The following is a 71,433-nucleotide window of genomic DNA, read 5'->3' on the forward strand; positions in this document are numbered from 1 at the left end:
AACGAATGATCAATTACACTTCTTCACCTATGTTTATATAATGGCATGGAGAATAACAGACGTTTTAAGGTGTAAGAACTTATGCTCTTGTCGGCTAAAAGAAGCGAATGGAATAACAGACGTTTGGTAAGATATAAAAGTCAAATTTGTAAGACATAAAAAGAGGTTTGGTAAGTGATGTTACCTTCCCTATCACGATCGAAATTGAAACCAAGGCGAAGCACACGACGGCAGCACTTTTTCTCTTTAAGCTTATGCATAACATTCTCACATGCATTTAAATTTAAATGATCAATAACCAACAATTTATATAGAGAGAGACAGAGAGTCGTAATTCACTCTTATTATCTTCAAGAACCTTTTAACTTCTCCCACTTCCATTTCTCCTAATTATCACAAAAATAAATTAAACCACTCGTAAACCTGTGAGTAGCCGTCTCATTATACTATATAAGTATTTAGCTCATGCAGAAAATATGATGTATTAAATGTTAGGCTTGGTATACTAAAAAGCATGTTTCGAGTAAGTTCGCGCGAATAGAATCTTGCTTGTATACGGAAAACTCTACATTCCACTTTTAACCCGATTCAGTATTATTCGAGCAGTATCGCACGAATAGGATCAATATATTATTACATTGTGTTTGCTTGTGCATTTATAAGATGTTTTATAAACATTTAAATGTATAAGAAGCAAACAAAGTCTAAGTCTCTTGCTTGGTAGACTGGTTGTGGACGTCGTTCACTTTAAGGTAACACAGTCGGTTCTATGTAATGCTTTGCAAAAGAGAAAGAAGAATTTCACAACCCAGATAGGCTTAGACTACCTATCGTGAAATGTTGCAATGTCAGTCCGATTATTTCTAAGCCTTTCTGAAATAAGATGACGTTGGTGTGGTATAGCACTGAATGGATCTAACAGCAAGACGTGTCTTTATGCTATCTACTGAAAGACTGAGTCTTGATAAATAACTATTTCTTAATCTACATACGTTAGCATTGAGCATACGGTATTGGTTATGCACTACTTTGACTTATCAAATGGTGTGTGTTTTTCACAATCCAATAATCCTGATATATTGGGTAGTGGTGATTAATATCTAGCGGTGCTAGGATTGCTATTATGTTGAATCGTGCGCGAGGTGAGTCTCGTTTGATAATGTCCTCAAGAGGAGCTTGAACAAGGTTTTATTATTCGGAAACTAGCCAGTTGGAGTTTAATTATTTCATGAATAATAAATAAGTGTTTCTTGCTAAGTCTGAATTAATAAGATGTTAATTAATTAAGTTCATGTCAGACATTAATTAATTAATTAATGGACAAGTATATATCTTAAGCGCGGGAAATAAATAATAAATATAACGGAAACCCGGATTACTTGTAATTTCAGATTTGGATGGAGATGTCAATATTACTTCGGTAGTGGCTGCTCGTAATATTCCAATATACGTTTGTATTAAATTGTGAGTTCAATTTAATTAGTAAAAAGCTAATTGGGTAAGCCCATATCCAAAACTTTCCATAGATTCTGAGTGAGCCCAATATGTAACTTAATATAAATAGGAGAATAAAGGAGACATAATTAAGATTATTAATTTCAATGAAAATCACGTCTACTCCTAATTAGAGTGTGGGACGTTTTTTCATTATTATTTTCCTCCGTGAGTTTTTTAGCTCCTCTTCCGTGACGAATTTTCTGTCTTCTTTGTTCGAGTCCTAGTATTTTGATAAGATCAGCCCACACTGATTTTGGAATACAGTTCGGGAACCAGTTAGAAGATCCGTGGTCTAGTATTGAAGATCATCACGTGGAGAAGGCGCAAGTAATCGTCGATTCTTTGGAGAACCAAAATCGGTAACTCTAAACCGTAGAAATCATGTTTAGGATTTACATTCTTTAAGCATGAATTATTTGCGTTCTAGCATGCAATTATTTGTTTAACATGTGAATTGATTAATCGCATAATCGATTAAATAGATCAGTATCTGATTTATTTGTTTTGTACAAATCTTCTGCTGTGAAGGGGCACCAAACCCCATCATTAAATCATGGGTAAGATACCAAATAGTACTTATATAACTAACTATTAGTATTCAGATGCATTTTATCGCCTTGTTTGTGTTGGATTATGTTAGTAAAATTTACTGTTTATATTAAAACACCTTACATCATGGAGTACTTATAATTGGAATGATTATTTATTTGGGAAATAAAAACAAATTTTAATAATTTTTGGCAATAGAGTGCAATCCACATGTTGATGTGCAAAATAAGATACACACAATAAACAAAATATAGAACAAATAAATAAATTAGAAAAGGAGGACTTATCAACCGATCAAACGAATTTGTTTCACATTAAACAACTTCATAAATGAATTTGTATTTTCTTTTGAATTATTCATCCTTTGGGTCCGTTTACTCCATCCTTATTCCGTTACCGTCATCCTTCGCATACCCCTTTTTCCGTACCAATTTGAAGACAAGGCACAAAACTTTCCTAACCTATATTCTTTTATTCTTCTCTTTTTCTTTTTGCCAACTTAAAAATCAAGCCTACACGGAGAAATATATTTTTCCTCTTTATTAATAGACGATTGATTAAATTTTACATAATTTTGTTATACTTTTTAAATATATTTTGACTACTGATTTAAAATACCATTTGAGTAGGTATTGATGTGTTCTCTTCCCCTTATTATCTATTTTTGTATTTACAGGATTTTTGCTCCTTTGCTCTGGGAGAAATTACAACAGAGCTCCATCAGAATTTACAACATAACTCGATTGTCACTCCATACTTTACTATAATAATTATATATATTTCTCTATTCCAATTAATATAAATTCAGTTTGAAATATATTCCCTCCGTCCCAGTTTAAGAGTCACATTTTATCATTTAAGTTCGTCCCAGTTTAAGAGTCACATTTAGTATCTATCATATTTGGACATAAAATTTAACCTCATTATTCATCAAATTTACACTCAAATGTCATTACTTTCATAAAAATAAAACAAAATAAAATCCTAAACATACAAAAAGTCAAAAAGGTCTCACTTTCCACTACTTCACTTCAATTATTACTTACTCCAACAACCACTACCTCACTTCAATTATTACACACTCCAACAATTTCTTAAAACTCGTGTCATAACTAAATCTTACTCTTAAACTGGGATGGATGGAGAAATCAGATATTAGACTGGTCAATTAACTAATTTGTTGCTTTAATAAAAAGTTAATCTAATTTATAAATATTTTTTATGACATAGGCAGAAAAGAAAGTTCCCTGTTTTTAAGAGTGGAAAGTACTAGTGATAACTGCTTTAACCATAAAATATCAAAATGCCCAAGTTTTGGTATGAGATTTTGTGCGGGAATCAAATTCAGAGCACAAAAAGTGGAAATGGAAATAGAACTACTCCATTGTTTTTATACTATTGAAGTCATTTTGTCATTTTAATATGTTCCATAATAATAAAATCATTTCATTTTTTTAAATAAAAGTCAACACATTTTTCCTCACTTATTTTACTCTTTTTTATTTTATTTTTTGTTTATCTCTCCATCTTTTTTATTTTATATTATTTCTTTATTTAACTCGCTTAACATAAATTTTTTAAAACCTAAAAGAAATGTTGCCCCTTAATACGAAATAGACGAAATATTTTAATTCATTTGAAAGTACATTGAGTAGTTAAATTAATCGAACGAAAAAGTGAGGAGTCATGAGATGAATTTAGACCGTGCAAATTCCGACACGTGCCCTCAACCTGTGCTGTAATATTTGAATGATTAAATTAAAAATCGTAAATCTGGAACCACGATGGCAAATCCGTCCTACTACTCCACTACTTCCTACAGTTATTCTCCTAGTACTTCAATAATCTCACACGCGTCACTCTTCCCCACCTTTCTTCAATATGGAATCCTATTTCAGTATCAATCACAAAGCTGTTGCTGGATTTTCTCTGATTCCTCCGATCAGGTCGGTAAGCTGTCGCATTTCCGATTTTCGTCTTTTCTACTTGTTTTATACTCTATTCAGCAAAATGCTTTCAATTTGTTTTGTCTTGAATTCATAAACATGTGCTGAGGTAATCGAACTGCATGAAGAAGTGCTTTGCATTTCTGTGTGAGTTGTAGTTTCATCTACATTCGATATTTGCTTAAGGTAAAGAAAATACTAGTGCCTGCAAATTTTTTGTGTATTTTTCTTTTCTTTTTTGAGTTACTATTTTGTTGACTAGAATTATTGAGTAGAAGAATTATGTATATGCAGATATATGTGTTTTCTTACTCTTTTTTTTGGGATACTTTTTAATTGAGTAGAAGAACCATTTTTTTCTGAGATGATTGATACTCTTTTATGTGTTAGTTTATGAAATTATGATTTTGATCCTTTCTTGACTGTTTCTAATGACTTATGATGACATGTAAGTTGGGTTAGTTTTTTGGTGTAGTTCATGTAGAAAGGTCAAAGTTAGAAGGTGGTTAATTGATCGGAGATCACTAGCAATGTCAAAGAAGGTGACTGGGGAAAAAGAAACTGCATTGAGCTCAGAGGCACGGACTAGGAAGATGGTTTATCAGCCAATTCTCGAGGAAGGAGTGTTCCGCTTTGATTGTTCTGCAGATGATAGAAATGCTGCATTTCCCAGCATTTCGTTTGAGAATCCGAGAGTCAGGGATACACCACTCACGAATGTCCATAAAGTTCCAACTTTCATTCCCAGTTTTGAATACGTAGAGGGGCAACGACTGGTCAATTTAGAGGTAATCTAATTTTTCATCATACTACAAGTACAAGGCAATGTATATCTTTTTTGTTTTAGGGAATTCACATTTTGAATAAAATCTTCGAAGCTTTCTGATACTTGGTTCAATTTGTCTGTTAACTAGTTCCCTCTAAACACCTCGTTTTATGGAACTGGAGAAGTTAGCGGGCAGCTTGAACGAACAAGGAAGAGGGTAAGCTCACTATTAGCCTTTTGTTTTAATGATCTATCTTTGTGAAGTTAGTTGATATATCACATATATATGTTTGTGTAGATATTTACTTGGAATACGGATGCATGGGGTTATGGCCCTGGAACTACTTCATTGTACCACTCACACCCTTGGGTTCTAGCGGTGCTTCCAAATGGAGAGGCAATAGGAGTTCTTGCAGATACTACTCGACGCTGTGAGGTACTTGTGTATTGATTACTTATACAAAATTGGAATTGTATTGACGTATTGATGTTTAACAGATTGATTTGCGAAAGGAATCAAACATTCAAACATCAAGCTGATTTCTGCAGCACCCTATCCTGTAATCACATTTGGCCCGTTTGCTTCACCAACTGATGTCCTTGCCTCTTTCTCGCGAGCAGTTGGTAAATATAAAGTTGCCCTCATGCTTTTCAAGCATACATTGTATCTCATCTTGTTACAAATAGAGCAAACTGCCAATAGAGCTGACCTATTGAATCTTATTTGTTCTTTATACTATTTGATTTTTAAGAACTGGCCCATGCTCTATCATATATGATTGAAATTTGCAATAAGTCAATATTACTATCGCAGTTGCTGGTTAGTTATAATTTCCATTTTGTCTTTATTGGCCATGGTTTGGTGATTCCCTTTCCTGGTTTTGTTGCCAGGGACTGTTTTTATGCCACCAAAATGGTCCTTAGGCTATCACCAATGCCGCTGGAGCTACCATTCTGATGCTCGAGTTCGTGAGGTCGAAATATATTTGCTGTTCGATTTTGCTTTCTTTGCTTTTGTATCGAACCATTGTACATTTTTATATGTTAATATGCTGCTTGTGCATGTGTGAGAAAATTATTGATTTTAATCTTCATGCATTAGAATTGAAACATTAAATTTCATAAGTGAAGGCTTAGTTGGAGGTGAAACTGATGGAATTTGACCATTTTGTTTCTCTTTTTGCAGATAGCGAAGACATTTCGTGAGAAAGGTATACCTTGTGATGTCATATGGATGGACATAGACTACATGGATGGTTTTCGTTGTTTCACTTTTGACCAGGCAAGTTCCACCTTCCATTTAATACTCACTACAAAATTTGTATTTGGTGGCCACATGTGATAAATAGCTTGTCCTTAAAACACGCAGAAACAAGCACCAATTCTGCTTGTTTGTGACATGACTGTCTTTATTCAGAAATATCATCTTTTCATGTGTTTCTTTTCTTCTGCAGGAGCAATTTCCAGATCCGAAGTCTCTAGGAGCTGATCTTCATCAAAATGGGTTCAAGGGAATCTGGATGCTAGATCCAGGGATAAAAAGAGAGACGGGTTATTTTGTCTATGATAGTGGTTTGGAAAGAGACATTTGGGTTCAAACTGCAGATGGACAACCTTTTGTTGGTACTTATTACTCTTGTTGCTTGCACAGAAAGAAGCCGTCTTCATACATCATTATACTTTTTGGGTTCTAAAACATATTTATTCCACTTGTAATGGACTTAAGTTTCAGTTTCAAGCATTTTCACTAATTATCAACTGCTATACTTAGGGGATGTGTGGCCTGGGCCTTGTGTATTTCCTGATTTCACACAATCGAGTGCCCGTTCATGGTGGGCTCAGCTAGTAAAAGGTTTCATCTCTAATGGTGACGATGGTATATGGAATGACATGAATGAGCCAGCTGTATTCAAGGTGAAGTCGAAACTATTTTGCATTAAATAGCTTTTGATTCTGTTAGCTAACATTATTTCTCTCAGACTGTGACAAAGACAATGCCGGCGAGCAATGTCCACAGGGGAGACAAAGAACTCGGTGGCCATCAGAAGCATTCCCACTATCACAATGTACTACTCGTTAGCTCACTCTTCGTTTCTTATCGACGTTGATGGAACTTATGATTTCAGTTCCCGACTTCATGGATGTTCGTTACTCCTTTTCAGGTTTATGGTATGCTGATGGCTAGATCTACATATGAAGGGATGAAACTGGCAAATGAACAAAAACGGCCCTTTGTTTTGACTCGAGCTGGGTTCATTGGTAGCCAGAGGTATGCTGCAACATGGACTGGAGATAATCTTTCCACGTGGGAGCACCTTCACATGAGTATCTCTATGGTTGTTCAATTGGTAAGTGTCGCGGGTATTCGAAACAATTCAGCTGTGATTTCGAGCATTTTTTCTTGGTGTAAGAACAAGCTTTTTGGATGACCAATGCTGCTTGTGTCCAGGGACTGAGTGGTCAGCCACTATCGGGGCCAGATATCGGTGGCTTTGCTGGTAATGCAACGCCAAAGCTGTTTGGAAGGTGGATGGGAGTGGGCGCCATGTTTCCCTTTTGTCGAGGTCACTCTGAGACCGACACTATTGATCACGAACCCTGGTCTTTCGGGCTAGAGGTTTGTGTTCTCGACCCTCTTAAACTAAATTTAGAACATATATTCACAAAAATTACACAATTGAATGCTTTAAAAAGGTTTTGCATCTAATAAGGCTTCTTTTAAAGTGGCTGAAATTTGAAATTTGCCAATATTTTTTTTTCGGTAATTATGATAAACAACTGCTTGATGGCCTAAGAAGATGCACCTACACAGTGTGAGGAGGTTTGCCGACTTGCGCTAAAGAGACGATATCGGCTTCTACCCCACATATATACTCTCTTTTACATGGCTCATACAAAGGGCATTCCCGTGGCAACTCCTACATTTTTTGCTGGTATGTTGTGAATATGATTATTCACTAGAATGAGCCGTGATGACCAGGTAAATTCTCCTAACATTTGGTTCGTAACGTGTCAGATCCGAAAGATTTGGAGCTAAGGACACAAGAAATTTCATTTCTCTTTGGACCACTTCTCATATATGCAAGGTTCTAAATCTCTCACTCAGCAATAACTCCTTAGAGTTGCGCACACTGGATCGAAAATCCTGCTTCTGAATTATACTGTATTTTCATTATGTTGCAGCACGGGACAAGATCAGGAGTTATACGAGATGGAGCACAAGTTGCCAAAAGGAATCTGGCATAGTTTTGATTTTGAAGACTCTCATCCAGTATTCATTCTACTTCTCAAGCAATAAATGCCATTCAAAGATTTGTACCTTTTCCTCACCATCCGTCTTTGTCTGACTAGGATTTGCCTGCATTGTATCTCCAAGGTGGATCTATCATTCCTGCGTCCTCACCTTATCAGCATGTTGGGGAAGCTAATCGTACCGATGATTTACAGCTGTTAGTAGCTTTAGACGAAGCTGGTAAAGCCATAGGATCGCTCTTTGAAGATGACGGCGATGGGTATGAATACACTAGAGGAGGATATTTATTGACAACTTATGTTGCTGAACGTCAGTCTTCTGTAGTAAATGTGACAGTTTTGAAAACTGAAGGATCTTGGGAGAGGCCCAACCGTCGCTTACATGTAAAGCTACTACTCGGGAAAGGTGCAACGGTATGTAACTATCTCATGGCTAGTTACCTACAAATTACAATCTAGACATCGTGTTCTCTGAATTTCGTTGTTTTTTCATGTTGATGGTTTGATGTGAAAATAAAATAGATTGATGCGTGGGGTATTGATGGGGTGGCTCTGAAAATTCCATTCCCATCGGAGAGGGAAGTGTCGGATTTGGTTGCGGCTGGTGAAAAACAACTAAGAACTCGTATAGGTTATGGATCTGCTCTTATTATATGCCTATAGAGTGACGGTCTCGTCCTCTTTCCTTTTGACTCCCATTCCTTACCTTCCATTGACATTGATAAGTCTCCTGTTTGCTGCAGAAACTGCTAGACGTATTCCAGACGTGGAAAACGTGTCTGGACACAAAGGAACAGAATTATCTAGAACACCTGTCGAAATCAAAAGTGGCGACTGGTCTCTCAAAGTCGTGCCATGGATTGTTGGAAGAGTAATTTCCATGGAACACCTTCCTTCAAGTAATGCGCATGATTTTCTATTTTAATTTCCACTTTCAATTGTCTTGGCTTTTTGACAAAATATTCTGTTCATAACACTACATAAAACCTAATATTGAGAACAAGAAAAAAGTTTTTATTTTTATCATGCAATTATTTTATTTACTGAAGAAACGATTCCTGTTTGTCGCACTCTACTTGGATGTGTGGCAGAAACCCAGTGGCTTCATAGTCGAGTTGAAATCAATGGGTACGAGGAATATAGTGGCTAGGAGTATCGTTCTTCTGGATGCTCGGAGGAGTATTCTGTCATCGAGTAAGTTTTTAGATTAATAAAAGCCAGGTCGATTATATATATACGTTTGTATTCATATCTATATCAGTGTTTTTCGATCATAAAAACCTATATCTATTATTACTAAAAAAAGAGCTCGTGAAGCTGCATCGTAGCTTATCAGTTGTCTATAGAAGCTTTCATTTAAAAATGTGTAGTTCTCAGTCGAGCTAACTTTCGTGTAACAGACGAGATCTGGAGCAGGCAGGAGAAGTCGAGTCGCTACAACTAGAAGGTGATATAGGAGGCGGTTTGGCCCTTGTGCTCCAGATATGCATCCCTAAAGAAAACTTTAAAACAGTCCGAATCGATTCCAGCATTGTAGCTCGCAATGTTGGCGCTGGATCTGGAGGATTTTCGAGGTTTTTAATCCAATCTTACTAATGGTTTTATATGAACGAAAAAGTTCTGCTTCTGTAAGAAATTATATGGAGTCGTTGATATCGATCCTCAAACTGATCCTCATGCTGATGTCAATCCACAGTCATTTTCAGTACATTATATTTTCTGTTCTTCGTTGTTATTTGTTTCCCACAGTCCGCTGCCATTACCAACAACAAGTCTCTAACTTTGTTTTCAGGCTCGTGTGCTTGAAAGTGCACCCAACCTTCAAAATCTGCTGCATCCAACTGAAACATACGTGTCTTTTACTGCAATCGATGGGTCTGTCCACGAGGCTTGGCCGGAGTCGGGTGAACAGGTTTTTGAAGGGCATCTTCACCCAAACGGTAAGTAACTGTTCAGCTGAATTAGGGTTAATCATGGTTTGTGTCAGCAACTTTCGGTGTTTTTCCAAAAACGTCTCCAACCTGCGTTTCAAAAACTCTTTGACTTCGGATGTTACAAAACTAATGGAGTGTGATCTTTTGCAGGCGAATGGAGGCTTGTCGACAGATGCCTTGGGTTTGCGCTAGTTAACAGGTTCAGCATCGAACAAGTTCACAAATGTCGAATCCACTAGGGCACGGGGAACGTGAATTTGGAGCTTCGCTCAGAAGACAGGCCAGTGTCCAAGGAATCTCCTCTTCGAGTATCTCACGGATACGAGGTAATACGAATGCCATAAACTTGACGACGACGAAGATCTTATGCAACAGTTTATAATGCATCTAAGTGTTCAGCTCGAGTTTCATCTCCTGCTTTATAAACCCAATATGATGTTTATCAATGTTTTGATCATGGATGAAACTTTTGAAATTCTGTATGTTAAATTTGCACTTAAGTGAACAAATCAAATTTTAGTAGTATTAATTAGTCTTAATTGACTAGCAAGTTCTATTAGTTTTATCACTATAGATCTAAAATGTTATTATGTTGAGACGTTGGTGTTTGAGACTTTGTGATTTAAAAAAAAGGTGTAATTTTGGATAAATTCAGAGCTTAAAATGGATGCAGTACAAAATAAATGTCACCCAATACATGGGTGATATAAATAAAATATGTTGTTGATTGCTCTTTATAAATATTACAGCCTTTAAATATACGTAAAAAAATTGCAAATATGATAAAGAGAAAAATTTAGGCCTAGGAACGACTAGAAGTTTTGGCAGTAGTATTTTTTAATTCCTTAAGAGCATCCACAACGCGCGCCGCCGCGTTCCGCGTTTCGTGCCGGAGGAACGAAACGGGCGCGCAACGCAAACGCGGAACGCGTTGCAGACATGCGTTCCGTGCCCAGGCCGTGCCCATGCCGTGCCGTGTGCCGTCGTCGCGAGACGTGGCGCGGCCTGCGTCGCCACGCGCTTCGGCGACGTGGCGCGCCCCTGCGTCGTGCGTGACGCCCACTCGTCGTCATTTATGACGCAATAAAAAATTTTTTAAATTCAAATTTATAAAAAAAAATTAAAAATGTGTAAACAGTAATATTACCATTTTATATCAGTTTTTTCTTTTTTATTTATTTTTTTATTTTTTTATTTTTTTACTCTATAAATACTACTAATTCATCCTCATTTCACACACAACTACACATCTATTCTTCCTAAAATCGACTTCATTTCCTCTCCAATTTTCATCTAACATCTTATCAAAAAATGTCCGGCGACGGCAACTCCGGCGGTGGCTGCTCCGGCGGGTGGGATCTCAGCACGTTTACCGATTGAGATATCATGTACAACACACTTGGTGGTTCCGGTTCGTCGACGCCGGGTGGGTACCAACCACCCACTTTCGACGTGGATGCATACGCTCGACCCTCCGCCCCGAGGTATTCGCAGGGATTATCCCAGATTCGGGAGGATTTCCCCGTTGAACCCACTCTGGGAGGAGGTCGAGGCGGGCGAGGAGGAGGAGGGGGAGGAGGCCGAGATGGTGGAAGCTCCAGGGCGGAGTTGGAGGCGGGCGAGGAGGAAGAAGAAGAGGAGGATCTAGGTCGGCATCCGTACAGCAACAACGAAACGATGGCGGTGTACAACGCCTGGATCACCGTCTCGTACGATCCCATCGTCTGGAATCAACAAGCCCACAAGCGTTTCTAGGAAAAGGCCACCGAGATCTACCACCAGATTAAGCCAAAAGGCTCCCAGAAGCGCACATATACAATGCTCCGCTCTCACTTTGGCTGAGTCGACAAACAGGTCAAAAAATTCTGCGGCATCTACTCGACCGAAGAGGCGCACTACCAAAGCGGAGCTTCGGGAGCCGACATTCTGAGGGCGGCTTTGCGCGTCTACAACCAGGACACCGGCAAACAATTCAGATTTGTTGATGTTTGGCAGGCTGTCAAGGACGAGGAACGGTGGGCCGACGGTGTCCGCTCCAGCTCGAGCTCAACCTCGAAGCGCACGAAGCACACGGCGAGTGACCAATACTTGTCTGGTGACACCGGTGAGGGCAGCGGCGGACAAGAGGGTGCGCCGCAGGAGTTTGCGGGTACGGCCGGCGATGACGGGGGATCCAGCTGTGTGCGCCGTCGGCCGCAAGGGACGAATGCGGCGAAGGCGGCTAGAGCGAGGAAGGGCCGAGGCGAATCAAGCCAGGCAGGCTCAGGGGGAGGCTCGAACACCCTTATGGAGGTGTACATGACCGCCACAATGGCGGACACTTCCTGCTTCTCGCCCTCCCAATACGCGACCTAGTGGAACAGAATTGTGCATATGGCAGCACAACTTGGCCTTCCGGCTCCCCCTCCACCTCGACCGCCTTCGGGGGATGATTCGCCGGCGGAGTAGTTTTTTTATTTTCTTTAAATTTGTATTTTAAATTATGCAACGTTTAATTTTTTAGGATTTTAATTGTGTGTTTTTTATTTTTTAGAATTTTAAGTTGTAATTTTTTTATGTTGTGTGTTTTTTAATGAAGTGTGTTTGTTTTAATTGAATTGGGTTGGAAATAAAAATAAAAAATGAAATTGAATGAATAGTAATTTAAGGAACGATTGAGAAACAGATAAGGAACGGAGGGTTGCAGGTTCCGTTCCTTAGTTAAGGAACGGAGTTAAAAAGTACAGTGGGGCCCGCAAATAGTAGTTTAAGGAACGGTTAAGGAACGATGGGAGAACAGCGTAGTGGATGCTTAAAAAAGGTCGTGATTATTCTGGTATCTAAAACATAAGTATTTTTTTTCATAATTTGGTTAGATAATCAATACCCTACGATTTGAATTGATTGTGATGGTTTACATGTTTGTCACTTCTTAAAAATTCAATGACTTGTTGCTCTACTAAATTAGTAAGAAATATAGTGTTTGGTTCTTAGAGCATGCACAACGGTGGATGCTGGCCCCGCGTCCGTCCGTGCCAACGGCAAGGACGAGGCTCGCCGCTGCTCACGGACGCGGGGCCGGCACGCGATTGGGCAACGGCATAGCTTTGCCTTTGAATATTTTTTTTATTTAAAATTTTATTTAATTTTAAATAATGATAAAAAATAAAAAATAAATATTTTCCAAATCCCAAAAATATGGCCGTTTTTTTGCCTGTTTTTCTTAATTTTTTTGAATTTTTCCCCCAAAATCATCTATAAATACACACATTCATCATCCATTTATCACATCAAATCATCTCTCATTCATCTCTCATTCATAATTCTCATACAAACTATCAACACATTCATCCCTCACTCAAAACCTCAAATGGATTTCACCCATCTTATGGCAGAAGCGGAGCGCGAAGAACAAGAATACTACGAACAACATCGTGCCGCTTACGAAGCATATGTCGCGGCGAATACCCCCGCTCCTCCTCCTCAACGAACTAGATCAACTCGCCGCTACATCCATCGTGATCGGGAGGGAGCCCACGAAAGGCTCGTTGCCGACCAGCCGCGGTTTCCGGCAGATTACTTCAGGCGCCGTTTTCGCATGTCAAAGCGCTTGTTTATGCGAATTGTCAACACATTGTCCGCACGTGTTGAATTCTTCCAAAAAGGACCAGATGCACCCGGCCGGCAAAGTATCACGCCGTTGCAGAAGTGTACGTGTGCCATCAGACAACTCGCTACTGGGCAAACGGCCGACATCTTCGACTAGTATTTGCATATCGGTGAGTCCACTGGAATCCTTTGTCTAAAGAATTTTTACGAGGGCGTTCGTTCAGCTTTCGGGGATGAATTCCTTCGGGTACCCACCACCGATGATTGCCAACGGTTGCTTCGTCTTCACGAATCAGTCCATGGCTTTCCCGGAATGCTTGGCAGCATTGACTGCATGCATTGGAGGTGGAAGAATTGCCCGACTGCTTGGAGGGGGCAACACTTAAGCGGTAACAAAGGCGACGGCCCAACACTTATCCTTGAGGCGGTCGCCGACTACCGCTTATGGATTTGGCATGCATATTTCGGCGTTGCCGGATCCAACAACGACTTGAACGTTCTCTATTCGTCACCCCTCTTCAATGATGTGATGAATAGTGTAGCACCGGTGATCGACTTCACCGTCAACGGAACTACATACCACATGTGTTACTATTTTGCCGATGATATCTACCCAAGGTGGTCGACTTTCATGAAGACGCTCAACAACCCGCACAACCCGAGACGGGTTCTTTTTGCGCAGCGTCAAGAGTCCGCACGGAAAGAAGTCGAAAGAGCCTTCGGGGTCCTTCAAGCCCGATTCAACATTGTGAAGGCCCCGACTCGGCTGTGGTACGTGAATAATATAGCCGACATCATGTTCACGTGTATTATCTTACACAACATGATTATAGCCGACGAATGGCCGAGGGCGGCTAGCTTCTACGACGAGGATGAAGCCGGAAGCTCAACAGCGAGGTCTCCTCCATGCCGAGGTGAGCATACGCCGGTTGGCCAGAGGATCGAGACAAGACACACAATGCGCGATACCCGAACCCACATTCAGCTACAAGAAGACCTAATCAAACACATGTGGGCGAAATTCGGCAACGAGTAGTGGTTTTTTTAATTTTTAGTATTTTAATTATGTAATTTTTTATTTTTAGGATTTTAATTATGTCGTTTTTATTTTATTTGTCATTTATAATATTATTTAGGTTTTTTAATGAATTTTAGTATTATGGAAATGTTTTTGTTTAATTGAATTTTAAATTAATTGTGCTCGTCCTTGCGGAAGAGCACAGCTGTGGTGTTGTGCTCTTGCCAGAGAGCAGACAGAAAAAGTGGGCCCGGGCCCACAACCGTGCCGCTGGCAAGAGCACGGTTATGGATGCTCTTAGGTTGCTAGGCGTCCACCAAATTTTTGTAGGACATTTATTTTCTTACTAATGTTGTACTACAAAAACAAGTAGTAGTACAATTTTGGTGTCAATCATCATGTCTTATTATTTTTGAGTTTCCATTTTTTCCAAATCGATAAGACCATCTCCAATGATTTTAGGTTAGCCATAGACCAGCCATAGGCTAGCCACAACTCTTCCTGCCACATCATCAGGACAAACAACTGGACAAGCAATAGGCTAACCACAATAAACAAAATTATAAAAAACAAATAATTAACAATCACACAAAATACGGAATTAAATTTACGACACAAATACGGGAAAATTCAATAATAATAGTAAAATTTTAAAAATTACATTAATTAAAAAAATACATTAATATAAAAAAATACATTAATTAAAAAAAACCCCTCTTCCACACACGAGCCCCCGCCTCCGCCTCACTCCTCGTGGTCGTCGCCGTCGTTGTCGCCGCTATCCGGGACCCCCACCTCTGCGGCATCTAAGCTCGCGGCTGAGCCCCCCAACCGTGCCGCGACGGCATCCAAATTGACCCGCATACTCTCGAGCATTGAGTGAAGAAACTTCTTCTCCACGGGGTCAGTTGCCGCCCTCCATTCAGCTAAGATCTTGTGCATCTGAGCCCGCGTTTGTTGACGCGCAAAGAAGGCGAGCTCGGTTGGCGACGAGCCAACAAGGGGGGATGTCGACTGGACCTCCTGGGACCCCTGGGCGACCCCCCTCGCTACCCGTTGCGCCCGCCTTTGCCCAACCGGGCGAGTGCGACGAGTAAACGATGGAGGGGACAGGAACTCCTGAACATCCTCGGGGAGGTCGTGGGAACCGCCGCTGCTGCGGATGTAATCACCGGCATAGTTCAGTCGCTGCTTCTTCGGCCAGCCAGCATCGACACCTGCCCAAAACTTCTGGGAGTCCATCAGGACCTCATAGCAGTTTCAGTAGGTGAACTCCTTATAAAGCTCGGGCACGAGGAAGGCTTTCTCCGCTATCCTCCTGCAGTCCTCGTCAGTTTGGCCACTAGTCTGCATGCGGAGGGCGTTGGTGTACAAGCTCGAAAATCGGGAGACCGCAGCCCTGATTCGGTCCCACCCCTTCCGGCACTCCTCCCTGCTGTGTGGCCTCCCCTCCGGGCAAAATTCCTTGTAGGTTGCTGATATTTTAGCCCACAGGTTGACGATCCTATGATTGTTCGAATGGAGGGGATCATCGCAAACACTCACCCAAGCATTGGACACCACGACGTTCTCCGCATCCATCCACTTCCTCCGTGCCGGGCTGTCGTCATCAGCCGGCTGCGACGACTCACCGACCACCCTTTTGCCCTTCCCCTTGCCCTTCTTCTTCTTTGGTGCGCCCCGACCCCGCCCTACCCCCCCCCGTTTGAACGGGAGTGTCCGCATCCTCGAGATCTATCCCCAACTCCTCTAAGGAGAAAGTCTCACACCCAGTGAACTGCGTCTCCGATGGGGTCGATGTGTACGAAGAAGCAGTTAAAAAATCAAAACTGGGGCGATAGACATTGCCCCCCCGGCGTCCCCTGCATCTCGGGCTGCCACCCCGGCATCATCTGCATCCCGGGTTGCATCCCCGGTACCCCCTGCCCACCCTGCACCCCCTGCCATCCCGGCTAGGGGTGTGCATTCGGGTTTCGGTTCGGTTTTTTGTCAAAACCGAACCAAAACCGAAAAACCGAATTTAGTTCAAAATCCAAACCGAACCGAACCCGAAAAACCGAAAACCGAACTTAAAAAACCGAAAAACCCGAACAAAACCGAAAAACCCGAAAAACCCGAAAAAATAAATATAATATTAATATATATATATATATGTGTGTGTAATTTATTTTATTTTATATATACTAATAGAATATTTATATATAATATAAAATTAATAATACATATAATATATATAATATAGTAGAATTTATTAAAAGAATATACTATATACTATATATTATATATAATATAATATATTAAATTAATAGAATATATATATAATTCGGTTTTTCGGTTTTTTTCTTCGCCCGAATCGAACCGAACCGAAAAACTGAAATTTTGCTATTTTCAAAACCTAATCGAACCGAAAAACCGAAATAACCGAACCGAATTTCAAAATTTCGGTTTGGTTCGGTTCGGATATTCGGTTTCCGGTTTTTTTGCTCACCCCTACCGAGTATCATCTGCTGCCAAGAGTACATGTTGTAGTACCCGACCATCGGACTCCATCCACCTCCCACGGGTACCGTGGGAGTTTGAGACCCACTTGTCACTAGAACCCCCTCGTTGTTGTTCTCCATTTTGCTTTATTGCTCTTGTACATGAATTAAGTGAGAGAGAAAACTCGTTAAAACAAACGGTGCGAATGAAAATGACGTGCAAATCGCGTATATATAGTGTTTTGAAACTTTTATTTTAAAAAAAAGTGTTGGCCGATTGCCCGCCTACAATGGCGGCCAGCCGATTGGCCAGCGCATCGGCCAGCGCCCGAGAATCGGCGTCCGCTCGCCGATTTTTTCACCGATTTGGCGCTAGCCGACTCCAATGGTTCGGCGAGCGAATCGGCTAGCGCCGGGAATCGGCTAGCCGGTCCGCTAGCCGCCATTGGAGATGCTCTAATGTCCTGACTTTTAATTTAAATTTCACCTAATTGGTGCCAATTTGTCTCAGTTATGTCTCGTGGTAAAATGTTTGTTAAATTTTCATATAAAAGTCTGGGTTCAAAATCATACGAATATTGTTTTTATAAAATTCATAATTCATTCTTAATAAAGCACTTCCGCATTTAGAGCATATATTTTACTCATTTTCTTTATTTCAATATATCAAGCTTTATTTTTTTATAAAAATGATGCTAGTATTCAGCTTTTAGTGGTGTTATTTGATGTACAGCTCTAATTACGTCATATTCAATGTTATTTTAATTTCATCGAATTTTATTTGAATTTGGAATAATAGAGCTTCGTATTCACTTTCAATATGATTATTTGTGATTTATTTCGAATATTAAATTAGTACATTTAAGTATTTTGATATATAAATAATAAAAAATTTATTTCTGGTTTACATATTCGAACTATATGTTTATGCATTATCTTTCAAGTATAGATAGTTTAAAACCATTATTAATATAATATGAATCTCTATTAGAACTCAAACACCCCATTTTAATTTTGTTTGAATTATTTTATTTTATATATATTTTGAAAGACTAAGGTGCGCGTTCTATTAAATTAAATTATCTTTTGGGTAATTTATAAATATAATTGCCCCATAGAGAAGGACCGGCGAAACAACTCGATATATGTAACTATTTATATAATGTTTATATGTGAACAAATAAAATAGTGTGGCATGTGACATCCATATTGGAAAACAAATAATGAAAATAACCGATTGAGTCACATGTTTATATGCTTTAGACATGTGGTCCAAGTTTGCATTGTCTCTCTTTTCTCTATGTAATTTATCATTTTATAATAACTAATCATGTTGTGATATGGGAATTATTGTCCTTTAAAACAAGATTTAGTATATTTTTATTTCAAAAGCTAACGTTAGAGACAAGATTAATTGGACGTGGTCGCGAAAATTTATATCTGACTTATGCTCTAAGGATCCTGATATATGAACTAGGAAATACAATAAGCAACAAGACATATATGGGGAAAATGAAGAGAGAAACAAAACTTATATGGGAAAAAGGAAGAGATAAAACAAAACATATAAATCATGTTATAATGTTAGAGCATTTATCTATGAAGCCTGTTGATTTGATGAAATGGAATCGCATACTCGTCAAATAGGTACAAATAACCTCTATATGCCAGTAGTTGAATCGCCAATGTGTACTGTTGCAGCATCCAAATTCTATCGGAGTGCTGTTAAAAATATTAATCACATCTTGCCAACGTGTTAGCAATGCTCATGAACAATGATTTGCGCATGGGCATAATAAGTCTGCACGAGGCGTGCAACAACTTCTTCACGTTCTTGGCGCACATACGTCCTTGGTCGACGAGGTCTTGGAACAACAATCCTTTCCACGTTGACTATCAATATCAACTTAATAATGACATTTTTTTTATCATAGCAGTAATTTTTGGGGATCCATCAAATTTTGTAGAGAATTTTAGAGAGAAATTTAAAAAAGAAGATGAATTATGATGGTTCGGTGTTGTATTTATAGAAGAAAAAAAATTGATAAAATGAATAAATAAATACGGAGACCACCTCCAATAGTGGACGATAGCATGGACGATCCATTGCTGTGATTTTGTGAATGCCTTTAGTAAGGACAATAGTATGACTCGTATTATAAATGCTTGAAATGATGAAGCTGTTGGAATCGTGTTTGGTCAATGGACTTTGACAAATAATAAATGTGATGAGACATTTAATTTTGTAAAATTAAATGCAATAACGACGATCTACTTTCGGAGTAGATGACCGTGATATATTCATTTTCTCTAAACCGATTCTCGGTGAGTGAGAAATTATGAATTATAGTTTGTCACAATTGTGAGCTATAAATGAGCTATGAGATAAAAACTAATGAATTAATTAAAATTGTTAATTATCCCACATTGGTGGAGAAGACCTTATTAAACATGTACTATTTAATAAGATGAATTATTACGTGTAATAAGTATCGTGGACTAAGATGAGTGGTGGAGCCCACACGCCGCCTCGTCGCGGTCGTGAGCCGTGCACCGTGACCCATGCTCAGTGCACCGTGTCCCGTGACCCGTGCCCCGTGTGCCATGTGCTAAAAGGTCCACGACGGACCCCGACGCATAGTGGGTCTCAAACGGTCCACGATGGACCCCGACGCATAGCGGGTGACAAAAGGTCCCCGATGGACTCCAACGTATCGTGTGACGAAAAGGTTCACGATGAACCCCGTCGTGTAGCGTGTCCAAATGCATCAGTCTCCTTTAGCTTCCGTAACGGGTTGTAACCCCTGGCGGTTACAGTTAACCCATACTGGCATGCTTAATGCCTGCATTGACTCCACATCCACATGCATTGGACTTGACCTATAAATAGACAAGCATCCCTTGCATTCCCAATACAACCATATTGCAAACCAAGCATATTATTTGCATAGTTCTCTCCCTCTCTCTGCATAGTCTTCTGTCGAAGCTTTGTCCTCGTCATCATCCAGTTCGTCCGAGCTTGTTCTGTTTGTGGTGCTGCAATGAACAAGCCGAAGCTATTTTATCTTTGGGGACGACACGCCAATCCGAGAGCACTACCGGGGCGTATCTAGTCTTGCGGAAAGAGGACTCCTCGACTCGGCTTATATATTTGCGGTTTACAGTTTTGATTTGTTATTTCTATTCAGTTTATTGTACTTTATCTTCGTTCTTCATTTGAGTTGTATTACGCCCGACTAGTGTTTATCTTGTAACCAGAAACCAACAGAAAAGCTCCACAAACCAGAAACCAACAGAAAAGCTCCACAAATATGATGTTTTGACATTGATTCGAATAGATATAGATAATTAATTGAGAAAAAGGCATGTAAAATGCCAAAAAAAAGATATAGATAATTAATTGAGAAAAAGGCATGTAAAATGCCAAAAAAAACATACATGCAAAATGGTAAGTTCGTACAAATCTTATATTAAGGCAATTTGAAGTGTTTTCAATTAATTAAGTTAATTACGTATGGTGTACAATTTAAAAAACACTTTCGATTTGTACGAGTATAATTAAGCTTCAAAATTTGCTTTAAATATTATAAATTCCAAAAAAACAAAACTTTTGTCTTCATATATTTTTTAAATTAAAAATCGCAAATTCATTTATGTAAAATCGCCGTAGACATCAACTATGGTTAAAAACAGTCCCAAAATTCTATTTTAAAACTAAAATTTATTTTATCAAACTCCATTCATTTTCTTTGTAATCCAATTCCAATTTTAAAATAAGTTTATTTTTCAGTAAAATAAATATCATCGGCGTAAAAAAAGACAAGAGCAGGAACCCAAAGTCATGTCTTTCTGAACAAACACCATCTTCAATTATTTACACGGACTCCAATTTCTAACATTTTCCCCACAGATAATGTAAATATAATGAAAATTCACATTTCAGAGCAGAGCCCCTTTCCCTTGAATTCATACACTGTTCTCCGCACATTATTAGCCAGAAATTTGTTGCATATGTGCCAAAAACCTTCCTACTCAGAGAGAGATATTTAAAAAACTGAAAAGGTGGAGTTGGGTTTGGACTATATAAGCTGATGTTGGAGTTGAGATTTTCCAATGCTATGGATGTTGGGAATTTTATCAGTGTCAGCACCTTCCTCTCCAATTCATTCACCAGTTGCAGCCGTAGCTACTTCCATTCTCCATCACCATATTTGTCTCTCTCTCTTGTCTCTTTGGGCTCCCAATTCATCTCTCAAAATGATTTCTTCCAATCCCTTAAAAATTGACTCTTTCCACCGTTTAATCCCAAAGAATTTGTCTTTAGCTATTTATCAAGAAGAGAGAGCTTGATTCTTGAATCTTATGGAAGAATAAACCATCCCTTTTTCTGATCTTACCCAAATTCAGCAGCTCTTTTTCCTTTTTTCTTGAAAAGTTGGGAGCTATTTTTTTTGTCAGCACCAATTTGTTTTTGCAATTTATTTCTTTTTATATTTGAAGAAAATGATGTGTGCTTCATTGAGTAATCAGCAGATGACAAAGATGATGACTGCATCTTCCTTAGCTCTGCCTTGTAGCAGGTGATTTCATCCTTATTTCTTGTCAATATTACCATTTTTGCGTGTGTGTGTGTGTGTGAAATTTGATTTTGTACAGTTTCATTTGAGTGGGTTTTGATTATACTTGCTAACTTTGGTAAATAAATAAATGGAGATGCATTTTGTATCTGGTGAATCCATCCTTATTTCTTGTCAAGATTTTGAACTCTGTGTGTGATTTTTTTTGGCATAGTTTCATGTAATTGATATGCATGTATATACAGTATATGTTTTGAATGAGATTTAAAAGATATGGGTTTATGGTGTTACTTGCTTTGTATGGTAAATAAATAAATGGAGATGCATTTTGTGGTAGTTTGGAGAATCCCCAATATCCCTTTTGTTTATCAGGTATGATTTTGGTGGATGTTGGATTGGTTGTGGTAAAGGGAAGAGTGCTGCTTCCACCAGAAATGCTGCAGTCAAGAAGATGAGGTTGAGCATTTCACCTCTGGCTTCTTCTGCTGCCTTAGATCACTCTCCCAATATGTCAAGACCCGATTTCTACAAGGAGGTTTGAACTGATTTTGATGATCTTGTGGAGCATGTGTGTTTTTTGGTGAAGTTGTGATGTGGATGGTGATGGTTTTGTGTGTGTGTGTGATTTGGTTGAATAATGTGATTAAGTGATTATTATTGGTGTTGTGATGATATATATCTATATCAGGTGCTTGAATCTGCTAGAGACAAGTTCACTATGGAGATATCTTTCCAATCCAAGGATAAAGATATATCACTTGCAAAGGTAAACTTTTGTTCCATTTGGTTCGAAACGGCTTGCTAAATTTATGTTTCTTGACCCGGAATTTGAGTTATGGATCCAGAAAGTGCGATCTCATCCTGTTTTGGTTAGCGTGTTTTAGATGGTTTTGGTATATAGTCTTTGTTAGAGTTGGATTAGGTAAGGTTTGAATTCCAAATATAGATAGATGCCTCGTGTAATTGTATCCGGAGTTCCAGTGAAAAATCCATGGTTTGGCACGTAGTAATGATACGAGTAAACAATTATTGTGCTTTTTTTACAAAAAACGAGGTCTTTAGTAATCTATTGCTTCTCGAGGGGTTGTATTTTAGTATGGCTTTGTTGATATTGTCTTAGTTTGTTTGTAATTGTTTTGTACAGGCTTTGCTCTATGTTGCCGCGGAAGATGAGGCGTATCTGGCTCTCAATCGTGAGATGGATGCTCGTTCAATCCACAATGAGAGGAAAGATACATCGTCGCCACCTGATGCCCAAGGGTGGGATTCCGTGGAGTCCATGCCAATGGCTGGAAATAATATAAATGGGTGGTTGGCGGAGCTGGACACCATAGCTAACGAGGTTAAGGCCGAGTTGGTTCCAAGAGAGATCGGATGTGATATGGGAGAAGTGTTGGATGCAGTGAACAAAGTCCTCTTCGAGTATAGAGGTTTAAAGAGGTCACCCGTCTTAGTAGATTCGAAGTGCTCATACCTGCACTCAGCATTAAGCTCTGGTGGCGCCAGCGGTATATCTTCTTCACCTACGCTCAAACATGTTCGTTTTCATTTTCTTATGTCTAGCAAAATGCTGGCTTGACTTCATCCATGTCGACTCTTAATAGCAATCTTGCTTAGTGTCGTCTACATTGAAGTTTGCCAAAGACTCAATCTTTCTATTGTGGGATCTCGTGTCGGGGAAGATTTTTTGATATGGCCCCGGACCGGAAATCCTGAGGTACATATGCCTATATCCAAACTCATACGCGTTATCACTTACTCAATTCCCTTCGTCAATTGTTATATTTTCCACTTCTATGTTGTAGTACTAACTGTTATCATCACAGGAGTTGTTCAAAGTGATCTCAGGGCACAGCTTGTTCGCGGTTGTCAACGGGAAGTGCGTGGACGATCCATGGTCTAGGGCCTCAGATGTGAATAGCAACTCACTTTTGGGGCTAGACGTTGCAACCAACCGAGATATCATTGGAATCACTCTAGCCAATTTAATTGTGAGCGACGTCTTAACTATCAAACCATCAACCTCTTCGTTACTAAAATTGGTAACGTATATTGCAGCGGCTTTACTGGAAACGTGCTTCGAGAACGAACCACGGGTTGATGCTGACTTCTCCTCTCCGCTGTGTCCACAACTCTGAGGAGAAGCTCAACAAGAGCATGCCTCTACTGCGCCCTCAGGAGCTGAGGTAGACTATCTTTGCTCGATCTTCAGGTTTTATCATTAGCCCTCGTTGTCTCCTTCTCCTGACATTTCGAGGGCCTATTGTCTTCTCCTACAGGTTTTGAGATGCTTATTTGCAAGCATGGCCGGAACTTGTGAATCCCGACTAATCTAAACTAAGCCAGGAAGGCTTACTCGAAAATATAGCCCTAGCTAGTTTGGATTGCATCGTTGAAGACCTAATCTTTAAGCTGTTTATTAGTGAATTCGAAATATTTAATAGGCTAAAATTTGAAATATCTGATCTAAAAACTAGGGAAAAAGTAGGGAAGAAAAGGGAAGAAATCTTTAGAAATGAAGCAGAAAAACTGGACAAGTTTATAGTCGTATAACTCGGTTATTAGATAACACGTTTATTTGCAGGCTCGCGATCATGGCTTCGGAGAGGTTACTGATCCTTCAGCCGCACAATTGGGCTATAAGACGAGACTATGGCATGTTGCTCTACTACAGCCGGTAATATTCTTGAATCCAGTCTCGTATATATACGTTTATTTGCTCGAGCTCGTGCTGAAAAACTCACAATGTGTTACTAAATTCAGTGAATATGAGGCCGCGGTTCAAGAGCTCAGCATCTGTATGGCCTTTGCACCGGAAGAAGAAGCCGAGGTTCTTGAGCCTTTTGTCGAGAAGCTGCATCTCATGCGGCTTGAGACGTCGTGGAACGCGTTGGGACAAAATGGCCGGTTAACGGTGCCTTGACCCGATTTTTTCTTCGGCGTCGTTTCTATTTGTATATGAACCTTCATCACTCATAAGTGCAACCTTGATTTCCTGTTTCAGACTTTCTTTGCTCTTTGCTCCAAATTAAGTGTAATAAAATCATAATGTGATACTAAAACACGATAAGAAATAATATGATCATGTGAGTAAATGGTATTTTAATCGATCTGAATTGAACTGAAAATAATGAAATAAGAATTAATAGTGATAATAGTAGTGTATAAGATTAGAAATAAAGGATGAGATTTGTGAAAGGGAAAGGAGGGTGGGTAGGTTTCTCAATCAATATGGATATGGTGTCCAATAATTGGATATAACTATGGATTGCTGGCTTTGTGATTGACATGCATGTGTATAATTTTTGTTAAATAATGGAGTATAAGATGTTGACATAATGTGGATAAGCTTTGAGCAAGATAGCCCACCTACCAGCCCTACTTAATCATTAATTAATCACGTCCCAACCCCACAAAAAGATCGAAATCATTGAACTATATTTGCCCAAAATTATTGCATGATGTTTTCAATTATACAATTTCTTACCAAGTTTGTCGTGTGTGCACAAAAAAGTTCTTTATCGTTGCAAAATTGTACTACAAATTAAACTAATTAGTACTTTTTCCGTCTCTGTGTAACCTAATATTATAGCCATTATACAATCATTTAACCCAAATGATATTTTTGGACTTAGTCTTTTGAGATTTTTTTAAAAGTGAGACTGTAGAACCAATCACATTCATTACATATTGTAATGCAATGATTAATACTCAATTATACTGATATTGAGTGCAGTATACTTACTAATATACTTTAATAGAATTCTTTATCAATGCAAAGAATTTGATGTTATACATGTATAACATTGATATATTATGATACATACATATGCTCTAATGTGATTGTTTTTTGAAAATATATAATATTATTAAACTTATTGATCTAAGTATGTAATTGGGATACTGTTAAATTTATTATATAATTATTTTAATTTAGTCTATTTTCGGTGAAAGAAGTAAGGTAAGTAGAGAGTTATGAGAGCATCCGCAACGCGGTGCCGTCGCCGTTCCTATGCCGTTCCGGAGGAACGGTTTCGCGGCGGCACGCGTTGCAGCGTGCGTTCCGTCGCCATTCCGTGCCGCCACCGTTCCCATGCCGTGCCGCGTTTCGTTCCTCCGGAACGCGGAACGAAACGTTCCGCCACGCGCCGAGGCGACGTGGCGGACTCCCATTCGACGCGTGAAGCCCACTCGCTGCCCCGCGAGTGGGCTTCGTCCCGATGACGCAATAATTCATTTTTTTTAAAAAAAATTTCGAATTTAATAAAAAAAAAATAAAAATTTTTTTTATTAACGGTAATGAGACCGTTAATTTTATAGCCGTTTGTTTTTTTTTTATTATTTATTTATTTACTCTATAAATACTCCTATTTCATACTCATTTCAATCACAAACACACATCTATTTCTCTCTATTTCCACCCCAATTTTCATCTCAAATCAACTCTATTTCCGCCTCGAAGTGGAGCGCATCCGTCTATACAAGAACGGTTATCTATTCGTGCAAGGACACGCGACTCTAGCGCCCACACCCAACTCCAACATGATCTAATTGAGCACATTTGGGCAAACTTTGGCGGATGAAATTATTAAAATTGTGTACTTTTATTTTTTTATGATTTTAATTGTGTGGTTTTTATTTTTTTAAGTTTAAGTTGTAACTTTGTTTTAATGTTGTGTGTTTTTTAATAAAATGTGTTTGTTTTTTTAATTGAATTGAGTTGAAATTAAAAAAAAATGAAATTGAATGAATAGTAATTTAAGGAACGGTTAAGGAACGGTTAAGGAACGAGGGTTGCAGGTTCCGTTCCTTAGTTAAGGAATGGAGTAAAAAAGTACAGTGGGGCCCTCAAATAGTGGTTTAAGGAACGGTTTAGGAACGGTATAGGAACAGCGTTGTGGATGGCCTGAGAAATTTAAAATTGATAAGACAGATAAAGTGATTACTTTTGCTTCTATTTCTATGGTGTCAATTTAACGATGGGTTGGGAACGAGCATTCAATCAATTCTCTTTTTCAAAGCCCATTTCTGTTAGTTGATTTACAAGCCCATAGGCCCATTTACAAGCCCACCCATTATATTAAAGTTTTGCTTGATGTAATTGTTTCATATACAGTACGACCCAAACGAGTTTGTTCGACTAAGAATATATATGAAATGGAGTAGATATAATGTCTCTTCAAGAAAACAAAATTCTACTCCACTTACTATTTTTTTTGGCTTATGATGATGCAGAATTTTATTTTTTTTAGTTTTTAAAATTTAATTAAATAAAAACGATATTGTTTTGATTGTCACATAAATTTTAGTTTACGACATTAGTTTTGGTTTTCCGTTTTGAAGGAAATTGAAAAGGTCTAAAATTTATGTAAAGTTCATGAAAATATTAAAAAAATATTAAAAATTCATATATTCAGGCCAATTAGGTTCGCTTTGTATATAGACAATGTCATATAAATTAGGTTAAATATTTAATTTATCCTCTCATTTTAGCGAAAAACTAGTACTCCTATATTATTTCAATTTTTTGCTTAAAATTGATCAAGACAAAATTTTGTGGATGTAATTACCCGTTGACCTAATTCAACAGATCAACTAGTGTCGTATTCCAATTTCCCAAAACTGCCTTAAACATTATGCTAAACTAGATCTCGACACCCCTAAAATGTATGATGAGTAGAGATGTTAATTGAGCTATTTGGTTACGGCCTATTTTTTTTTACTTCAAATCAGTTTCTAAAAATAGAAACTTTGAAAACTACACCAATTTTAATGTAAGATTGGTAAAGTGGAGAAGAGAAAGAAAAAAATAGATAAAGTAAGAGATATAGATAGAAAAAGTAGTGAAATTAGTGTTAGTGAATTATGAGGTCTATTTTTTAAAATGAAGAGTTTCTATTTATAGGAAACCGACTAAAATGAAAAGAATTTCTATTTTTAAAAAACAGAGTATAACTTTTTGGATTATAAATTGTTAATCTTCATCTAAGACCATCTTCAACCATTTACATCAAATTCAAACCCATTTTTGAGTATACGTCACACCAAAAAGTAGTTTTGTTCCCACCATTTTCACTAAATTCAAAATTTACACCATTTCTGGGGTTTCGTCTCACAAAATTTTTGCAGTAACACCATATTTGGTGTTGTTTCACAAAAAACACCAAAAATGGGTTTGAGTTTGGTGTATGATTGGAAAAAATTTCTACACCAAAACTCATTTTTGGAGTATGGTTGGAGATGGTCTAAATCTTTAGGTTTTGGACTAACCCGTTCGGCCAATCAAGATGAAATTAATAATTTTTTAACTAATACTATATTTATATTGTTAATTTGATATATACAAATGAATACAGTTACAAATGAGTGTTATTTCATCTCGAAACGAAAACTGATGGAGAATATTGTTTTTTCACAAAAAATATTATAATTAAATTTGTACATATAGCTTTATAATAAATGTAAAAGTAAAATAATAAAACAATGAGTAAGAATAACTTTCAAATAATTAAGACTAAATGCCATTTTTTGTCCTAAATATATAACGATTTTATGATTTTGGTCCAGAATATTATCTTTTGAATTATTGCATCCAGAACAAATAAAAATGGTCCGGATTTAGTCCATTATGGACGGAACCGTAAAAAATTGACGGCCAAAACTAATTAACTGAGTTTGACTTGATTAACAAATTTTTATTAGAATATTTACATATTTAGAAAATAGATAAATAAATAAAATAAAATAGAAAATTAATGTTTGTTTGCCTGTGTCGATTCTACTGGGTTTCCCCTCTTCCTTTGAATCCGGCGACGCCGATGGGTTCCCCAGGGATGTAATGAGTGCAACCGAAGGTGAAATTGGGGAGATTTTAGGGGGGGGGGGGGGGAGAGGGTGTCATGATATAGCTTATCGACATAACAAATTTTTATTAGAATACACAACTATTTTCATTTTGGACCATTCCTTAAAAATAAAAACTTTAGAATTTTTCTATTTTAGGACATTGACCCCACTATCCACTAACTCTACTTTCACTACTTTTTTCTCTTCCTCTCTCTTACTTTACTCATTTTTCTTTTTCTCTACCTTACTTTACCATTTTTTCTCACTTACTTTACCAATTGTGCATTAAAACCCGTGCCATTTCAAATGTTTCTATTTTGAATACGGAAGGAGTATTAATTAGGTAAAGAATGAGTTAATTATGTTTGGCCGTTAGTTTTGTGACGACGGCGTTAAAAAGGGACCATTTCCGGACTATTTTCATTTGTTCGGGATGCAATAATTCAAGAGATAATATTTTGGACCAAAATCATAAAATTGTCATATATTTAAGACCAAAAATGACCTTTAGTCAATTATTAATCGAAATATATTTCCACCTGGTGAATTTGTTGTCGAAGGACGAAGGTTGTGGAACTAGAGGAGGCTTCTACATCATTGTACATGGCTGCTTCCTTTGAGGTGTGTCCATTGCCAGTAGGATTGCTACTAATTTGACAACGACTACTCAAAGTTGGCGGCGCTTTCACGCTACAATCCCTAAATTTGTGTTTGTGTGAAGCTCGCTAGCTTTCCTGCGGTAGAAGGCGCTTAAGGTGATGATATTTGGATTTGTGGACAAGGATTTCGGTACCAAGGAACTATGATACAGACTAAACATGAGAACTCAACCTAAAATACTACTACTCTATCGAGAGAGAGCTCATATAGTCTATATACCTCATACCAATTGTTCTCACAACCTGATGTGGACTACTTGTTGCATAAGTTAGTCTGGCCGGAAAGATGTTGGATTCCAAAATTGGATTTCATAGGTCTGATATTATCCCGTTCTTGATTTGACGTTTGACAATGTATCGGTTTGGAACACGATTGAAGTATGGTAATAGTGGCAACACCACAACGGGTATGAATGAACCATTGATTAGTCGTGATATGTATTGAAGGACACCACAAACGATTTTGAAAAGTCGAATAAACGAACTCAATGAATTGAAAAATTCAATTAAAAAAACTCAAGAGAGATTATACTATGATTGAATAAGGGCTAAATTTCGTCCATCATAAGGTGTAAGTTTAGGTTCATACTATGATTGAATAAGGGCTAAATTTCGTCCATCATAAGGTGTAAGTTTAGGTTCAGTAATTTTTTCTAGGTCATTTTTAAGTGAAAATTAAAACACTATAGTAATTATTCTAAAGACTAAATGTCACGACCACATCTTACTAGTGATAGTGAGCGTGACTATATCATGACTAAATAAAACTTGATGATAGAAAGAAGTAAGCATAGATGGTGAGTCAAGTTCGAAACATGAGTTTCAAATGCGAAAGTGGTACATGGCCAATCAAAATCAGAGTACGATAACTAGGTCTGAGAAATCCTAGTACAAAATTACTTGTGCAGCGGAAGAGACCAAGACGAAGAAGTATGTGTGAAGACACACTTCATTGGACATCCTAGTGCTACTTATTATTGTCATTGCTCAACAGTCAACACCTTCGCCCCTCGTCCACGTTCAACCTGCACGTTAGAAAAAAACATGCAGGGCTGAGTACTTGATATACTTAGTGGGCATTTTGCCGAAACATAATTTTCATAAAAGTTTTGTCAGCCAAAGTTGAGTGAACACGGGGTTTAACTTAAAAGGCCCGAGTCACTAAAATTATTTTCATTCATAAAGGCGATTGCAATCTAAGTTCATCATAGATACCCTATCTGAAACGTATTTGAACCGGGAATGTGGCCACATTCCACGACGGTCACGGAACCGGCCAACTCAAAAGCTAGCTCATGATCCCCGTATGTGTACACTAGTCCGAGTAGGGTTTGCGGCCCTACTGGGACCCGAATTCGATTAAACATAATTGGCATAACCAAGCAGATAGGTATTCCATAAAACATAAAAGGCATGACAAAACATAAATAGCATAATTTTCACATAATCATGCTAAAAAGACAATTTCACATTTTAGAAGAAATGCCCACCTCAGAGCTTAATTCCTTAATTTGAAAGTTCCTCGACTTGGTCTTACTTGACGTGCGACGACGCCCCTTTAGAAAATAAAGTATACTTAAATTAGGCTTTAAGAAGCCAAAAGAACTTAACGTGAATGCATCCTAAGTGCATGATCATTTAATTCTTTTTCTTATTTCATAGAAAAGTCCTTGAGCGTTAATTAAATCTAGAGATTCAATCTAGGTTGAGGCTTATAAAATTATTCGTTTAACAAAGAGAGCATTACCTTCTATGCAAATTATTTGAGCACTAAATTAAATCTGGGAATTAAATTTATCATCGCGGAATTAATTAGTAAACCTTCTTATTAGAACAAATACTTGGTCGTTTGTCCTTAACGAGATCAAGATTTAATCGGGAACTAAACTGCAGGCCCTGCCATTTTAATAATTCCAGCTCATTTCTTCTTTTAACATAAAAACAGTTCACTTCTTAAATTAAATCTTTAGCCCATACGTGTAATTAGAGAGGCCCAGTAAAACAGTAAAAGAATTAGGCCCAAAACTAATCTAAAAAGTGGTCCAAATAAAAAAAATCTCATTTCCTTCTCCTTTGACTTCAACCCATCTCCACTTTTCCCTCAAATCACATTTCCCGAATTACAAGCCCTAATTGGAAGGAGAAATAGAGGCGCATCTCTACCCGTCCTCACATCTTCTCAAATTCACGCCCGTCGGAGCACCAGCCGTTTCTCGGCTCTCTCTCTCTCTCTCTCTATAACAACTCAAAATCAGGGAAACTCCAATTGAACCCAAACAGCAGCGCCTCCTTCGCGAGGCAGCCACACCACTCACCGGTGACTCCCGCTCCTTCTTCAACGGCTTCCCCACACGTTGCTCTTCCCCAGTGCTCGCAGCACCGCTTCCGGAGTCCAGCATAGGTCGTCGCTGCTTCGCGAGGCTCCTGCTGTTGTTGCTGTTCGGGCTAGACTCAAGGCACGCCATCGCCTTTCGTGCTATTGCTCCAGCGGCGTCACCGCCTCCTCGTAATAAAGCTAAGTCATTTCCCCAATTCCCTTTACGTATTCCGTAAATTCCAGAGTTCTCGATTGATTATTGCATCTACTCATTAGGATTTATGCAGAAGCATCTTGTTGTGATTCTGGGCAGTAGCCATGTGGTAAAAATGCTACTGATTTTTTTGGCTAAAATAGTTTATGATCTCCCTTGATTCGAATTGTATGATGTGTGAAACTTAAGGCTCTAAATCTTGCGCCTAACATGATGTTCGAACTAGAAACAACATGGTTAAAATTTGTTTTGTCTGTGCTCTGCAGAGTTGCAGAGTATAGTTAAACTTGGTGCTTAGGATTCTTTCTTTTGGGATTCCTATTATGCTGTGCCTTCTCTTCAAGTGTTCATGCTTCTATGTTCCTACGATGTGGAGGAAAGGGTGTTACCTCTTGAAGTAGCTATTCTCTTTTAATTTCTGCTCCTAACTCTTCCAAGATCACTTCTCACTCTGGAACTCCTTGTTGTGAAGTAAGGGAAAGGGGTGAGCTTGTGTTTTAGTATGAAAAACTTGTGGGGAGGAAGGAAAGAGATGTTACTTACGGAAAGTAGGGCTGCCTGCAGGAACTTTGCAGAAAACTCTACTCCAACCCCTCAAACTTGCTGGATTTTTGATGTGTGTGGAAGGGAGAAATTTATGTATATGATGAGGTTTTTATAGGCCAACTTGGTGTACTTTGGGAGGATTAAATGGGGCTGATAATCACTTGTTTTCCTGCGCAGCATCTCTCTTTTTGATCCTCAGTGCAGCCTTTTACTTAAGAGGCTTGGTGTTATATGTGGTACTTGGTGCTTAACTAATAAATTCATCTTATTCCCATATGGCCTCTTAGTACTTTAGCTAATAACTCCCTTTGTTTGAATGTTGCAGGTGGTAATGCAGGTTTGACTTGCTCTTTATGGTAAGTCCTTAGTCCCTTATTAGAATAGAAGTCTTGTTTATTTCTCCTAAAAGAAGTTTCTTTATTTCTCTTGTTCCCTAGCCATTAAAACTTGTTTTTGTCTTGCAGGTTGGGAGAGAACTTGGGCTGCCAAACTGCTGTCCGCGACGGGCTTGCAGCCCCGGGCCCAATGGGCTGATCGGATAGGGCCGAATTATCGGGCTTCAAAAGGGCCTGATGCGGGCTCACATAGATTACGCCCGCTGTTTATAGTCTTGTAATTGTAGTCACGATTTCCTTTCTCAAACTCATAAACTCATGCACTTAATTTTGTAAATTAGCGCGTAGTTCAAGATGTAAGCGAACACTCTTAGTTCGAAAGTGAAATCTTTATATTCTTCTCGACTTTTGTTATGTTTCATAAATATGTTTTGGTTTGTTCCTCGTTCCTTTTTGTTTGTAGTTCTTGATTAAGCAAAAATCATTACTTAAGCAAGTCTATGACCATAAAGCAATAAGCATTCATTAAATTAAAGGTAATTATACGCAACATGCGTTCCTTAGTTCAATGAAAGTTCTAAAATTACGATAATTAAAAGAGTGGGTATTACACTAAAGTTGTGCTATTTTCGTTAAACTGATAAAGACAGACAAACTGTATAATATACTCCCTCCGTCCCCCAAAATTCGTCACCATTTGACCCGGCACAGGTTTTAATAAATGTAATAGAAAGTGGGTTGAAAAAGTTGGTGGCATGTGAGTCCTACTTTTATATATTAGTTTTATAATAAAATGTGAGTGTGAATGAGTTAGTGGAATGTAGGGTCCACTAAAAAAATGGTAAAAGTGAAAGGTGACAAATTTTTAGGGACAGACGAAAAAAGAAATAGGTGACAAATTTTCAGGGACGGAGGGAGTAATATTTACCCTATAAGTAATTTTATTCTAATAATTAATAATTCGCACAAAAACTATAAAATAAGAAAAAAAGAATTTTGTAATTGGATATTTGTTTGGTGTCGAGAGAATCTGCCGGAGATTGATTTCACATACTTCGTCGGTGTAAGTTTTGTATATTTGTGTATATCGATGATATTATATAAATTTGATCTTCCCCCTGGTTTTTAATTAGTAGCCAGTCCATTTTGAACTTAATTAATTAAACAGTAGTAGTTTACAATAAAAGACAAGATAAACAATGTTACTTGGCAGACATTTTTTGATCTCATTCCTTAATTTATAACGTCAACGGATTCAGCAAGAAAAACCATCTTTATTTGTTTAATTTGAGACAAACAATACCGAATAATCTGGATCCGAGGTTACATGCGCAGCTGTCTGAATTATACTCCGCCCGAGTAATGACTCATATAATGTCCTGCAAATTACCTCACTTTTATCGATTAATCGCCAATATTCAAATGTTCATCTCATCCACACAGATCTCTTACACAAGAAACCGTCTACTCCTTAATTTAATTAATGATTAGGCTAACTAGATGAGTGTAATGGGAGGGCGATCATCATTAGTTGCGAGACATTGTGATAATATAACAATTGCTTTTATCTGTAATTGTTATTTAAAAGTTACATGTGACTTTGTAATACCAACTGCGACTTTTATTTATTAGAATTAGAATTAGAATTAGAATTAGCACTTTTGTTAATTAATTAACAACTCTTATCCATAATAGTTATCACTTTTAATTCATAAGAATTGTAATTTTTATTTGAAGGCAGAGCTTGTAAAAGTTATTTTCTTAAAAGAAAAATAAACAATTGATCGCCAATTAAATATTGTTAGTTTCAGAATCCATGTGCCTTATTATTGAGTGTTTCTTACCATTTTCTACATTGTTAATTAAATACACGTTGTACACACATACCAGTTCAAAGAAGAAAATGTGTATGGCATTGAGTTCTTAAATAGTATTGAAAAATGCTTTTATTTGAATTTTCATACATGCCATTATTGCTCTTCGGAATAAATGCTTTTATTTGTAATTGTTTACTTTTTTTTACGTAACTATTGACTTGATTTAAATCTAACTGATTATTTTAATAATTAACAACTGCGACTTTTATTAATTAGAATCATAAGTATTTTTGTTTGAAAATTGTGACTTTGTCCCTTTTAATTCATGAAAACTGCCTCTTTTATCTGAGTGTTCTTAAAAAAATTAACTGATCTCCATTTGAATATTGTTGGTTTCAGAGCACATGTGCTTCTTCGTCACCTCATTGATCATATGCTACTTGCCTTACTATTGATTATATCGTTTTCTACATTGTTAATTAATTACACGTTTTTTAAATTTTTTAAATTAACTCCTATATGAAGGAGTTGTTAATTAATTACACGTTTTTTTAATTTAACTTATATATAAAGGAGTAAATTACAACTTTATTAAATTAACTCATATATAAAGGAGAGAATTACAACTTTTTTAAATTAACTCATATATGAAGGAAGAAATTACAACTGATGTCAATTAATTACACGTTTTTATTTTTTTTAAATTAACTCCTATATGAAGGAGTTGTTAATTAATTAATTACAGGTTTTTTTAATTTAACTCATATATAAAGGTTAATTAATTAATTACACGTTTTTTTAATTTAACTCATATATAAAGGAGAAAATTACAACTTTTTTAAATTTACTCATATATAAAGGAAGAAATTTTAATTTAACTCATATATAAAGGAGAAAATTACAACTTTTTTAAATTTACTCATATATAAAGGAAGAAATTACAACTGATGTCAAGAAGGCTCGAACTCGGCACCTCATATAATAAAGTCTAAGCTCCTTGCCGCTAGGACAACGACTCTGGACTTAATTAATTACACGTTTGGTGTGTGATCAATTGCTAACTTTCTTAAGTTGCTAACTCTGTAAACTCATCAACGCAGTGTATAATGTCAACACGATGATATTAAAATGTCAATATATAATTTTGTTGACATTTTAATACACTTTGTTGATGAGTTAACAGATTTAGTAACTTAAAAAGTTAACAATATAACGCACTCCTACACGTATGTTTGTGTATATCATATACAATTTCAAAGAAGAAACTGTAGGTGGCATGAAGTTCTTAAATAGAATTGGAATTCAAATAAATCTAGACATCATTTCCACACTTTAGATAGTAGTATCTCAAAATATGCAAACCCTAATCCTCCATTCCACATTCATTCCAAGAAATCTTGAAATCACCATCAACTCAAACAGCTCTCATCATCATCAACTTACACTCATCACTGCAAAATCTTCTTCCACCATTTTTCACAATCTCACAAAGAATTCTTCCACCATTTTCTACAATCTCACAAAAAAACTCCCAAAAACTGATCAAACTATCATCAATTTCAAATCTCCATTACCCTCCATCTTCAAATCATTAGACGATTTCATATGCAATGTCATCGACCTACCCCTCCCCCCCTCTCTCGACCCCAAACACGTCCTCTCCGGCAACTTCGCCCCGGTGTCCGAGCTCCCCCCAACCGCCTGCGACGCGGTGGAGGGCTCCCTCCCCGGCTGCCTCGACGGCGGAGCCTACATCCGCAACGGCCCAAACCCTCACTTCTTCCCAAACGGGCCCTACCACTTATTCGAGGGCGACGGAATGCTTCACATGATCAAATTCTCTCACGGCAAACCCACATTCTGCTGCCGCTACGTCAACACGCACAAACACGCAGTGGAGCGTGAAATTGGCTATCCATTTGTCCCGAGCATCTTCTCCTCCTTCAACGGCGGCCTCTTAGCTTCAATTTCCCGCTTTTTTCTAACTACAGCTAGGGTAATCGCCGGCCAATTCGATCCGATCAATCACGGCCTCGGCCCTGCTAATACCAGCTTAGCCCTAATTTCAGATCGCCTCTTTGCCCTCTGCGAGTCAGATCTCCCCTACGCTATTGAGATAACGGCGGAGGGAGATCTAAAAACCCTAGGTCGCCATGATTTCGGATTAAAATCGGCGCCATTCTCGAGGATGACGGCGCATCCGAAGATCGATTGCGTCACCGGAGAAGCATTCGCGTACGAATACGTTGGGACTCCGCCGTCGCTGAAGCTTTTCCGGATCGATTCCGACGGAAAACGGCAGAAGCACGTGCCGATTTCGATGGAGAAATTCACGGCGATTCATGATTTTGCGGTGACGGAGAGGTACGCGGTAATCCCCGACGTGCAGATCGTGGTGAATCCGTGGTCGATTTTGAAGGGGAGGTCGCCGGTGGAGATAGATCGGGAGAAGGTGGCGAGGCTGGGGGTGATTCCGAGGTACGCAGAGGATGAGGGGGAGATGGTGTGGATCGAGGCGGCGGGGTTTAATCCGGTGCACTGCGCGAGTGCGTGGGAGGAAGACGGGGGCGACACCGTGTGTGTGGTGGCGTCGAATGCGATGGCGGTGGATAAGTTGCTGGAGAACGTTGGCAGCGCGGAGATGAGGATGGAGAAGATAGTGGTGGATGTGAAGAGGAAGACGGTGGTGCGGAGACAGAGGTTGTCGCCGGAGATTCTCGACTTTGGAGTTATTAATCCTGCTTATGCAGCTAAGAAACATCGGTAACGATCATAATATCTCTTTTTGTATGGCCAATTTGGAGTAGTACTTTTTATTTTTTCAATAATCAAAATAAAAGAAAATTTAATTTTTATTTAAAAGATAAAAACTACCCACTTTTTTAAGTTTAAAGTAATGTTTTGCTTTTAATTATCAAATTCAAGATTAAAATATCAATCAAACTTATTCTTTTTTTTTATTTAACTTGGTTGTGAATTAAGATAATTCACTTCTTAAAATGACTATTTAAGGTAGTGGATATTTTATTTATGTTTGTGGCTAGTATTTTTTTTTCTTTTCAAAAGACTGTTTTATTAGTTAACTCTTACAACAATTTTGTAATCTATACACAATAAGTATTATGAAATCTCTTTTAATTCATAGACTTTGAATTATTAAAGTACCAACCTTTCTTGGTTGAAGTTAGATACTATACACATGTTGTTTCAAACCAGGAATATTAAAGTGCCAATGTTTTCTTGGTTGTAATTAGATACTATACACATGGCGTTTTAAACTAGGAATATTGATCCCTCAAATGATAAATTTTGGCAAAATTTTGGTATTTTTCACTATCTTTAAAATTGATCTAAAATATAGTAACAAACTTTATAATACGTTTGTTATTTCCCACGATTGGTTAATCACCATATCCAACTAACGTACATGACAATTTTATATATTCTACTTGGCACAATTAAATCAAAGTGATTTTCTACGTGATTTTTTTATCCTATTTGTCACAAATTTTAAAAGTGGTACTCCTATAAAGTATCATAAACATTTCACGGTTGCCTACTTAGAATAAGTTTTGCCAAAAATATATTATTTAGCTCGGTTGAAAATGACAAACTAAATGTAAAGTTTGTAATAGTTGAGACCAATTCTGAAATTTGTAGGAAACGATAGAATTTAGCCAAAGTTCATAACTTTAGAGACTTGTACCATTACCTTTAAACTATGGAGCCCTTTTAATTTTAGTAGTTATCCTATACAATTACAAATGTGAAACATGCGATCTTTTCTTATATAGTATATCTTCATATTTATGTAGGTACATTTATGCAGCAATAGTATGTGAACTACGGTTGATCGGGGTGGTGAAGTTAGACCTATCGATACCAATCAAAGGATCCGGTGGCGATTGTGCGGTGGCTAGTCGCTGGTATGGGCCGAGTTGTCATGGAAGTGAGCCTTTTTTCGTGGCGAGGGAGCCCAATAATCCGACTGCGGAGGAAGATGATGGCTATCTAGTGACATATTTACATGATGACAATACTCCACAATCCAAGTTCATAGTAATGGATGCCAAGTCTCCTAATCTTGATATAATCGCCGCCGTGAAGCTGCCGCAGCGGATCCCCACCGGCTTCCACGGCCTCTTTCTGTCAGAGTCTGACCTCAATAAACTAATTAGACAAAGTTGCTAATATGTGTGAGCTTTTTCACATCACCAATATATATGTGCTCAAGATTATATGTCAATTCTTATTGCAATATTTGATTAAATATATCAATATTGACATGATGCATATAAATAGGGTTCTTTATTAGGAGTAACATGTACTACTCCCTACGTCCCACAATAAGAGTCATATTTTATCACATTACTTTTTTACCAAATGTGTGACAATTAAAAAACAATGAAAAAGTTATGATTAATTTCAGTTTCAAAGTAATGGAATTAACCAAATACTACCATCGACATCTTATCTATAAACTCTATTTGAACTAAAAAGAAGTTATTTAGTTTGCATTACTGTAGTCGTTCATCACTTTTACCGGATACTATATGATATATCTCATCGACATTTTTTCTATAAATTTTGATTAATTATGGTATACCGAAAATTCTCCAATACTACCTTTTTATTCTCTCGAATAATGATTTCAAGATAAGAAACTTACAATGGTCATTAAATCATGATTGCCTTTCACTATTAAGGTGTGGCTTTTTTTTCCAATACAATTCAATTCAGTTTTCTAGCAGTACCCAACCTACGCAGCTCTATCAAACTGCATAGTTTTGCTCTTAGGAAAATTAATCCTCTGAATTCCATTCAACCAAGCATTAATGTCTGATGCTTAAGATAGTTTAAAATAAGATCAACGAATCGATATATGAACATACAAAATTAAAGTTAGCATACTTGAATTATACATATATATATTATACATTTGTATCATGTCCTCGACCACTCTAGCTTATCAGAACTAATGTATCTATCTCATTCAAGATTGTGTTATGGTTATTCCCTCCTTAACGTTCAAATTCCTCGCGAACAAGAAACGATGGCCGAAGCCTTCGAGCGCCCACGATAGCGGGTCGGCGAAGTCGACGACGGAAGAGTGCTGGGCGCGAGATTGATTCCTCGTCGGCAGCGGTTTGAGTGTTTCTTGTTGGGCAATTAATTGAGCCAATATCGTGTATTTCATAGATAGCTTTCAAGGATGACATATTGGCTCTATTTATACTAAAACCCTAGGGTTGGTTCGACCTATCCTACTACGTTCGGGAAAGAACCAACTAAGAAAACCCGAACGGGGCTTATAATTCGCCCGACGCAATTATAATTAAAATAACAAAGATAATTCCAAAAAAAAGAAAAGAGAAACAAACGAAATAAACTATAGCAAAAACACACTACTTCATGAACTTTGCCGGAGCCTTGATCTTATCCCGCGGTCTAAGCGTCCTTGTCGGGGCTGCTACCTTCTTCTTGCGCTGCGGCGCCGGTGATGCTGAGGCTACAGCCTCCGGTTCTTCCGTCCCTCGTTGAGATGCTTCCTCTGCGTCGGGGCTACTCGTATCAACTCCCCCGGGCTTAGCAACCTCCTTGTCCTCAAGGGGGAGGTCAGGGAAACGCTTCCGAACAACCTCCAGCGGCTCCCATGATGTAGAGTCGGTGCCATCAGACCAGCGCACAAGCACGTGCTCCACCGCCTTACCCTCATGCCACATAACCCGTGAATCCACCAAAGCCACCGGGTGCACGATGGGCCACCCCCCACGAAGTCAGACGGTAGGGGAACAGGTGTCGACGAGTTCTCCCCCGCCACAAATTCTCTCAAAAGGCTGACGTGAAAGACGTCATGGATCCGGCTCCCCTCCGGCAGACGCAGCCGATAGGCGACCGGTCCCACCTGTTCCACGACCTCGAACGGCCCGTAATAGCGCCTCGACAATTTGGCCGACAATGGCTTTGCTACGGAGTGTTGTCGGTACGACTGAAGCTTAAGCCATACCAGGTCTCCTTCCTCAAACTCAACATGCCGTCGCCGCCGATTGGCGGAATCCCTCATCCTCTGTTGTGCACTCTCCAGATTGCTGCGGAGCTCGCGGAGTAGAGCTCCCCGCTGGCGTATCAGATCTGCCACTTTAGGTGGGGTTGCCGCCGATGGAGATGATGCCACCAGCAGGGGCGGTTCGCGGCCATAAAGGGCCTTGTAGGGTGACGTGCCTAACGCGGCATGATGGAAGCAATTTAGGGACAATTCCGCCCAAGGCAGTAAATTACACCATTTCGACGGTCGATCCGCTGCGAATGCCCATAAATACTGCTCCAAGCCTCTGTTCCGTACCTCCGTTTGGCCGTCGGATTGGGGATGGTATGCGGTGGAGAAGTGGAGTTTGGTGCCGCTAAGGCGGAGCATTTCCTCCCATGTAGCATTCAAGAATACCGAATCTCTGTCTGACACCAACGTCTTGGGAAATCCATGGTGGCGGACCACTGTATTAATAAACAAGTGCGCCACCCGCAAGGCATCAAATTTTGTTGGCAACGGCGCAAAGTGCGCATATTTGGAGAGACGGTCAACCACCACCATGATCGCTGTGTATCCTCGAGATGGGGGAAGTCCGGTGATGAAGTCCATGGACACATCCTCCCATACCTGTGACGGAATTGGCAGGGGTTGTAATAACCCGGCCGACTTCTGCGTTGAGTATTTGGTCGACTGACATACTGCACAAGAGGCGACAAATAGCTTCACGTCCTTCCTCATGTTCGGCCAATAGAATCCCACCGACAGTAGACGGAACGTTCTCTCGTGGCCGGGATGGCCGGCCATAGGCGAGCAGTGGTGTTCAGATAATAGGGGCCGCTTGAGCTGGGACTTGGCGCTGAGAAGAATGCGACGCTTGAAATAAACAAGGCCGTCTGTATAGGAAAGGTGGGGTGGTGCGGTACCTGCCTCGATCTGCGTGACCAACCCTCGTAGTTCTGGCAATTCCGAGGTCTCCCGGCGAAGGAGGTCCAATAAATGCGGGACCGGATGACTGCTGACCGCTAGGAAAGCCGCCGTGGGTGGTTCTGGCGGCGGGGGTGTGGCGGTGGCCTTCTCGCCGACGGCAGTGTCGTCCTCCCGACGTGATAATGCATCCGCCGCCTTGTTCGTACTGCCTTTTTTATATTCGATAGTGAACCGGAATCCCATTAATTTCCGGACGTAAAGTTGCTGGTCCGGAGTCTGGACTATCTGTTGCAAGTGGTCCTTTAAGCTCTTTTGATCACTGCGAATGACAAACTCGCGCCCGAGAAGGTATTGTCGCCATTTCTGTACGGCCTCAACGATGGCATAAAGTTCCTTGTGGTAAGTCGATGCCACTCGGCGACGGGGTCCCAGCTTTTTGCTGAAATAAGCGATGGGGTGCTTATCCTGGATTAGCACCGCGCCGACGCCCACATCCGACGTGTCTGTCTCGAGGCAAAATCGCTTGTCGAAATCCGGTAAGCTAAGGACCGGGGCAGTTGTCATTGCCGTCTTGAGGTTGTCGAATGCCGCAGCCGCGGTTGGGGACCAGGCGAAGGCTTCCTTTTTTAATAACTCCGTGAGGGGGGCCGCTATCATAGCATAGTTAGCCACGAAACGGCGATAGTACCCTGTCAATCCCAAAAAACCACGCAACTGCTTGACCGTCTTGGGGTGGGGCCATGACGTCATTGCTGCAATCTTCGTCGGGTCGGCCTTCAAGCACCCGTCGGTCACCAAATGCCCCAAATACTCGACCGTCGTCCCGCAGAAAGAACATTTGGAGAGCTTAACAAAAAACTGATGTGTCTGTAGTAGTGTCAGTACCTTGGCCAAATGAGAGCAGTGCTCCTCCATTGTCGGGCTATAAACAAGAATGTCGTCAAAGAAGACGATAACACATTTGCGGAGCAGTGGCTCGAAAATCTTGTTCATTGCTGCCTGAAAGGTCTAGGGGGCATTAGTGAGTCCAAATGGCATAACCAAGAATTCAAAATGGCCGTCGTGGGTTCGAAAAGCCGTCTTGAAGACATCCGCGTCATGCATGCGGATTTGATGGTAGCCCGAGCGCAAGTCCAGTTTGGTAAAAAACCGCGCTCTGCCGAGCTCATCGAACAGTTCATCCGCGGTCGGGATGGGAAAATGATCCGGGACCGTGGCCAGGTTCAGGGCCCGGTAGTCAATGCAGAATCTGAAGGTCCCATCCTTTTTCCGTATAAGGAGTACCAGGGACGAAAACGGACTGTGGCTGTGTTGAATTATCCCTTGGTCGAGCATCTCCCGCACCTGTCGCTCTATTTCGTTCTTCTGAAAATAGGGATAACGGTAAGGCCGCACATTTACCGGTTTAGTGTCCGGTAGGAGGTGGATACGGTGGTCAAAACCCCGCCGCGGAGTCATCCTCGTTGGAACTGCAAACACGTCCCGAAACTGGTCCAACACGATCCAGACATCATGGGGGGTATCGGGCGGAAACTCCTCTGCCGCCGTCGGCCCTGCACCCCCAGGCCCCGTGTCCATCCGCACAATCTCGTAGAACTCGTGAGACGACGAGTGAGCTGTCAGCATGGCCAAGGACTGAAGGGATATGAGGCGTGGGGCTGGCTGGACCCCGTGCAACGACACGCGAACCCCGTTCTGGGTAAATTCCAGAGTCTTCCCCACAAAATCCGCCGAGACCTTGCCCAATGACTCGAGCCAATCCATTCCCAGGACAATATCAGGCCCGTGGATTTCCATAATGTGCAAGTCGATGAAGAAGTCGACCCCTTGAACGGATAGCTTGGTACCCCGCGCAATATGAGAGCACACCAATGATGCCCCGTTGCCCACATAAACGCGAAACGGGCGTATAGGCGTCAGGGGCAATTGTAATTGCTCCGCCACTCTAGGATGAAGAAAATCATGGGTGCTGCCCGTGTCGATCAGAATGCTGACCGTGGTCTCTGCTATTCTCCCCACCACATTAAACGTTCTCGCCTTAGGGCCCCCTGCCAAGGCATGGAGGTGCGATAAGTCGGCCGTAATAAGCGTGTCACCGTCCTCACTACAATCAGATTCCTCGGCCACATTGTCGCCATCCTCCTCACCCACGTAAGAAAGCATCTTGTGTTTGCACACATGGCCCGGCACCCACTTCTCCAGCCCCTTCCGGGAGCGTTCCGCCTTTTCCGCGTTCGAGACTCGAATCGGGCGGAAGGTTGGACGTGGGGAATCCCGTGTTGCCGTGTCTGGGTGGCTTGGTTGGGCGGCCGGGGTCGTGGACGACACCCTGTTGTCGCGGCTGCCCCACTTGTTGCGGGATTGGGGAGGGTGCCTTTCCTCGTGCGACACTGCCAACCTCAAGGCCAAAGCCATCGTCTCTGCCAACGAACCCGGCTGCTGTAACTCTACTTTCTCTTGGATCGGTTCCTTAAGGCCAGTTATGAATATCGGGATCAATGCTTCCTCCGAAAGCCCTCTCACGCGATTCAAATATCGCTCAAACGCGTCGTGATATTCGGCGACCGACCCCGTCTGCACCAACTTGGATAACGGTCCAATGCAATTCCGGAAGCTCTGTGGATCGAACCTGTGTCGCACATCCCCCAAAAACTCCTGCCACGTCACCACAGGGTTATTCTCCCGATAATTAAAGATCCATTCCGCCGCCGGTGGCTGAAAAAGCATAACCACGTAGTGAAGGCGTTCATAATCCGGCATCTGCAAATGGTCGAAATAATACTCGACCCTGGAGATCCAATTCGTCGCGTCAGACCCGTCGAAACGGGGCGCCTTCATGGACAGGTCCTTTGGTCTGTCCGTTCTGCCGCCTGACATGTTCTGCCGGGGCACAGGGGAGTCCCACGATGTCGGGTGGCGATACTCCCGGAAGCCCCTATCAAGATTCATTGCGACGCGATCAGTCGGTCGGTCCCAGCTAGTGCGAGGCCGTGGCCCAGTTTGTGTGCGATAAGGCCCTTCGCCAGAGCCCGAATGTGTGGGCCCTAGGTCACGCCTGAGACCTTCGCGTCCCAACCCTCGTCGCCGGCGGAAAGCCCCACCACGTAATCGCCTGTCGTGGTTGAAGTCCGAGGGCCCCTCTCCGTCCGCCGGCCAAAATTCTCCCTGGGAGCGATACCCCTCGCCGTCCCCGTCGTCGGACAAATACGTAGTGTTCGGTTCGGGGCGGCGTGTAGTCTCCCCCCGATCACCCCTTCTATCCCACGCATCCATCCTGAATTCCATCTGATCCAAACGCGCTAGAATACGGTCCAGCGCAGCCGCCGCAGGGTCGGCGGTCGCGGCAGCCGGACGTGGCGCGCTGCTGGTCTCCGGACCTTCCCCGATACGAACACCCGCCGTGAAGCGGCGGGACTGATCGGCCCCCAACTCCTGAGCGTTGCCGCCGGTAAGGAGACCAGACGGTGGTGTTGGATCCGCCATAATTGAGATCGCAATGAAGCACCAGTTGTTATGGTTATTCCCTCCTTAACGTTCGAATTCCTCGCGAACAAGAAACGAGGGCCGAAGCCTTCGAGCGCCCACGATAGCGGGTCGGCGAAGTCGACGACGGAAGAGTGCTGGGCGCGAGATTGATTCCTCGTCGGCAGCGGTTTGAGTGTTTCTTGTTGGGCAATTAATTGAGCCAATATCGTGTATTTCATAGATAGCTTTCAAGGATGACATATTGGCTCTATTTATACTAAAACCCTAGGGTTGGTTCGACCTATCCTACTACGTTCGGGAAAGAACCAACTAAGAAAACCCGAACGGGGCTTATAATTCGCCCGACGCAATTATAATTAAAATAACAAAGATAATTCCAAAAAAAAGAAAAGAGAAACAAACGAAATAAACTATAGCAAAAACACACTACTTCATGAACTTTGCCGGAGCCTTGATCTTATCCCGCGGTCTAAGCGTCCTTGTCGGGGCTGCTACCTTCTTCTTGCGCTGCGGCGCCGGTGATGCTGAGGCTACAGCCTCCGGTTCTTCCGTCCCTCGTTGAGATGCTTCCTCTGCGTCGGGGCTACTCGTATCAGATTGTTTCTCTAAATTTTGATTTCGATTTTGATGGACTAACTAAGGCCACGTTCTTTTTTCAAAATACTACTCCCTCCATTAATGTTTGATGCTTAAGATAGTTTAAAATAAGATCAACGATCGATATATGAATATAAAAAATTAAAGTTAGCATGCTTGAATTGTACATATATATATATATATATATATATTCTACATTTGTATCATGTCCTCGACCACTCTAGCTTATCAGAAGTAATGTATCTATCTCATTCAAGATTGCTTCTCCAGATTTTGATTTCGATTTTGATGGACTAACTAAGGCCACATTCTTTTTTCAAAATACTACTCCCTCCATTAATGTCTGATGCTTAAGATAGTATAAAATAAGATCAACGATCGATATATGAATATAAAAAATTAAAGTTAGCATACTTGAATTGTACATATATATTCTACATTTGTATCATGTCCTCGACCACTCTAGCTTATCAGAACTAATGTATCTATCTCATTCAAGATTGTTTCTCCAAATTTTGATTTCGATTTTTGATGGACTAACTAAGGCCACATTCTTTTTTCAAAATACTACTCCCTCCATTAATGTCTGATGCTTAAGATAGTTTAAAATAAGATCAACGATCGATATATGAATATAAAAAATTAAAGTTAGCATACTTGAATTGTACATATATATTCTACATTTGTATCATGTCCTCGACCACTCTAGCTTATCAGAACTAATGTATCTATCTCATTCAAGATTGTTTCTCCAAATTTTGATTTTGATTTTGATGGACTAAGTAAGGTCACATTCTTTTTTCAAAATACTACTCCATCCGTCCGCCATTAAATGTCACATTTTTTCTTTTTACCATCCGTCCCTCAATAAATGTTTATTTCACTTTTACTATATTTGGTAAGTGGATCCCCCATTCCAATAACTTATTTCACTCACATTTTATTTTAAATTTAATATATAAAAGTAGGATTCATCTTCTACTAACTTTTTTACTATCTACTTTTATTTACAAAGTCAAATAATTTTTTTAAATTCAAGACGATCAACTATGGGATATTTATTCATGGACGGTTCCGAACTAAATGATTAGGAGGTAAGACTTTTCAATAATTATCTGACCATGTTTGTTAGTCACACTTCTCATAGTGTAAATGCATTGACCCAAGAGCGGGCGCTATCTAAGCTCATTCATTTTAGCCATTAATTAGCCTCTCGCAGTTTGCTTTTTTTGGCAAATTAAATTAAGCTCTTAATTCGAGCGGGCGCTATCTAAGCTCATTCATTTTAGCCATTAATTAGCCTCTCACAGTTTGCTTTTTTGGCTAATTAAATTAAGCTCTTAATTCCATTCACTTAGACATTAATGTATGATAATGATGGTAAATATATGCTAAAATTTCATCAAGGAGTTATGAAATGATCAGGATGTTTGGCAACATATACTTTCTCTGTTTCTTAAAAATAAAAACTCTTTCTATTTTGATCCATTTTTTAAAAATTTCCATCTTAGGAAACTTCTTTCTCTCTATGAGGTGGGACCAGTATCCACTAACACACACATTTTCTTTCTATTTCTTTCTTACTTTACCAATTTTATAGTATTAAAACTCATGTTACTTCAAAAGTTTATATTTTTAGAAAACAGAGGGAATATACATATGGTCATGTAACCTAGCTCAATTCAACCAACTTACCAAGTGGGCTTGGTTTATTTCCAGATTTATAAAAAGCCCATTGGCTCAGATCAATTTAGTAGATCGACCCAAAAGAAAAAAGAAAATAAATGGAAAAGAATACAGAAAATTATGAAAAAACATGAGGAAAACAGCAGAAAAACAATCCAACATTGTCTCGTCTTGTTCACCGCATTTCCCTCTTAATCGCATCCGAGATCCTCTTCCTCCCATCTCCATCTGCCGCCTGCTTCGCCACCGTGCCGCTACTCTAGCCTCTTCCGCTTCTAATTGGGACGTATTTCTTCATCCCCCATATTCGAAACCCTAGCTCGAAAATTACGTAATTACTATTTCCTGATTCAGTTTAATCGTTTCTTCACCTTGAGAACAAAAGGTTATCATCTCTGTGGTAATAATCGTGTGTAACTATGTCATATATGCTTTTTAATTTTGATAAATGCGATATTGTTTGATGGCGGATCATATTTCCCGTCTGGATTGTAGTGTGGAGTAGGTTGCTAGTTCTTCGTAAGAAAATTTGCAGATATCAATACAACTGGCCCTCTCCGAATTGTTGTAGAATGAGCTAGGAATTGTTTTTTTTTTCATTTTCTTATAAGTATCTCTTGGTAATTGATTCCATGGATCCTATGCACATTAAGATCTTTGCATCCAATCAGCACTAACATTGGCAATGACTGAGATTGGTAGAGGCTAAGAGGTGTAAATTTTTTCCCCTAGTTGTCAATTTCAAAGAGATTCTTACTGTCCCTGGTTGTGAATCGATATCATGTGCTGGTGAAGTTCTGTTAATGTCGACTTAGTGAGTTTTTTTAGCATGGTCTTGTGCCGGGTTGAAAGGTGAAGTTTTACATTAATGAGTCATATTTGCATTGCTTCAGGGCTGATTCTGAAGTAAAAAAGATTTGTTCTTTTCCTCTATTTCTTTTTTCCTGGTAAAGTACATAGAAGAGCATGTCACGAGAAAGGGCCAGACGTGTCACACTAGCACCAGCTGAAGAGGTGGGCCTCTTAAAATTATTTTCCTTATCTCAATATCAACAAAAGAGATATGTGCTTAATGCTTATGTAGTGATAATTTGGTAGCTATACTGTATATATATTTCCAATACTTTCATCTTTTTAACATGTGTGGTGCTGTACTACTGTGCATCTGAATAGCTTGTAAACAAGTTATAAGTTGTTTGATTCTGTTCTTCTTTTCTGGTTCTTATATTTCTTAGCTCTGAATTGCAGACTATTGAGAAGATTAAGAAAGTTGTAGAGGAAGGCAACTTCTATGGCGCTCAACAAATGTATAAGTCTCTTGGTTCCAGGTGTGATTCTAAATATCAACTGAAATACATAATATTTTGAGCAGATGTGATGGTGTTTGGGCACTCTGGGGAACTTTTTTTTTAATGTTTGTGACTTACAGTCAAGTCTTGCCAATGTCAACACCTTTAGCCGTGATGATAGAACTATAGAAGTTAATCTTGTTTTGTTTTGATTGGCAATGACTGCAGGTATGCTTCTGCTGACAGGTACTTAGAAGCCTTGGATATTTTTCACTCAGGGGCTTGCTTACAATTAGCAAATGGACAGGTCAGACTTGTGTCCCTGTGATATTTTTCTCATATTCTGCTAGTATTTAGCTGATCTTCATGATTCTTTCTAATGTTTTAATGTGCGTCTATGTGCTAGAGAAAAGAAGTGGATGGTATTGACTGAACTAAAATGAAGTGGAATATGGAATAGATATTGATAAAACTCTCTTACAAGGCCCTTCGGTAAATTATCGTTCGTAAACTAAACTCAAGGTTCAAATCCCTCTCAATTCTCAAGCATCTAGTGTGACTTATTTATAGGATTCTCAAAAGACTAAAGAAATAAAAAATAACATTGAAAGGTAGACTAATAGACTTCTAACACTTAATGTGATTTTAGACTAACAATTAAAGATAGACTTCTAGACTTCGAGACTTCCAGCACTTAATGCGTATATATTGCATCACGTCGAACAGCCTTGTCTCAAGGCTAGGTTACAAGTTGAAAACGGCCCAAATCTTCCAAGGCCAAATGTCAATCTATTTTCCAAATGATTGTAGCAAGGAAACATGGGGTTGCACCGACAAATACACCCCAGCAGCGCATAACAGCACAACCACACTCCTTTGAGGAGAACCATGGTGTGCGGCAGCGACGTGACTGAATTCTTGCACACAGGAGGATCAGACATCGTAGCAGGAATCAGGATGTGTCAGATGTAATGCGGAGGAAACCAAAAGGAAAACAATGGGTTGTTGTATGGACTATGGCGGGCAGTGGAGATTGGAGAAGACCGTTGCAGCAGAAAAGGTAGGTGCGGTGGCAGTGTAGGTGGAACAACGTGGCTGTATGAAGCCAGCTGTCGCCAGTTAGGGGTGAGGTTGAGGACGGCCAACTGGAAAGAACTAAGAGCACCATCACAATGGCTGGAGGAGTTGTAACAGCTGGTAGTGGCTGACAAAATAAATGGCCTTTGTTGTTTCCTCAGCTGTTGGAATGGGAACCAGCTCCCTTTGACCTACGCGGCTGCCCAAAATAGCAAGTTGTAGTTCGAATTCTGTTATAAACCTTGATCCAATTGCTCTATAAACCTTGATCCGATTGCTCTTATGTTTCTGCCATGTTCCTTTCCTCCATTGCTTTCTCTAACACCTCAACATGAGCTTTCATTAGTGTTGTCATTTCTTTCCATGTTTACCACATCAATTTGTTTGAGAAAAGATGCGACTGGAGATGGATGATATTGGCTAAACTCAAATCAAATGAAATATAGATTAGATATCGATAAACAATCCTCTTATGAGGCCAATTTATCTAATGAGGCTGTAAAATGCTATGCTTAATCTAAACTGAAGATTCCACAACCCTCTCAAATCTCAAGGGACTTATTTATTGGACTCTCAAAAGACTTAGGGAAATAAAGATAATGTTAAAAGGAAGAGTTATTGACTTCAACATTTAAAGATTGAATTCTAGAGTTCTAACAATTGAAGATAGACCTATAGACTTTCAGCTCTTGATGCGTATCACTATGTTAATCCCTTGTAAAATCCTCTCATAAATTACCCAAATAACGTGTTTGAGGAATAATGATTTTGACACAAGATACAATAAGTGATAATAATTAATGCTGAAACTATTCAGTACTATGAGGAACTTCCAGATGGCAAGGTGGATTTTTTAAGCTTGGAGACCCCGACTTCCATTTCTTCTCTATTTTCAAAAGTGATCTGACGAAATATAATTTCCTATATTCTCTTAAGAAGTGTTTTTAATGAATTATATTTACATTTCACACTTACAGGTTACATGTGGTACTGAGCTTGCTGTCTTGTTTGTGGAGAATCTTGTTAAAGGAAAGATCGCTTATGATGATGACACACTTGGTCAGTTCCATCATAATGGTTTCTTATTGTTTCCATCATTATTTCCTTTTCTTTTTAGTTTTTATTGACATGCTGGCATGGACAAAAGAACCCCAGATTGTGATGTCGTGCTATCAGTTTACGATTTTATTGGGATCACCTCTCCCTTATTGATACAAACTTACACATACATCATTCCTAGATTCATTAAGAATTGAACGCTAGTTTTTGCTGGCAGAGCACTTTGGCAATCACTTTATGCACGATTCAGACACTGACATTAGTTATTGCGATCAATTACTGAAGCGTTTGTTGCCAAAAGTTAAGCTAGACTGGAATGTCTTGATAAATCTGTATTTACTGATCCATTAGCAGTATCTCTTAAAATATTTTCATGGAAAATATTTATATCCAACAAGTCAAAGGAAATTGAAATGGGGTGAATAGAGTTAGGTACATTTTCCTATTACTTGCAAAGTTGACAGTGTCAATAAATTTTTTAACACCGAAACCCAGATCCATTTGAATTACTGATGCCAATCCAGTCAATCTCCATCTGGAAGAGGTGATTTGTTATAAGTGATTGCCTGATTCTCTAGGAAGCATAAACATTTGAATGGCTGAGTAGCTTTGGTTGATGAGGAAATTGGACGTTCAGAACAGGGTGAAGTCTTCTACGAAGAATGTCTGTAAAAGAGGGACATTAAGCTGTAATTTACTACTATTATTTGAATGACTGTTTTGAGATCAGTCCTGATACTTGAATAGTTCTCTTTAATTTCTCTTTAATTTGATGAAATAGATGACTTAGTCCTTTGTGTTTGGTGATTAGTTCTTATCAGATTGAGTCGTGAACTTTCTTTTATTTTCTACATTGTTTTTTGGTTTTATACATTACGTAGAATCCGATAGTCTGTTGCAGATCGTATCAGGCAAATTTACAAGAAGTTTCCACGAATATCTGTGCCGCAAAATTTGGACCTAGCAGATGATGCTGATATGCAGCAACTCACTGAAGCTCTAGGAGCTGCAAAAACACGTACTGAGGGTTGCTCATCATTCTTGAGAGCTGCTATCAAGTGAGAAATCAGTTTCTCTTATGCATTCTATGAAGGGGTTCCTACTCCTTAGCGCATCTAATATCTTGTTAAGAACTCATGTACTGTATTTGGTAGTTTATGGTAGACCATTGTTATGGCTTGGATATCAAGGCGTATAACTATTGGATTTGTTCTCTCTCCCGTGCATTTGCTTATTATTATTTGGCCGAGGATCAGGATGTACTGTTAAATTTATTCACTTCTGAACAGGTGGTCTACAGAATTTGGAGGTCAGAGGAATGGATCTTCTGAAATTCATGACATGCTAGCTGACTACCTATACACAGAATCGCCTGAGTTGGTAACTATTGTTTTAGTAATCGTACTTTTTGAGAAAAAGATGGTACTTTTTGGCAATGGTTTCCATGATCTTTCAAACTATCTGTTAAGCTACTAAGTTTTAAAACGGTGTTTCTAAACACCCCCCTTTCAGCCTCTTTCTACTTTGTGATGAATTTAATGAAAAAGTATACTTCAGGACACGCCCAATTGCAAAAGCAAATACCACCCTGGAACTGCATGGTTTGTGTGATATATTGTTCATTGATACAGGATATGTCCAAAGTAACGTATCATTTTGTTCGAGGGAAGAATCCAAAGAAGTTTGGTCTTACTCTAGTCAATTTCATGGGCAAGGTCTGTCCTTGCTCTGAATTCTAATCTCTCACAAATGGCTTATCTATTATAGTACTTATTTGAGAACTTCTGAATGCAGTGTTATCCTGGTGAAGACGATCTTGCTGTTGCACGTGCAGTTCTGATGTAAGTAGTTTTTGAATGATAAATATGTACTCCTATAAAGTTAAACAGTTACTATTAAGAGTTGTACTCTTGCAATCCTTTGAAAAGAAATATGAGAAGTGCATCTTCTGGATATATGGTTTGAATTCTTAGTCAGCAACCTCTCTTTTACTTCTTAATGTGGCGATCAACTGTTGTCATGAGTTCATTCTGCCCATATATTATAAATTGGTCTAAGTCTAATTTATGCTCCCAATTGATGCATTAATATTGTAGAATGTTTGAGGCTTTTGCTTCCGCGTTGGTTACTTGAGACCTTGTCGATATCTATTCTTCTTATGAGTTTCATAGTACTCTGATTGTGTATAGTAAACGATCTCTTTTGAACTTAGGTACTTAGCTCAAGGTAATCTTAGAGATGCTATTATCCTTATGGATGAGATTAAGAAGCAAGTGCAACAATCTGAAGGAGTCAATTTTCCTCAATCTGATCTAATGCAGTTCACCAATTTTCTTCTAGAAACGTAAGTTGGATTAATTATTCTCTCTCATTCTTGAGTGCACAGCATTCCATATTTGTGTACTATATGTAATCATAATCGATAAGTATGACCAAACTGATAACGTTAAACATTCTTTCTACATGTGTAATGCAGGTTGCAGAGAGATGCATTGCCTCTCTTCAATATGTTGCGTGACCGTTTCAGACAAAGTATAAGCAGGGAGCATCTCTTTAACGAAGTATGCTATTCCCAGTCGCAATCTTTTAACCATCCTTTATTTACCCTTGCAAAATTTTCCTAACGGTAATCATACTTTTTCTGCTGTGGCATCGTGGATCAGCTGCTGGATGAAATCGCGGAGAAGTTTTATGGAGTACGACGTAGAAATTCCATGCCGGGAGGAATGTTTGGGGAAATTTTCAAGGTAATAACACTTATCACGGTTTTCCCATTGGATGATATTCTTGTTTCTCAACGTTCTGCATTTATTGATTTTGCTATTTTTCGCAGATGATGGCAGGAGAATAGTAGTAACTTGCAATTTGCGATGAGATAAATTATGATAGAAATTGATAAAAGTCAGTCGATACTCCTTAAAAGTTTAACTATGATTTTTGTTCTTGTTTATAGTTTGCCTTTTTATGGGCAAGGAACACAACTTTTTATTAGTCAGAAAACCTGTGACAAATGGTTTCCTGTTTGTTGTTTTTTAGTAGTACTATTTTTTTAAGTGTACACCAACTATGATCGATCATTCACAGAAAAATACATGGACTTTGTCCTTGCCCAAAAGTGACGTATCCCAATAATTTGGACTTTGGAGAGGTGGTCCTCGCGTCCTGTTGTGAGCCAAAGAAGACAAGAATAATAGTGATAAGAATGTGAATTTTTAGGGTTACTGAAAATGACAATGTATTAACATAACGAAAACGCCTGACAGCCCAATCCAATCTCCCCAAAATATCATTAAATAACTTGAATTTATTTCATTTTAAGTTAGACTAAGTCTTGTTAAAATGTATTAATTGATACAACTCTACAACATGCTTCAATTAATTACTACTCCATATAATATATTGTTAACACTAAAAATAATTAATTATAAAAGGATTTGTAATTTGGTTATGGATGATAAGTTCAATATATAATATCTCCTAATTAATATATATTTGAGCCTTAATTAAATTATAAAGTTAACAATTTAATTAGAGAATGCCTAAATATACCACCAACGCTTGTTGGTGTCTCTACTAAAATTAGAAGACGCAAATGAAACGTCCTAAAAAAAATCAAAAGAATAAGTTAATTTATCCTTAATTTAAGAACACTTTCTTGTGCGTCTTGCGTCCTACTCCACCCGTCCACGAAAAATAGGGCACTTTGTGAGTGACACGAGTTTTAATGTAGAATTTGTAAAGTAAGAGAGAAGTAGTGTTAGTGGAATGCGAGGTCCAAATTATTAGTAAGAGAGAAGAGAAAAAGAGTAAGAGAGAAGTTGTTGAAAACTTTCCTTTTTTGAATGTGCTTCTATTTTTCGTGGACAACAAAAAATGACAAATGTACCATATTTTTCGTGGACGGAGGGAGTATTATTTTAAAAAAATTAAAAAAATTTCAACGCAACTAATTGCATCTTGATTTTTGTGTTCTTAAGAACAAGTTTTTTGTAGTATTAGTAAAAATATCTATAAAAGTTTGGATGAATAGAGTTGTGGGCCCTCCAACATCACAATTCACACATGCTAACATAAGAGCATCCATAATGGTTTTCGCTCAGCCATAGCCTAGCCACAAACTCCTCTTGCCACATTATCAACACTCAAAATCCTCCTGCCACATCACCAGGACAAGCAAATAGCCCAGGAATAGCCTAGCAATAGCCTAGCCACATCACTCCTAATTATATAGAACAAATAATAATCGACAATCACACAAAATACAGAATTAAATTTACGACACAGATACGGGAAAATACAATAATAATATTAAAATTTTAAAAAAGTACATTAATTAAAAAAACACACTTCATTAAAATTAAAATAACATTACAACATCCTCATGAATGAGTTTGTCCCACATCGAAAGTGGAATATCAAACATTCAAGGATGTCTCTATAAAAGAGAAACAACCAAGAATGAGTTTCATAAAAAAATATTAAATAAAAAAAATTAAAAAATCTGCTCGCTGGTCGCTCGTCGATCGGGAGGCTGCAATAGCGCCGAGCCGATCGGCGAGCGCAACGGCGAGCGCTCGCCGAAATTCTCGCCGATTTGGCGCTCGCCGGTTGCAATAGTTCGGCGAGCGGACCAGCGAGCGCCAAAAATCGGCGTGCCGGTGCGCTCGCCGCTATTGTGGATGCTCTAATGTCTATTCGAGAGTTTCTTATTTGTACGTATTCAATCGCATATCCAGTCCCAATTTTTGATAGTTATTGTCCATCTAATAACTACGAATTATTTCATGGCATGATAATTCGAACAATGTTAACAGCACAGCACCTAAGTTTAATTTACAGCTAAGCGAAATTCAAACCATAAAAGTTGCAGAGAGACTTGAGAGTTTTATGAGTTCATTCATCTATTTTGTGTACTCATTTTGTATCTTGTATCGCTGATTGGATTTCGAAAAATGTCACTGGTTTCTTGTCCGTGGATGTAGATCAATCTGGATCGAACCATGCATATAAATCGTGAGTCAGTGTTTATTGTTCTACCTTGATCAATTGTCTAACATGAATTCTACCATAAAAAATAATTATGTAATGATCACATGCCTCAAGAGGGTACTCATTTTATAATGACCATTTTATAATTAAGGTTTACATATAATGACTCATTTTAACTATCTCTGTACTAGTGTACTTTATGTTAGTCATATATGTTTAGAAAAAATTAACCAATTACGTACATGAAACGATCGCTTGCATTTTTATTTTAATATTTATACGTAATTAATTTCACTAAATGTGAATATTCTTAATTTTATATTTAAATAATTTTTCTTTGTATATATGCCCAAAAGCGACTCACATGCGTTGCGTGCTTTACAATAATTGAAACATAAGAGCATCCACTATAGGGGCGGCGCGTCGGCCGCCCCCGAATCGCCGTCGCCGCGCCTACCTATAGCGTGGGAAGCGTCCGCCCCGAGGCGGATGCATTTTTTGGGGTGGAAGGTCCATCTGCGAGAAGGCGCCAAGGACGCGCCGATAGGCGCGCCGGCCTATAGTGCGCTGGTCATCGGCGTGCCGGCAGAGGCCGGACACTTTTTTTTAAAAATATATTTAATTTACTTATAAATACACCCCATTTCTCTCATTATTTTCACACCATTCCAACTCTTTATTCATACTTTCTCTCACTAAAATTTGTGGATTACATTGGTATTAAAAATGGACGATTTGTGGAATGACGCGTGGAATTCTCTGATTCAAGAGGTGCTGAGGGACGCCGACGAGAAGGATTCGGCGCGGGCGGCGGAATTGGCGGAGGCCGCGCTCCCTCGTGCGATTACTCATCGTCGGACCATCCAACGAGACCATAGCGGAGCGCACCAGCGGCTAATGGCAGACTACTTTGTGGATAACCCCCGTTACCCACCCGAGATTTTCCTTCTGCGTTCAGAATGTCGCAACGACTCTTCACCCATATAGCGACGAATTTGGCGGAGCGGTACAGGTGCTTACCCTCCAGAGTGATTGCACTAGCCGGATCGGGCTGCCTACTTTTTAGAAATGCACCGCTGCAATTAGGCAGCTTGCCTATGCCGGACCGGCTGATATGTTCGACGAATACCTACAGATGGGTGAGACGACTAGCCTAACGGTGCTCAGACAGTTTTGTAAGGGGATCCGGGAAATCTTTGGTCCGGAGTTCCTACGAAAGCCAACCTCTGATGAGTGCTAGAGACTGCTAGATATGCACGGTTCGGTGCACGGTTTCCCATGGATGTTAGGAAGCATCGATTGCATGCATTGGGAGTGGAAAAACTGCTCGGTGGCGTGGAAAGGCCAGTTCACTACTGGTTTCAAAAGCAAAAGGTCCATCGATGATTCTGGAAGTTGTTGCTGACTAACGTTTGCAGATCTAACATGTGTATTTCGGTGTTGCGGGTTCGAACAACGACATCAACGTTCTGCAGTCATCGCCTCTCTTCAATGATGAGTGCCGGGGGGAGGGTCCAGAAATCAGCTTTGTAGCCAAAGGAACTACCACAGGGGATACTATTTGGCAGATGAGATATACCCTCGTTGGCCCGTATTCGTCAAGACAGTTCGCCAACCGGTTGGACCGAAGAAACAATATTTTGTGCGAAAACAAGAGGCTGCTAGGAAGGATGTTGAGCAAACTTTTGGTGTGCTCCAAGCGCGATGGACCATTATACGGTGCCCGACATGAGTTTGGCACGAAGATGATGTCGCGAATATTATGTTAACATGTATCATATTGCACAATATGATAATAGAAGATGAATGATTTGCTGCAGAGCGCTGGGCACCGGAAGATGGTGCAAGTTCAAGTCATGGTGTTGCCTCTATGCCGATACAGATGGGTGTACCACGTAGTAATGAATATTTGCTCCAACGTTTCACTGATATGCGCAGGAGCACAACACATGCCATACTCCAGGCCGATTTGATTGAAGAGGTATGGGCACGTAGGGGAGGGGGCGCAGTGTGAAGAACATGTGTGATTTTCTATAGATTAAATTTTCGTTGTATAATTTTTCCATTACTTTAATACGACGAAAATTTAGTGTTCAATTTTAATCTATTTAATTATAGCCGTTTTTTCTAATTATGTGTAGTCCGATAATTTAATTATAAATGAATTAAAATATAAAAATAAAAAATTAAAGTGAAAAGTGGCTAAAAAATTAAAGTGAAAAGTGGCTAAAACAGTGACGGGGCTATTGAAAGTGTCCATGGATGCTCTAATAAATACTCCAAAAGTGACCTGCCTTTATAGATCAAATCAACACAACCGAAACATACAAACTCATGCAATCCTGTCCATTATTTGGAGAGGACAGAGGTGGTCCTTGGTCCTTGCATTCCACAAGAATAATCCTCAATTATTCATGCAAACAACTTCTATAAATTTCTGCACTTTTAATGCGCTATTTGTCTTCTTTAAAAAAATACATCTGACATCTGACGGTGTACGATTCGTTACTGAAAAACAAACAAATTGATTAGATTCAATCAATATGAAAAGATGAAAACGTGGCATACTAGTGATAAGAATATCAATTTTAGGGCCACTCAAAATCACACAACTTTTTTTTGTAAGTTAACAAAAAAACAGCATATAAAAATAATATAATTGGGTTATTTATATTATTGTCAAAAAATAAACATCTTTTGTTTAAGTTCGTGCCTAAAAAGATGTGACTCAATTAATAATGAATGTATGCTTTAGTTAACACTAAAAACAACTAATTATAAAAAAGTCTCAAATTATTTGTAATTTGGTTATGGATGATAGTTCAATAATATCTCCAAATTAATATTCCAGTGAACCTTAATATCTATAAAAATTTGGATGAAGAGAGTAGTTAGTTTTGTTGTGGAAATTGAGATATACAAATCTTGTCGGGCGAAAATTACACGGAAAGAAAACAATGAAAATTACACGTTACAACTGAAAAAATTACACGGGAAAATATCTGTGGAAAGTGGTAAGCCGAGTCGAGGAGTCCTCTTTCCGCAAGACGAAATACGCCACGGTAGTGCTCACGGTTTGGCGTGTCGTCCCCAAAGATAAAACGGCTTCGTCTCTGAAGTAGCAGCACCGCTAGCAGCAGAGCTCCGACGAACGGGAGTGAGGCGAGGGCAGAGCTTCGACGGGAAGTTTATGCAGAGAGGGAGAGAGCGTGTATGCAAAAGGCTTGAGTATGTTGTGTGTAGAATGCAATGGATGCCAGTCTATTTATAGGCCAAGTCCACCTGCAGGGCATTGATGGAGTCAACAGCCATTATGTGTGCCATGATGGCTTGACTGTAACCGCCGGGGGTTATTGACTGGTGCACTAGCTAGTGGGAGCTGGACATGCTACACGACGTGATACACCATGGACCGACGGGGTCCATCGGGGACCTTTTGTCTCCCATTATTCATCGGGGTCCAGCGGGGATCTTTTGACTCCCGTTGTGAGTCGGGGTCCAGCGGGGACCTTTTGACTCCCGTTAGACCACCCAAAGACCAATTGCCAAGAACCAAGGCACAAGGCACCCGGTGCACGGTGCGCGGGTCGCGGGCGGGCGGCGGCGGCGCGCGTGGGCTCTGTCACCCGTCTTATTCCACGATAATTATTACACATGATAATTCATCTGATTAAATACTTCATAAAAGAAGTTTATCATCCCCGATGTGGGATAATTAACACCTAGTTAATTAATCCCTTAGTCTTTTCACATAACTCATTGCTAGCTTTATTGTGACCAACTTTAATAGTATATTATTTCTCACTCACCGGGAATCGGATTTGAGAAAATGAATATACTACGGTCATCTACTCGGAACGTAGATTGACGTTATTGCATTTAATTTCACAAAATTAAATGTCTTGTAACATTTATTATTAGTCAAAAAATATTTGACTAAGCACGATTCCAACAATCTCCACATGAGTGGAAATTGCCAAATGCATATGTATGCAGACACAAGCTCAACCCTCAAGAGGTATGTAAGCATAAGGATAGGTAGTTTTTGGCTTTGAACCATCCATAGTCAACACCATCGGATACACAGGCGGACTAGTAGCGCGATGCTTTGAACTATTCATCCACGGCGTGCACCGAGACAATGATGTTAACACTTAAACACCTCAACCTCATTCGTTCTCACGTTTTGTGTCCATTTCAGGCCTTGGACACCACTTTGGATTCATAAGTGTATTGTTTGAAGCGGCCCCACTTCACACTTGCATAGGTGATTCCTCGTTAAGTATCTTACCATACTCGGTCTCCTTGAGAACTTCATCTCAACAAGATCCTTTAGGGATCATTAAAAGTCATAGACTTAACCTCACAACTAGGCAAGTTTTACAACACTCTATTGCTTTCTAGGGAATAGATATAGATAAGTGTTTCACACGAAATCTCATAGCTTAGTTTTCCCATTGAACCAAGTTCTTGGGATCTCCAGTCATCATGGTTGGGTTACCACTATGACAATTCTTTAGTTTGTGAATTTCAAACTCATTCCCTCTAGCAATTTATTCATTTGATCACGATATAACCATTTGGTTAGTGGATCTGCTAGATTATCCAATGACTTCACGTAGTCAATTGTAATCACCCCTGTTGTGATCAAATGTCTCACGGTATTATGTCATCGACGAATGTGTCGAGACTTACCATTGTACAAGCCACTGTTTGCCCTCCCAATAGCGGCTTGGCTATCATAGTGAATTAACACTGGAGGCACGTGCTTTGACCAACATGGAATATTTTCATGGAAGTTTTTAAGCCATTCGACTTCTTCCGCGGCTTTATCTATAGTTATGAATTCAGATTCCATAGTGGGTCGGGCTATACATGTCTGTTTCGTGGATTTCCACGACACAGCACCACCCCCAATAGTAAAGACATATCCACTCGTTGAAAGTGAGTCTTTGTTATCGGATATCCAATTTGCATCGCAGTACCCTTCAAGTACCGGGGGGTATCTCGTAAAGTGTAGCCCATGATTTTGAGTATACTTGAGATATCTCAAAACTCTTACAAGAGCTTTCCAATGCTCTTTGCTTGGATTGCTCGTATAGCAACTCAACTTGTTCACGGCGCAAGCAATATCAGGTCGAGTGCAATTAGTATGATACATAATGCATCCAATGACCAGTGCATAATCTTCTTGTGCAACGGGCTCACCCCGGTTCTTGCTCAAGTGAACATTGAGCTCTATAGGCGTCTTAGCCGGAATGCCATCATAGGCATTGAACCTCTTTAATACTTTATCAACATAATGAGATTGTGTTAATGTGATTCCTTCGGATGTTCTTAGAATTTTCATTCCAAGAATTACATCGGCTAGACCCATATCCTTCATGTCGAAGTTTCTCTTTAACATGGCTTTCGTGTCGTTAATCACTTGGGTGTTACTACCCATGATTAACATATCATCAACGTAGAGACACACTATAACGTATCAATTATCTGTGTTCTTAATGTAGACACATTTGTCACATTCGTTGATTTTAAATCCATTTGATAACATCACGTTATCAAATTTCAAGTGTCACTGCAACGACGCTTGTTTCAATCCATAGAGGGATTTAACTAGCTTGCATACCTTTTTCTCTTGTCCAGGTACTACAAAACCTTCAGGTTGTTCCATATAGATTTCATCTTCAAGGTCACCATTTAGAAACGCAGTCTTAATAACCATTTGATGAATCTCAAGATTGTGTACAACAGCAATCGCGAGAAGCATTCGAATTGATGTAATCCTCGTTATAGGTGAGTAGGTATCGAAGAAATCGTACACTTCCTTTTGTTTAAAGCCTTTGACTACCAGTCTAGCTTTATACTTGTCCACTGTTCCATCGGCCTTAAACTTTCTTTTAAGGACCCATTTGCATCCTGAAGGTTTAGCACCTTCAGGTAGATCAACCAACACCCACGTGTGGTTTAGCAAAATTGAATCAATTTCGCTTTGAACAGCTTCTTTCCAATGCAACCCGTCTGGGCCAGCAAAGGCTACTTTTATCGATGTTGGTTCTTCATCCAACATAAATGTAATATAGTTAGGACCAAATGTCTTTGGTGTTCTGACCCTGCTACCACGTCTTGGTACCACATCGTTTGGATCAGGCCTTGTTCGTTTGCGCGATTCTATCTCTTCATCCACTGATTTAGAACTAGTGGTTTCATCCTCAATTCTCGTCTCAGAATTGGGTGCAATATTTTCCTTTTCTTTGCGAGGAAATATATTTTCAAGAAATACAGCATTTCTTGACTCGATTGTTGTTCCCACGGTCACAGTCTGTATTTTAGACTTGTGGACAACAAATCAATATGCACTACTATTAAGTGTATACCCAATAAAGATACAATCAACTGTTTTAGGACCGATTGTAACTTCTTTGGGCGGAGGAACCATTACCTTAGCCAAACACCCCCACACTTTGAGGTATTTGTAGGATGCCTTCCTTCCCTTCCACAGCTCATAAGAAGTGACGTCCTTATCTTTGCATGGGATTTTGCTTAGGATGTAGTTGGCTGTCAAAACAACTTCCCCCCACATGTTCTGGGGCATCCCCGAACTGATTAATAACGCATTCATCATCTCTTTGAGAGTTCGATTCTTGCATTCTGCAATACCATTAGATTGTGGTGAATATGGTGCAGTCGTTTGGTGAATTATACCACTTGCGTTGCATAATTCCTCAAACGGGGCTAAGTATTCACCCCCTCTATCACTTCGAATCATTTTGATTTTACATCCAAGTTGATTCTCGACTTCGTTCTTATAATTTTTGAACGCTTCTATTGCTTCGTCTTTACTTCTTAAAAGATAGACATACCAATATCGTGTGCAATCATCTATGAATGTGATAAAGTATTTTTTACCACCTCTCGTTTGCACCAATTTTAAGTCACATACATCCGTGTGAATTAATTCAAGGGGTTTTGTGTTCCGTTCAACTGAATGAAATGGTAACTTAGTCATTTTCGCCTCAAGACAAGTTTCACATTTGTTTTGAGTTTCTACTTCATTTGCCTTTAGCAAATCTAAACTTACTAATCTTTTAATAGCATTTGGATTTACATGTCCCAATCTATTATGCCACAAGTTAGAACACTCAGCCAAGTAAGAAGAAGTAGATGTGTTCTTATTATTAGCCAACGGCTTAGGGACATGGCGTACAACTACCCTAAGCTTGAAAAGTCCGTCGGTTACAAAGCCTTTTCCGAGTGACTTTTCAAACTTGTACAAAGAAAACCTATCATATTCAAATACAAGTTTAAACCCCTTATTCACTAGTATTGATCCTGACACTAGGTTCTTGCGGATGTCCGGGACGTGCAACACATCCTTCAAAGTGATGGTGACGCCGGACGTCATCATGAGAATCACGTCTCCAATGCCGAGGACTTGAGACGAGGCTTGATTCCCCATGTTTATTTTCCTCCCTTCAACAGCGGTGTAGGAGGCGAACTTGCTCTTATCGGCACAGACGTGGGCAGTAGCTCCAGTGTCGATATACCAGCCACCTTTGTTATCAACAAGGTTGACTTCTTCCGTGACCACAACAACAAGGTCACTTTCATCCCAGTCCTTGAACTCTTTTTCAACAACGTGGGCAGCCGGCTTCTTCTTCGGCTTGCGGCAGTCCTTGGAAAAGTGGCCAGGTTTGCCACAGTTGTAGCAGTTGCCTTCAACCTTCCTCGCAGGTTGTTTCTTCTTGCCCTTGTCCTTTGCAATTGGACGGGAGCGTTTGTTGGAGGGACCACCCCGCTCCAACAGATTGGCCTTAGCAACAGGTGGGCCATGGCTCTTAGCCAAACTATCGCGTTTGCACCCGTCTGACTCGATGCGCAGCTTCACGATCAAGTCTTCAAGATTCATCTCCTTTCGCTTGTGCTTAAGGTAGCTCTTGAAGTCCTTCCAGCCGGGTGGAAGTTTTTCAATGACCGTGCCCGCCGTGAAGGCTTCAGGCAGGGCCATTCCCTCGGTGGCGAGGTCGTGGATGATCAGTTGGAACTCTTGCACTTGGTCCATGATCGTCGGGAGTCGACCATTTTGTAGTCCAAGTACTTGGCTATTACAAATTTCTTAGTACCCGCATCATCACTACGGTACTTCTTATCTAGTATTTCCCACACTTGTTTTGATGTGGGAATAGTACAATACACGTTATAGAGACTATCATCTAAAGCACTTAAAATAAAGTTTTTACAAAGATAGTCTCCTTTGCGCCAAGCGTCATACTCGACGTACATCTCGACACGTGCCTCATCCTCGCTTGGCTGGGTTGGCTCGTTCTCCTTGAGGAAGTTCACCACGCCCAACGTTGTTAGGTAGAACAACATTTTCTGTTGCCATCTCTTGAAGTCTGTTCCCGTGAATTTTGATGGCTTCTCGGCGGGTGACATCATCCTTGGTTCCATTGGTGCCGAGTTTGTCCCATGAAAGGGACCAAGTCCGTTGCCCCCGTAGGAGCTAACAATTGGGTGGGACACAGTACCCCCCATAGTTGCGTGGAGCATGGAGGCCCCCGCATTCATGCCGACCCCGAAGGATCCAGCTCCCGTGCCGACCCCGATGGATCCAGCACCCGTGTCGACCCCGATGGATCCGGCACCCGTGCTGCCCCCGAAGGAGCTAGCACCCGTGTTGACCCCGAAGGATCCAACACCCGTGCCGTGCCCGAAGGCCCCGACACTCGACCCACTAAAGGATCCAATGGAACCACTGAAAGTGGAACCGACCGACCCACTCGATGTAAATCCGGAAATTGTCCCAAAGGTGTTGTCAAACACCAAAGGGGTTGTTGATGAAGAAGTTGTGAAGCCAGGAGTCGGAATCATCGTTATGTCCGACGAAGTGTTGACGGGAGCGACGAGGGACACAGTGGATGGAACGGTGGCAGCGGCGGTAGACGGGTCAGTCGACATCTCCAAGCAAAAATGTTGATTTAAGTTCAGTTGGTGTGTAAACTCCTTTAGTGGCAAGAATATCTCGTCTTGCGATTGTTGTGGAAATTGAGATATACAAATCTTGTCGGGCGAAAATTACACGGAAAGAAAATAATGAAAATTACACGTTACAACTGAAAAAATTACACGGGAAAATATCTATGGAAAGTGGTAAGCTGAGTCGAGGAGTCCTCTTTCCGCAAGACGAGATACGCCCCGATAGTGCTCACGGTTTGGCTTGTCGTTCCCAAAGATAAAACGTCTTCGTCTCTGAAGTAGCAGCATCGCTAGCAGCAGAGCTCCGGCGAACGGGAGTGAGGCCGGGGCAGAGCTTCGACGGGAAGTTTATGTAGAGAGGGAGAGAGCGTGTATGTAAAATGCTTGAGTATGTTGTGTGTAGAATGCAATGGATGCATGCCTATTTATAGGCCAAGTCCACCTGCAGGGCATTGATGAAGTCAATAGCCATTATGTGTGCCATGATGGCTTGACTGTAGAATGCAATGGATGCATGCCTATTTATTGACTCCCGTTATGCGTCGGGGTCCATGACGTGGACCAGGACCCGTCGGGGATAGCGTGGAGTTTGGGTTGGTCTAAAAAGAACAAGCGGGGCACGAACCACGCTCAACGACTAGCTTCAAAGAACAGCCCAAAGACCACCCAAAGACCAATTGCCAAGAACCAAGGCACCCGGCACCCGGTGCACGGCTCGCAGGTCGCGGGCGGGTGGCGGCGGCTCGCGTGTGCGCGCGTGTGGGCTCTGTCACCCGTCTTATTCCACTATAATTATTACACATGATAATTCATCTGATTAAATACTTTATCAGAGAAGTTTATCATCCCCGATGTGGGATAATTAACACCTAGTTAATTAATCCCTTAGTCTTTTCACATAGCTCATTGCTAGCTTTATTGTGACCAACTTTAATATATTATTTCTCACTCACCGGGAATCGGATTTGAGAAAATGAATATACTACGGTCATCTACTCGGAACGTAGATCGACGATATTGCATTTAATTTCATAAAATTAAATGTCTTGTAACATTTATTATTAGTCAAAAAACATTTGAACAAGCACGATTCCAACAAGTTTAATCAGAGAAAACCTAATGAAAAATGAAAAATCTTGATTCGTAACCTAGCCCCACTAAAAGTATCTATGAAAATTTGGATGAAGAGATTAGTTTATTATTTCCACGTATTCAATCGCATGTCCAGTCCCAACATTAATTTGATGGGTATTGTCCATCCAATAACTACAAATTAGTATAGATAAGAAGATCCACAGTTGCTTACACACTCTACACGTGAAGAAGCACAAAAAATTAGTAGTAACTTATAATTTGGAGATCGATTCAAGGTTAATTTCTTTTAAATTAGTTGTTCTATCTTATTCCCCTATACATATGTTTTGATAAAATATATGTACATTAAATTTTGATTCATTATTGTTATTGAGATCCAGACATGGAAATCGTTGACTGTATCAACATTCCCAAGAGTCTTGCCACATCATTGGCCTAGAAAGACTATAATGTTTACAAAGATTTTAGAAAATAATCTAAACTCTCAAAGTGGCAATATTTTTTAAAGTTTTACTTATTTAATATAATTAGTTTGAAGGTCAGTCTCCGACATAAAGAGGCCGTGGAAGCCCATGGGCATGCGTTGCGGCAGCTTCACGGTGGCGATTATTTCGAGAGTAGGAGACTTGGCATCCATTACCACAAATTTGGATTCTTGAGTTCTGCCATAGTGAAAATATGCCACTAAATAGCCGTCATCCTCCTCCGCTGCCGGATTGTTCGGCTCCCTTGCCACAAAAAACGGTTCGCCACCGTGGCAGCCCGGCTCAAACCGCCGGCCGGCCACTGTGCAATCGCCACCAACCTCCTTGTTTAGTAGGGTTAGGTCTAGCTTCACCACCCCCACCGACCGTTTCTCCCCTAGTATTACTGCATAAATGTACCTAAATAAATATCAATAATATTAGACGTGGATACTCCAAATTATTGTGTAATGTCAATTGTTTCATGATAAAGACAATTTTGTTTCTTCATGCAAAAATACTTACATATTTCTAATTAATGTATAGAAAAAATAGTTATGAGAAAAATAAAGAGAGAACCTGTTTTTCTTAGCAGCATAAGCAGGATTGATGACTCCAAATTCGAGAAACTCATCACACAACCTATACCTCTCCATCTTCTTCCCTTTCACATCCACCACAACCATCTCCATCGTCATATCCGCACAATCAATGTTTTCCATCAACCGATCCACCGCCGCCGCATTCGTCGCCACCACGCACACCGTGTCGCCGCCGTCTTCATCCCACGCATTCACGCAGTGCAGCGGATTAAACCCCGCCGCCTCAATCCACACGCTCTCCGCCTCATCCTCCGCATACTTCGGAATAACCCCCAATCTCGCCACCTTCTCCCGATCCACCCCCACCGGCGACCTCCCCCTCAAAATCAGCCACGGATCCACCACGATCTGCATATCCGGTATCACGGCGTACTTCTCCGTCACCGCGAAGTCGTGAATCGATATCGGCCTCTCTATTGAGTTTATAGCCACAGATCTGTGCTTTTTCCCGTGCGAATCGATCCGGAAATACGTCAGGAACGGACGCGCGCCGCTGCCGTATTCGTAGGCGAAGGCTTCTCCGGTCACTCCGTCCACCTTCGGATGCGCCGTCATCCGGTAAAACGGCTCCGCCGATCCGAAATCGTGGCGGCCGAGGGTGATTATGTCTCCCTCCGGTGTCAATTTGACGGCGTAGGGGAGATCGGACTCGCAGAGGGCGAAGAGGCGGCCGGAAATTAGGGCTAAACTGGTGTTGGCGGTGCCGAATCCGTGCTTGATCGGATCGAATTGGCCAGCGCTAACCCTAGCTGCAGTCAGGAGAAACCGGGAGATTGAAGATAATAGGCCGCCACTGAAGGAGGAGAAGATGCTTGGGACAAAAGGATAGCCGAATTCACTCTCCACTGCGTGTTTGTATGTGTTGACGTAGCGGCAGCAGAATGTGGCTTTGCCGTGAGAGAATTTGATCATGTGAAGCATCCCATCGCCTTCGAAGAAATGGTAGGGCCCCTTTGGGAAGAAATTAGGGTTTGGGCCGTTGCGGATGTAGGCCCCGCCGTCTAGGCAGCTGGGGAGGGAGCCCTCCACGGCGTCGCAGGCGGTCGGGGGGAGCTCCTCGACGGGGGCGAAGTTGCCGGAGAGGACTTGTTTGGGGTCGAGAAAGGGGGCGAGGGGAAGGTCGATGAAGTCGCATATGAAGTCATCTAGTGTGTTGAAGATGGTAGCAAGAAGTGGTGGTTTTTTGAAGGGTAATGGATTGTTGATATTTTCATCAAAAGTTTGTTGATTTAGTGTGTTTTTGGGGATTTGAAGTGATTTAGCTGCTGTGATTGTTGGGTAAGGAGACCTAGTTGAGTGAATGTTATGTGATGAAGCATTTTGAAAAGTGGAAAAGAAAGAAACTAGGGTTGTCATAATTGTGATACTGAGATTAGAGAAGAGGGTACATGGGAATTTTATAAACCAGTAGAAAGTGCTGTTTTTATTTGTACGAATGAATAAATATATAAAAGATTTTTATGAATAACGTGTTAGGTGTGCAAATAAAATTGATGTGCATGTCATATATCTTATCTTATCTTCAATGGGGGACGCTGAAATAAATTTTAACAGGGGCTTTACTAAAATTTTGGGATGTCCACTAGTCCCATTTATGAAAATAGAAAGTTTCTTTCTCATACTTCATAACATTTTTCTCTCTATCTCTTTTACTTTACCTACTTTTTTTTTCTCTTACTTTATTAATTTCTCATTAAAACTCGTGTCGTACCCAAACGAGACTATTTTTTGTGTAAGGATGAAGCATTATATATATAGATATTTATATTATAAAAATTCTAAATAATACTTAAAAATTATAAAAATGCATAAATATCTAATATATAAAATTAATCCAACTCAAGTCTAACAAAAAGAATTATACAATTCATGTTCTAGTTGTGTTTATTTTGCTAAAGCAATAAATATCTAATACATAAAAATGCATAATTATCAAATACACGGTGATTTGTGATCTACTTCCTCCATTTTCTAAAAACAGAAAAATAACTTCTTTAGTTTGTTTTCAAAAATAAAAATTCTTCATTTTAAGAAATGGATCTCATACTCAACTAATATTTATTTCATTATTATTTTTCTCTTACTTTTTTATTTTACTAATTTTCATTTAAATCCGTACTATTTCTAAAATATGACAGAAGAAAAGGAAAAAAAATTGACCTCACCTCACCGATTACAATTTTTAATTCTCGTTTGAATAAAGAACGTAGTGTCCAATTTAGAAAACAATTTAAACAGTGTTATAGACTTATAGTAATAACTAGTTACACTACATAATATTTGTAGTTAAAACGTGCCACCATTTAAGTGGGGAGTAGGGATTAACTTTTCCAACTATTATTATATTCATTTAAGTTTAGAGCTCATATTTATTTCATCGTCCCAACTCTATGCGGCGGTAGTTTTCTCTGTAATTTTTTTTTCAGCCCTTCCCCATTAAATCTCTTTCCTATTAAACCCCAATGATATTAACTTGGGAAGGGCTGAAGGAAGTTTCTAAAAATTTTGTAGTAGAAATTTATTATAAAAAAAAGTTTGGGATGGGCTTAAGCCCCTCATCTCCTCCACTTGTGTCCGCCACTGCCAGTGGCAGACGTAGAAATAAATTTTGACAGAGGCTTTACTAAAATTTTTTATACTCGCCATGTCCACAAAAAAACTGTCTCATTTTGCCATTTTGGAATGTCCACTAGTCCCATTTATGAAAATAGAAAGTTTCTTTCTCACACTTTATAACATTTTTCCCTCTCTCTTTTACTTTACCTACTTTTTTTCTCTCTTACTTTATTAATTTCTCATTAAAACTCGTGTCGTATACAAACGAGACTATTTTTTTGGAAGGACGAAGCATTATATATGCATATATATATAGATATTTATATAGATATTTATATTATAAAAATTAAAAATAATATTTAAAAATTATAAAAATGCATAAATATCTAATATATAAAATTAATCCAACACAAGTTTAACAAAAATAATTATACAATTCATGTTCTAGTTGTGTTTATTTTGCTAAAAAAATAAATATCTAATACATAAAAATGTATAACTATCTAATACATGGTGATTTTGTGATCTACCTCCTCCATTTTCTAAAAACAGAAAAAGAACTTTTTTAATTTGTTTTCAAAAATAAAAATTCTTCATTTTAAGAAATGGATCTCATAATCAACTAATATTTATTTCATTACTATTTTCTCTTACTTTTTTATTTTACTAATTTTCATTAAAATTCATACCATTTCTAAAATATGATAGAAGAAAAGGAATAAAAAACTTGACCTCACCTCACCAATTACAATGTGTAATTCTCGTTTGAATAAAGAACGTAGTGTCCAATTTAGAAAACAATTTAAACAGTGTAACAGACTTATAGTAATAACTAGTTACACTTTACATAATATTTGTAGTTAAAACGTGCCACGGCCACCATTTAAGTAGGGCGTAGGGATTGATTTTCCAACTATTATTATTATTATATTCATTTAAGTTTAGAGCTCATATTTATTTCATCGTCCCAACTCTATGCGGCGGTAGTTTTCTCTGTAAATTTTTTTTTCAGCCCCTCCCCATTAAATCTCTTTCCTATTAAACCCCAATGATATTAATTTGGGAAGGACTGAAGGAAGTTTCTAAAAATTTTATAGTAGAAATTTATTACAAAAAAAAGTTTGGGAGGGGCTTAAGCCCCTCATCTCCTTCACCTGTGTCCGCCCTGCATATATTACTCTCCTTCACATGTGTTCGCCCTGCATATATTTTCGACATGCGATTTAAGAAAAAATAAGTAAAGTGAGTTAAATAAATGAAAAATAAAGTAGGAAAAGAAAAAGATAGAAAGATAAAGAGAGTTCAAAGAGAGAGTAATATAAGTGAGAAGAAATGTGTTGATTTTACTAAAAAGTGAAATGACTCTACTGTTATGGATCATATCGAAATGACTATATAGCCGAAGTCATCAATTATCCGTTCAACACACTCTAAAAGAGTCATGACTTAAAAAGATAATGTTTTAGAAATTTGTATGGCTATGATATGAATAAAGGGCAAACGATTCGAGTAAAAATTATTTGTCGGCATGGTAAATTTTGAAATATTAAAATTAGTGACTGGTATAAGGCGCCGCTACTGAAAAAAACTAGATTTTGGCGAACATTGAAATATTCGATAATCAAACAAAGGTGTTCGCTAAAATAGAATTACCGAGCACTTAAAGAGTATCGTTTTATTGTACTCCCTCTGTTTCAGAAAATTTATCGCTTATTTCCATTTTCATCCGTCTTTAAAAATTTATCACCTTTTATTTTTATTGTTTTTGATAGTGAACCCACGTTCCACTAACTCATTCTCACTCACATTTTATTATAAAACTAATATATAAAAGTAGAACCCACATGCCACCAATTTTTTTAACCCATTTTCTATTATATTTGTCTGTGAATAGCCAACTTTGTTTACAAATGGTGACAAATTATAGGGGACGAGGAGTAAGTGAGGTAAGCTGACACTGGAATGCTCGCTAAACAACAAAATTGCTTTGTTTACAAAATTACGAGCACTTGTGGTGCTAAGTCCGAAGCTCATCGCCACCTTACTGAATACTACTCCCTCCGGCCCCTTGTCACTAATTTCCTTTTTTTCTGTTTGTCGATACTTGTTACACTTACCTTTTACTATTTTTGGTAATATACCACATTACTAACTCATTACTCTCAATTTATTTTAAAATTAATTAATAAAAGTAGACTTACATTCACTAACTTTTTCGATCCACTTTTCATTATATTTCTTAAAACTCGTGTCGAGTTAAA

General features: G+C 39.5%; 5 protein-coding genes, 1 long non-coding RNA gene and 1 pseudogene across 13 annotated transcripts; 5 read left to right on the top strand and 2 right to left on the bottom strand.

The window, feature by feature from the left end:
- Nucleotides 1-3,853: 3,853 nt before the first annotated feature.
- LOC121766511 lies at nucleotides 3,854-10,483 on the top strand (annotated as a pseudogene).
- Nucleotides 10,484-20,916: 10,433 nt separating this feature from the next.
- On the top strand, nucleotides 20,917-24,610 carry LOC121768908. Of its 3 annotated transcripts, XM_042165521.1 has the most exons (9): nucleotides 20,918-21,610; nucleotides 21,980-22,142; nucleotides 22,296-22,373; nucleotides 22,752-23,115; nucleotides 23,212-23,324; nucleotides 23,434-23,598; nucleotides 23,666-23,793; nucleotides 24,192-24,284; nucleotides 24,371-24,610. In XM_042165521.1, exons 1-9 carry the CDS (start codon nucleotides 21,534-21,536, stop codon nucleotides 24,528-24,530), a joined length of 1,341 nt encoding a protein of 446 aa, XP_042021455.1. In that variant the 5' UTR covers nucleotides 20,918-21,533; the 3' UTR covers nucleotides 24,531-24,610. The 3 variants fall into 3 exon arrangements, with proteins under 3 accessions (XP_042021456.1, XP_042021455.1, XP_042021457.1); XM_042165523.1 differs by lacking the exons at nucleotides 24,192-24,284; nucleotides 24,371-24,610 and adding an exon at nucleotides 23,887-24,091 and having other exon boundaries at nucleotides 20,925-21,610; XM_042165522.1 differs by lacking the exons at nucleotides 24,192-24,284; nucleotides 24,371-24,610 and adding an exon at nucleotides 23,887-24,091 and having other exon boundaries at nucleotides 20,917-21,610; nucleotides 23,434-23,793.
- A 4,854-nt stretch (nucleotides 24,611-29,464) lies between these two features.
- LOC121766760 (probable carotenoid cleavage dioxygenase 4, chloroplastic) lies at nucleotides 29,465-38,532 on the top strand. The gene is made up of 4 exons (XM_042163014.1): nucleotides 29,465-29,519; nucleotides 30,324-30,341; nucleotides 35,781-37,104; nucleotides 38,157-38,532. The coding sequence occupies exons 1-4, from the start codon at nucleotides 29,465-29,467 to the stop codon at nucleotides 38,530-38,532; spliced, it is 1,773 nt and encodes a 590-aa protein (XP_042018948.1).
- On the top strand, nucleotides 31,196-32,929 carry LOC121768728. Its single transcript, XR_006043401.1, has 3 exons — nucleotides 31,196-32,425; nucleotides 32,515-32,545; nucleotides 32,654-32,929. It is a non-coding gene; the product is annotated as an uncharacterized LOC121768728 (long non-coding RNA).
- A 3,772-nt stretch (nucleotides 38,533-42,304) lies between the features above and the next one.
- LOC121766761 lies at nucleotides 42,305-44,779 on the bottom strand. Its single transcript, XM_042163015.1, has one exon. It carries the CDS (start codon nucleotides 44,777-44,779, stop codon nucleotides 42,305-42,307), a length of 2,475 nt encoding a protein of 824 aa, XP_042018949.1.
- Nucleotides 44,780-47,180: 2,401 nt separating this feature from the next.
- On the top strand, nucleotides 47,181-53,548 carry LOC121769030 (protein GET4-like). Of its 6 annotated transcripts, none has more exons than XM_042165686.1 (13): nucleotides 47,181-47,396; nucleotides 47,959-48,079; nucleotides 48,314-48,393; nucleotides 48,601-48,661; nucleotides 50,409-50,490; nucleotides 51,392-51,548; nucleotides 51,780-51,870; nucleotides 52,122-52,205; nucleotides 52,285-52,331; nucleotides 52,703-52,834; nucleotides 52,967-53,051; nucleotides 53,154-53,237; nucleotides 53,324-53,548. In XM_042165686.1, the coding sequence occupies exons 2-13, from the start codon at nucleotides 48,032-48,034 to the stop codon at nucleotides 53,339-53,341; spliced, it is 969 nt and encodes a 322-aa protein (XP_042021620.1). In that variant the 5' UTR covers nucleotides 47,181-47,396; nucleotides 47,959-48,031; the 3' UTR covers nucleotides 53,342-53,548. The 6 variants fall into 6 exon arrangements, with proteins under 6 accessions (XP_042021620.1, XP_042021618.1, XP_042021619.1 ...); XM_042165684.1 differs by having other exon boundaries at nucleotides 47,182-47,465; nucleotides 48,583-48,661; XM_042165685.1 differs by having other exon boundaries at nucleotides 47,182-47,450; nucleotides 48,583-48,661.
- Nucleotides 53,549-65,874: 12,326 nt separating this feature from the next.
- On the bottom strand, nucleotides 65,875-68,022 carry LOC121766599 (probable carotenoid cleavage dioxygenase 4, chloroplastic). Its single transcript, XM_042162881.1, has 2 exons — nucleotides 66,594-68,022; nucleotides 65,875-66,434 (listed from the first exon to the last, which is right to left on the bottom strand). The coding sequence occupies exons 1-2, from the start codon at nucleotides 67,970-67,972 to the stop codon at nucleotides 66,065-66,067; spliced, it is 1,749 nt and encodes a 582-aa protein (XP_042018815.1). The 5' UTR covers nucleotides 67,973-68,022; the 3' UTR covers nucleotides 65,875-66,064.
- Between the last annotated feature and the right edge of the window lie 3,411 nt (nucleotides 68,023-71,433).

This window comes from Salvia splendens, chromosome 15 (genome assembly GCF_004379255.2).
Source record: "Salvia splendens isolate huo1 chromosome 15, SspV2, whole genome shotgun sequence".
Lineage (NCBI taxonomy): Eukaryota > Viridiplantae > Streptophyta > Magnoliopsida > Lamiales > Lamiaceae > Salvia > Salvia splendens.

Coding starts and splice junctions, on each gene's coding strand:
- LOC121769030 (XM_042165684.1), top strand. CDS start 48,032: ATGTCACGAGAAAGGGCCAGACGTGTCACACTAGCACCAGCTGAAGAG. Junction 48,394..48,582: donor TATAAGTCTCTTGGTTCCAG/GTGTGATTCTAA, acceptor CAATGACTGCAG/GTATGCTTCTGCTGACAGGT. Junction 51,549..51,779: donor TTCTTGAGAGCTGCTATCAA/GTGAGAAATCAG, acceptor ACTTCTGAACAG/GTGGTCTACAGAATTTGGAG.
- LOC121766760 (XM_042163014.1), top strand. CDS start 29,465: ATGTATCGGTTTGGAACACGATTGAAGTATGGTAATAGTGGCAACACC. Junction 37,105..38,156: donor TATGCAGCTAAGAAACATCG/GTAACGATCATA, acceptor ATATTTATGTAG/GTACATTTATGCAGCAATAG.
- LOC121766599 (XM_042162881.1), bottom strand. CDS start 67,972: ATGACAACCCTAGTTTCTTTCTTTTCCACTTTTCAAAATGCTTCATCA. Junction 66,435..66,593: donor TATGCTGCTAAGAAAAACAG/GTTCTCTCTTTA, acceptor ATATTTATTTAG/GTACATTTATGCAGTAATAC.
- LOC121766761 (XM_042163015.1), bottom strand. CDS start 44,779: ATGGCGGATCCAACACCACCGTCTGGTCTCCTTACCGGCGGCAACGCT.
- LOC121768908 (XM_042165521.1), top strand. CDS start 21,534: ATGATGTGTGCTTCATTGAGTAATCAGCAGATGACAAAGATGATGACT. Junction 22,374..22,751: donor AAGATATATCACTTGCAAAG/GTAAACTTTTGT, acceptor TGTTTTGTACAG/GCTTTGCTCTATGTTGCCGC. Junction 23,116..23,211: donor AAGCTCTGGTGGCGCCAGCG/GTATATCTTCTT, acceptor GACTCTTAATAG/CAATCTTGCTTAGTGTCGTC.